Source organism: Hippichthys cyanospilos, chromosome 8, assembly GCF_059441005.1.
Source record: "Hippichthys cyanospilos isolate Australia breed blue-spotted pipefish chromosome 8, RoL_Hcya_1.0, whole genome shotgun sequence".
Classification (NCBI taxonomy): domain Eukaryota; kingdom Metazoa; phylum Chordata; class Actinopteri; order Syngnathiformes; family Syngnathidae; genus Hippichthys; species Hippichthys cyanospilos.
Window position 1 is genome coordinate 16,078,317 of NC_142376.1, and position 70,051 is coordinate 16,148,367.

Here is a 70,051-nt window from a genome sequence, read left to right on the forward strand (position 1 = left end):
AGAAAAATACAAATGTCATATCTAGTTAACTGTCTGAATGAGTGCAACCTGTCGAACTTTGTAACTTGGGAGCTTTTTAAGTGCCACCATAAGGCATACTTTGATTGTACAAACCTTTTTTATTGAACATAATAAGCTTCAGTTGCGTAGGAATTGTCACATATAAGCCAAGTTTAAAGTATATTTCCAAGAACCCAGAGAAACTGTGGAAGTCCATGTGTGGAGTGTGTGTTTCTCCCAGGAGTACCCGGAGAAAACCCAAAGACCCACATGTGTCTCATTGGGTTTTCCCTGGGTACTCCGGTTTCCTCGCACATTACCAAGAACAAGCAAAGTAAGTGAATTAGATGCTGCAAATTGCCCTTAGGTGTTTTTGTGAGTCTGAATGGTTGTTCGTCTGTGTCAGTCCCAATAATGCGAATAATGGGATTTGACTTTCATTAACATATTTTTTGTCGATGTATTGGTCCATCTGATCGGATCGATTTGGATTGGTTATCGTCTTTTTAAAATTAAAAGTTCTGTAATTAGTTACAGAATCCTGATCCTGTATAGCCAATTCAGAATCATTGTATTATACAGTACAGTGTCAGTTATATCGCTAAAAAAATTATGAGATGAACCTTGACAGATTTTTGTTTTAGTATCACGCAGCATGTGAGCAGTATAGTAAGCGTGTTGGCTAGTCTGGTCAGCTCCTGAGAACTGTATCACGGTTTATTTTAGGTGGGGCCCTGTTTAGGGTCCACGATGGTGGGTGTGGTGACACATCCTCTCCCCGCCCGGAGGTGTTTGTGTATAGCCCAAACAACATTCCGTTTAAACGTCCTCTAACTATCCTTCCGGCGTCTACGTCACTGTCGACAGTGCATTATTGAAGGAATAATTATACCTCTATGTTTCAATTTATTTTGCTATGGTAGAAGGAGATGCCCCCCAAAAAGTGAAAGCCCATTTGGTGATGTAAAATAGGATAGCGTGCGCGCTGGTGGAGCCCCTTCGCTGCGGCAGTTGCCAGGGGAGATAGGAGGGGAGGGGCTGTGATTGGCTGGAGTGGCTGTGTTGCCATGACGACGGCTAGGGGTTTGGTAGCGTTGCTGCGCGCTGTGTGATCCGCGCGCTGCGTGCATGGAGGAAGCAGCTGCTGATCTGATCTCTGACATTGTGCGTGGCAGACCTCCGAATAAACCGCGTCCTGTCGTGTCTTTAAACACACCGCCCCGAGACACGCCGTACATGATTGTGAGTATTACACCCTCCTTTCCCATTTTCGTTGTTATTTTAAGTGCGTGTGTGTTTGGCTTATGTTTGCGAGGCGCGTGTTAGGGAACAGGCTGAAAGTAAACGTGGTCAAGTGACTTTGCTCAGAGCGGCCAGCATGGCATAATGCGCGACAGCATGTGGCAGCTAGCTAACGTTACTTCCTCTCTTGTTTCTAAGATCAAGTATTCAAGTGTCCGGCATTTTATTCTAAACACATGCCACTGTTTATTCTTCGCTGTTTCGTTTATCGACGTAAAATCGACTGACTGCTTAAAGTTGTACAATGCTAACGCTAGCGTTGGATTTACCCTCACTGACCTACCGAGCGTCTGCTAAGGCTACTTCGCTTCTTGTCTGCTGTACTGGGTGAGCTAACGAATGGAACTTAACGCATTCGCTACTGGTAAAGCTCACCGAAAAGGTGGTAAGCGGTGTCAAGTTGCTCGGTAACGAGTCCAGTTTGTCGGGAAGTATTGTGCAATCGTACACGTCACTGTACGTAACTTCATATTCCTCGTTGTGTGACTGCATGCGGCGGTGATTCATCCATCTCCAAGTTTATCAACCGTTTTTGGCTTTCCTTGCTAGCTGTTAATTTTCGCAACTAAACTTTAAACTCACAGCGTTTCGAGTTAACAGTAGTGATACCTTATTTCAGTCTAATGTATACGTGAACAAAATATCAAACGGTGAATTCCGGTAGGACCACAACTGTATGGTTACAATTGATGCAGAACACGAGCCAAGATTGACAACATTGGGCACTTGAAAGATACTGCTGTTTTTGAAAATGCCATTAATTGTTGCAGTTGCAAAATAGCCAGTTCAGTACAAATACAATACTGATGAAACGGTACACATTTCTTCTTCTGTCATTTATTTACTAAACTAGCAGGAGTCATCATACATTTCCCTTCAACAGTACGGATTTTTCTGTGTTTGGAGAAAAAAACCTGACTTACTTACGCCTTAATGATATTAAAGAACTTGAATTAAATTGAATGTCAGACAAAGAGTGGTAAAGGTAGATGTTTACAAAAAGCTGATGTTATCAATCTGCCATTACTTTACAGCCAGGGTTTCTATGGCCACAACCATCCGTTGTGTTCTTTGTTGTTTGTAGTCCTTGCATGTATTACACGAGGCCTTTGCAGGGTTACGACTCTTGCCCCCCCCCCCCCCCCCCCCACCCCCCCAGAATAACCAAGAGCCTGCTAACTTTACTGACATTCGTTACTATAAATAGGACTCCGCAAGTTTGTTTTTGCTGATGCTAAATGGCATTAATATCTGTGAAGGCATTCTTTAAGGAGAACCCACAGGAGCTGAATGGTTGCTTTGAGTTTAAATCTTAAATGGAAACACAAATAAAAACCTACACAAAATTTTTAGTTGTTTGACATTGAAAGTACATAGATGCTCTCCAATCATTTCCCCATGATAAATTCATCAACATTTAAATTACTAGGATTTGATGTATGCTTTGCCAATGGGTATCCAAATGTAAAATGAGATTTGATGAAATAATAAACATCTGCTTTTAAAGAATGAAAAACTGAATGGATTATTCAGTGCAATTCATATTGGACAGTGTTTTCTTAGAAACAGATTTTTTTTAAATCCATTTGTTTTTTGTTTTTTTTCATCGCAATCGTTATTTCTTATTGGTTCATTATGGAACAAATAATATATGTATTATTAGCAGTGACAAAACTAATTAATCTCCTCAAATGAATAAAAAGTAATGTGTGTGACTGCACGATGAAAATCCTTTCGATTGTTCAAAGTGATGACTGACATGACAAAGTAGGGGTTTCAATGTTGTTGTTTGTTAATTTTATAGAACAGTTTACACTCTGGGATATTGGTCACAATTTAAAATAATATCTGAGTATGTCATCAATTTCATGCTCTGTGATATGTAAGTAAGCTGCTGATGTAACCAAACCATTTGAATGAAAGAGTGCTGGCGTGTCACTATTACTGAGTGCTATGATTGGCTCTTTATGACCTCGGGAGGTAGCGCAATTTATGCGCAATTTTTTAGTGTCGATATCGAGCATTCTATGATTTGCTTTATTGGCAATTAGTGTTGAATGAAATCATATGTATTGAATTAAATCATACATAATGATTCTGTAATTTCCTTAAATATTTGAAGCATCTGTCAGCAGTACATAACCATCATTTTGATTGGCATACTCTTGATATGGTAGCTGCCCTTTATTGGCCAATTCATTGAACAATGTTCTGTCTATTTTAGTCTGTGCTGAGTGCTGACAAATCACATAATTGCAATGTTATGGTTTTTAAGATGAAAAAAAAGTTGGAAAATTGTCATGATGTCCTGGCTGATTCAAAGATTTTTTTTTTAGATTATTTTTAAATCTGTAAAATGGAGGATCTCTTTGAAACCTTTTGCTAACCTCATAGCCTAAGTTGAGGGGGGGGGTGGTAAGGGTCCATTTGCTGAATACAGTTCATTAGATTAGGGAAAAGTCCAGACCGTACTGATTTTGAGCAGAATTGAATTGGATTATAGTCAGTCACGTTTTGTATTTGTGTTGAGACTGCGGTATTACAGAGCACCCATTGTTGGGGACATATTTCTAACAGAACACTGTGTTCAATTCAGCTGTAACAAACATATCTCCACTGTAACCTTTTGTGAAAACCACACTTCATTACTACAACTTTGAATACTTATTGGTATCATTCTTCCTAGCAGTTACTCCATTTTAGTCCATTAGTGCTGCAAATGTGCACCTCTGAGGATGTCTGCTAACAGTGAAGAAATGTGACCAGCTAAGACTCCCATTTTCAAAATGTAGATACTACTATTGATATCGTCTTGCATTTGGCACAATTAATATACCATGCTCAATGTATCAAATACAGTATAGCAATTAGTAAAATAACAAACTCTAAACTGAAACTATTTGTTGTTCCTATTGAAGCTAATGTGGTTTAGAAACTACAGTTATAACTTGTGGTGTGGCCATGTAATCAGTCTTATCACATAGTATTGTGTACTCTGACCCAAAGTAAATGTAAGGTTGCGTCCTCGAAAATCTACCATGTGCTTTTTAGGCGTGTGACTGACTGGAGTTTTAGATTTGTTACAAAACAAATACTTTTCATTCAGTTTAGTTAGCCCAGTCTGTAGTGTTGTACATACAAGTCATCTAATGAACTGCCAAGCTGTTTTTCTGAATACAATGTAATTTGCGAGAAAGATTTGACCACTTCAAATTGTATTGGAGGAAATCCTTCTAGATTTAAAAAGTGTATAAGGAAAATAATTTAACATTTCATACACTTAACGGCATGCTCATTTTGTATGTCCCTCCTATTTACTTATTTATTTAGTGTCTCATAAAGCATCATGGCCTGGTCTGTGAAAAAAGTATAGTGGTTGCTCTGAATTTGAAAGCTTACCAGGTTTTTAACACCTTTGCAATCAAGACTCACTGGAAAACCACAATTCTGATGTCATGATTTAAGCTTCATGTTAAACGCTAAACTCAACCAGTTGTACCTCCGTTTCTGAAGTCAGACAATTGCGCAAGTTATCGTTCACTGTAAAAGGAACTATTTTTTTTAACCGTGGTGTGTCCGAACTGATTTTGAGATTTAAGAGATTTATTGTCAATACAAAACCAAAGAACTGATCATAGACCCAAGGCGGCAGAGTCGCTTTAAATTTCAGTGTTGATGAGTTCTGTAATGTGAAATTCAACCTTTTAACTATATAGTCTTTGGCATTGGAAACAAAAATTCACCATAGAGAAGAATATTTTACTAAAGCTTTTCAATTTATAGTTTACCAGAGTTCTTGCATTAGTTATGCACATATAACTTGATTGTCAGGAGCACCTCCTCCTCTGCTCCCACTCCTTTCTGACTGGCGAACGCAAGACTGCTGATTAGGACACGCCTCACTGACAGCAGTGATGTGACTGTTTTTTTGATTGAGTAGTAGAGAAGGAGAAAAACACAATGGTCTTTGTCTCATCACCGTTGGCATAATTAACAGGTTTGTTTAATTGACAGTGCTATGACTATACCCAGGTAGGTCTTGGGGAGCTTTTGTGCAAAGTACTCTTTTTGAGGACTTCTGGAGATGAACTGGGTGTTATCGAAACGAGTAATGGAACTGTATACATGAAGAGCCGTCAATAATAAAAAAAAAAAAAAAAAGAGAGAGTAAATATTTAAAATACAAATGCTTTAAATAAGAGGTCACCAACTCCGATATTTGAGTGCACATATCAAGCTTGTTTTGGATATATCAAACCCCCAACACACCTTATTCATATGATCAGCCCATCAGGAAGCTCTGCAAAAGCCTGAGATCCTGATCATTATATCAGGTGTACCGGTGCAGCGTTACACCAAAAACATGTTGTAGATGTGCCCCAGAGGACTGGATTTGGTGCCCCCAGTTGTATATGGTACACATTAATCAGATTTAAAAGTCAATTTTTAAAAAATTCCTACAATGATAAATCCAGCTCAAGAAAAAATGGTGCACTTTACTGCGGTATTAAGTTATTATTTTCACAACACAAGCAAAAAATTCCATTTGACATTTAAGTGAAATTGAAAAAAAAAAAGTTTTGTCTGTAGTACATTTTACAGTGCATTATTAATGTGTTGTGATCTACACTTAGTAACCTTCATGCTCATTCTCTAAACCAAAACATGCTAATTACAGTTGCAACGATTAATCAACAATTAATTGATCATAAAATTTGTGAGTAATTATTTTTGATAATTGATTAATCATTTTGATACTTTTTATTTAAATTGTCTAAATGTTCAGTATTTCAGCCTCTTGACAGCAACAATGAGATTTCTATAGCAGAGTGATTTGCCTAATTCTAGATCAAAGTAAAATAACATGCTTTTACTTTGGAAAACAGCAATAAACATATTTTGCTATTTTCTTACTTCTCACCATTACTTAGCAACTGTTATCAATCCGAATCATAACTATTTATTGTCCGTTTGAAATAATGACTTTGAAATAAATGCATGCCAAATATTTTTCTAATCCAATTAATTGATTATTCGGCCAAATAGTTGAAAAATTACTGATATCGGTAAATAATCGGTAGTTGTAGCCATAATGCAAACAAGTAGACTACAAACGTGTTAAAACCTAACATTTGTTGAATGGTATGCACCTTTACTGACAACATCCCAAAAGAAAATAGTATGGCAATGCTTGCCGTTTGTGGTATTTGGAAGTATACGAGGTTGTGGTGGGAGGAGGGGTTTGACATGGCAGGCACATGACCCTCAAGATAAGGTTTCAGTTTGTTTGCTGGGAGGCAGGTCCGTACTTTGGAAAACTAACCTCTGATTAGAGGCAAAAAGCAGTCTGAAACTATGAAGTCAATGTCTGTACCCAACTCAAATCTTTTTCGGCGTTATTTTATTTGCCTGTGCGTCATTTACAGGCTTTGGTGTTTGCTACCACTGTGCAAACGTTTGGCCTCTTGTTGCGCTTGTTCACTCTGTGATGTAGGGCTGGCCCAACTGTGAGTGCTCTTTGAAAGTGGACTTCCTCAACAGGCAGGAGGTGTTTCCTTCCCTCCTGGTCGTCTGTAACTGTGATGTGAATACTGAGAGATTAGAAACACGAAGGGAGGAATACTTTTTTTGAAAGCTTTTTCATTCACTCTAAACGCTCTCACTGAGTAGATTGTTTTAATTAAGTTAGTAGATTGTTTCTTAATTGAATAGTGTTAACAGTTATACCATTTCACTTATTGCTTTTGTCTTTTATTCAGGTTTTAATTTACATCGTAGTCAGAAACATCACATGCCGGGTTTCAAATAACAGCCATTGGGGTTTTTCGACACACCTTTGTGTACCAAGAGGTGTAACTGGTTTGTGTCAACTGGTTCAGTTAATGGCTGTGAGCAGGGTGCGGTTCAATAGTGTAAAAATGAAAAGATCGGTTCTGAAATTATGTGTTTCTCTAAAATCCTATGTTCTATATAAACAGCAACTTTAAGTTAAGTAAGCACTCACTGGAACTTAGTGATAACGTCATATCATCCAGGTTGACTGCGGCCTTTCCCGCTCCTCTTTGTCAGACAGGTTTTGTGGAGAACAGCGCGAGACTGCTGGCCTCAGCAGTTTCCGCCTATATTGATCTCCCCGCATCAGCTCTCTCTTCATGCACAGACAGGAGCGCAACTGCTTCACTCGCCACGCACGCTGCCGTGGCAACTGATTACTGAAAGTCAGATCCAATGCCTGAGATCATCGCCGACGCGGCCCTGCGCTCTCGTTTACATTCTGCTGTACCTATGTGACACATCAATGGCTCGATCTACCACTTAAAGCTATCTGTGTCTTTGTGTCATTTTTGAATAGGCTAAGTGCTTAACGGGATAAAAGAGCGGTTTGAAAGGGGAGGGGGGGAAATTGCCTCGGCACCTGCTGTTTGTCCCTGCCTGTTTGCACATGAATATGATGCGGCTCATGGCGTGCAGGACTATTTTAACTTGCAGATGAGCCATCGGGTTAGAGCCATTCTGGCTTTGGTGTATTTTCAACGGTGAGCTGGAGTCAACAGGCAGGTCCATCTCATTGGCTCCACTCATAGACCATTACTCATTGAATTCTTACCTTTGGAGCACAGTTATGAAAAAAATCACTGGTAATTGATCAGCTAGCTGCTATAGTGCTAAAACATTTCCCGCCTTTTGGCTGGATGTAGACATTTTCTGCTATTAAATTTAGCTTGCTTCAGTTCATCTTCTAATGGCAGTCCTTTTGGAGGGAACAGCCATTCACTGCTACCAGGGGTTCAGCTGGGAGGCCAGGACGAAGATGGAAAGTGGTTGGTGCCCTCTTGTGCTTTAGGTTTAATCAGTGTGCTGACTGTTAAGTCAGTATTCATTTCCTCCCCAAGAAACAGAATGGGAACATTTGTCCACAGTCTTGTTGTCTATGCCGTAATTTTAAGATGAAGAAAATGACTTTAGGCTCCAGTAAAAACAAATGGGAACGGAAGGCAGTCACAATTTTCATGCCAGACCTGTGCTATGTGCTTGACTGTCACTTTAATGTCTGTCATTGGAATGTTTTGGAAAACACAATCATGACATGATTAGACTGGAAAGAGAAGTCTCAATCAGGGTACCGTTGTTGATTATCTCATCATATTTAATTTGTGGGTCCAATTCCTTTAATTTTTGTGTCTATTCCACATATGTCCTTTGGACTCAACCTCATTAGTTTAGTAGTCAGTGAATATGTAAGTGAATGTGTATACATGAATACAAGTGAATATGTAACCTAGAAACTCTGCTGCTTTCACTCAGAATGGTTTAGAAGAGTGAATGCTATTTACTTCATACCCTTTATGCTTGGTACCCCCTATGTTTGAGAAATAATTCAGAGTAGCACCTCTCATGTGAATGTACCTTTGTTTTCTTATTTGGTCTCCAGAGTTGAGATTTTCTCACAGGCTTGGACAATTCTCATGGCCCACAGACACACTGTGTTGTATACATACTTGTTATTCAAGTTTGATAAATGTCGTGGTTATCTTTTATCCCTATCCCGATCCCAAATTTTATCTAGGTGCTAGTGAACAAATCATACGGTAATAAGATCCTACCTACTAGATTAGATGTGATTTCAATATTGTACAATAATTCATAAAGACATTGGACAAATTTGTTCAAATGGATTTTTATTATATTTTATATTCTTTTTAGTTCAATGTAACTAAAAAAGTACAACAACAAATGATGAGGTCATCAAGTCATGGATTCTTCCATCCATCTTATCAAAGCTAAATGGCAGCATCCTTGAAGGTGTACTTATCCATCTTTATAAATAATACAGGTTGATGCTTCACCAACTGTAAACGGCTATTTGCACAGATTCAATCGATGAATCTAATGCTGGTGAAACTATAACCTACTTGGCTGAGGTATCAAAATCACTAAGTACTCAAAGCAGGAATAACCCACAACTCAACTTAAAAACAAAAACAAAAGACAATTGGGATCATCTGCTGTACATTCCTACACCCCCATTGAGGGTTAAGTGGTAATTTAGTAAATGCACTAATGCCCCCTCTCCTTCGTTCTCACTGGCTGACTTTGACAGACTGATTTGTGTGTCGGTGTGTATGTTCACATGTGCGTGCATATGCGCCCTCTCCCGTCCTGTTCTCTGGGCAAACGCTCTTTAGTCTGACCTAATTCCCATCTTGTCACATAAATGAAAAAGATATGTGAATCTGACAGATTATGTCCTTTTACATGGCTACATTGGTCCACATTCAGTGCATCACATATCGCCACACTCAGAGGCTTCTGGTCTCCACACTCAGGTGCTTGTAGCATTTCAACTACCGCTATGCATGTATTATGGTGAAAACAGCCAACTTGGGTCACTCATTTTCCTACTCTCCCTTGTAAGATTTCTACTCTTAATTGAGAGGACGGCATGGTTGTCATGGTGACACCCAAGACTTAAAGCTTGTTGTGAGCTGAGCCAAAGAGTAATCTCTTTGTACACTTTGCCTCACCAGTTTACAATGCACTTACTTGTATTTGTTGAAGGGAATGCATTTAAATGTACAGTAGGTATTCATATTAATATAAGGGACTTAAAGAAATGTTCAGGGCAGGCCAAAATTCACAGTCAGCCTCATCCTACCGGTCCCTTTCGGCAATTTATTACAACTAATCTAATTTATTTTTTTGCTGCTGTTTATGAAAAGGAATTAAAATTACTGCTTCCTTCTCAGCTATTTTGAGGGTTACACATACTATAATACACTGGTCAAGCTCTTGAATGAAAAAATGTCTTGGGTGTGTTTAATTTTGATAAGGCATTGTCCTGAAATTGTGCTTCATTTTGAAGTGTTCAAGATGAGTAGTAAAAGCAATGCATTTTAATTCATCGATGATTGTTGCTGTGGCGACGTGTTGTTTGCCAAGAAAAAAATTACAGAATTTGATGCTATCAAATATATGTGAAAATACATGAATTGCACACACATCACACCTGCAAAATCACTATTATTTGTGTGGCATCCGTCAGCACTTGAGTTCTTGTCTCGCAACCGGTAGGTTGTGGCTTCTATCCCGGACCATGTTGAAGTGCTCTTAAGCAAGACGCCAAACCCAAATTTGCTCCAAGTGGGACAGGTAGTGCCATTCATGGCAGCAGCCTCCATCGGTCTATGAATATGTGTGTGAATTTATGGATTTGAGCCTTTGTAATGCGCTTTCAGCACTTTATGGTGTAGAAAGTGCATTCTTATTTACAATATTTAGCAATTTATTATTGTTAAAAAAAAAAAAAAATCTCTTTAGCGTGAACCTCGGACGTTGAATGAACCAGCCTGATTGTATATTTCACTATATATATCTCTGAAAATTTGGAGGCATATCTAACTGCCCAAGACCTACAGAAGACACTGTAGCCCTACTTAAAACTAAACAGAAAGGAACTTTACGGCTATTTTAAATTTCCTTAGAAATGTTGCCATTTTTGGCCAATTTTGGACTTTTCAAAAATGTCTTTTATTATCAAAGTGGTTTCAAATCTGATGTACTTCATTAAAATAATACAATATCCTATTTGCCATTAACTCAACATGCCAGTACACCAATGAGGCAAGGCCTCTGAGACCCCTTTATTTTTTTTATTTTATTTTTTTACTCACAGCTCTAATTTTGACTGTAATTTTGAACTGAGTCCAAAAAACCTCTAGTTGCCCATGAGCACGTACCATCATCTCACTTAATTTGGTAAACCTATGGTAATTAGATTAACTTGTGAAATATCCTCTATTGTAGTTGTAAAAGAACAGAGGACTTCAAGGACCATACTCTTTCATCATCTTTCAAGTGACAAATTAGGGCTTGATTCTTGCATAATGTGGAACAGCCCGTAAAGAGCCTTACGCCGTTAGGTTGAGACAGTCATTTGATTCCAACAGTCATCGGCGGGTTTCATGCTCATTTACACATAACGAGCGGCCGTGGTCTTGCCTGAAATGAGGTGGGCGTCAATGAGTGGAGCCTTAAGTCCGCTCACTTGCTTGAGAGGATCTCGTTGAAAGTCCTTGGCTAAAGTCAAGAGGTGGAGAGCTAAGAGACTCTCAGTTGTAGCCAAGCATGGAGTAGAGGGGCAAAGGCTTGAGACACAAAAGTAAGACCACAGTATGCGTGGCTTTAAGGAACAATTCTGAAAACAACAGAAAGACCTCCATTTGCCCAGTATTCCAGGTTGTTGCAAACGGTGTTGACTTATTGACAATTTTAAAAGCTATATTTCTGACTGATCATGTCCAAACTATTTCATGTGATTTTTCCCTTTTTCTCCAGACCTCTTTGATTTAATGGGTCCAATTATTGGGATGTCACCAGACAAGAAGACGGAAATTCCGGGTATGCAAGAAGAGCGGACATGGCTCCGAGGTGTTTGTGGAGTTGGAACACTGCCAGAGGCGGAGTGCGCTTCCAGTCCCCTTGCGACCAGCGTTGATCGAACTGGAGCTACTGAAGATGAAGAACTCACCAACCTCAACTGGCTCCATGAAAACCTGCTTCAGAACTTCACATTGGGAGGTCCGGAAGCACAACCCAGTGGCAGCCCCCTCTTTGACATCGAAGGAGACTACGGATCCAACCAGGGAACTTCATCCTCATCCACATCCTCGAGTCACAGTAGGGGGAGAGAGCGGGACTCGTTGAAGTCCAAGCCCCCTTTTTCTTTTTCGCTCCTCATCTACATGGCCATTGAGCAGTCTCCTAGCAAATCATTACCTGTCAAAGAAATCTATGGCTGGATTCTTGAGCACTTCCCTTATTTTTCCAATGCTCCCACTGGATGGAAGAATTCAGTGCGTCACAATCTCTCCCTGAATAAATGCTTCCGCAAGGTCGAAAGGAGTTTAGGAAAGGTATGTCATTAAGCTGCTTTGCATTCTACACACTTGCAAATGAGTACACTCCAATTTTATCTCATCGTACTATGCTTGTGTTATATTATGTTTTTGAAATTTTAGTCACCAAAATAATGTATACAGCGAATCCTTTAAAAAAATGTGGCTCATGCGTAGGTCTGCCACATGGCCAATGGCGGTATAGTATCTTCTACTGCGATAAGACTGGAATTCCATCCACGTCAGAGTTACAAAGGTAATGCAATCAAAGACAGTAAGGTGAACTTTGTATGCATAAGGAATGCAACGTTAGAATCAGAATTTGAGTTGGTGAAGGTTGGAAAAACTATTTTATCAATGTATTTAAAAATACTTGAAATTTCCTTACATATTTTTTTCTAAATGTTAATTATAAAAACAGTTTGTTAAAAGCTCTTCAAAACTATATCATTAGTTCGTTTATATGTTTATCCCCCCACCAATTAAGGATATCATTTACATTAATAATTTACCCAATGACCCTGTTGAAATGATTGGAATTACATTACTGCTATGCCTACAAAGGTTACTACTTTAAATCATGTAACTAAGTAGGACCTACGCTAGAAATTTGAGTGAAAGCTTAAGGCACTCTACAAAATACAAACAAGTTATTTAGTCTTCGCCTGCTTGAACAACTCTACAGTATGTGCTTTCAGCACTAAAATTGATGGGTCATATATTATAAAACAATTTATCCTACTGTATGGTTGCCTGTGATGGATAAGAAAGCCTGGTTGAAGTCGGTTGTTTATTAGATTCGGATCTTTCAAACGGCAACTCAGTAATTTAGCCATTTTGAATTGAAACAGTTTCAGTTTGAAGCAGATGAGTGCTGAACAATTCCTAAATGTATCTATCAATGTGGGCTGCAGTGTAAAATCTGAACATTTTCGCCTACTTTCAGCATTAGCCCCTCCCCCCCAAAAAAACCCCTCTTAAAAAATGTGTCTTATGCGCTGTTGTCCTTCGATGTAATCTTTCCAATATACCGTAACACTAATTATAATTGCTGAACATTCAAAGTTCATGCTCACAAGTAGAATATTTGTTCATATCCAGTGTTGCTCCAATTTGAAATTGTGACACAAACTTTTTTTGACTGGAGTTCCATGTAGGGATAGAATTGTTTACCATATTGAGCTTCTGTATGAGTTCTGGCTTGTGATCGGTAGAGCCCAAGGTGCCAGGACTGTGCCTGGCTCAGACTTGATATATTTCCACCACAGTAGGGGATAGGGGGAGGTTAGCACTCCGCGAGTAGCAACATGGAATAGCGCAAGTCACTCAGCATGCAGGTGCACAGTGTGAGCACTTCGTCTGCTGACAGACCAGCGCCAGTTTCACATGACACTGGCTGGTGGTTTCCGTTGCTATGGAGACATTTCCTTCTTCCTGCATCAGGGACGGGCTGGTAATGTGAGTCAAGGTTATTCTCCACCCTCCTTCATTTGCTCCCTCAGACTGGGCAACAATGCACCGCCATCAGATAATGTGACAGTTAACACACTCCCGCACACATCAATAACAGACACATTCTTACACTTGCATTGGAGCAGTGTGCAGCATGTGGAGGAAGTTTTGCTAAATAGATGGGCCTCACGTGGATAAATGCTGTGTAAATGAGGCAATCATTGTGTTTTTTATTTTTGTTTTTTTTAAGGAGTAATGATGAATGCGGATCATGCTGCAATAATAGGACATTTGGCATTCAATTATTACCATTCAATATGACTCATAGATTGGACCGTCAAAAGGCAGATAAACAAGGAAGTCTGTGTTGATAGAAGGTTGTTATTGTGACTTGAAATTGTTGCAGCCGATGAATGAAAACATTTCTCGTATTTTCTGTCATATGTTGTGTACACCATGGCATGCACAACAGTTTTAACACTTTGAAAATCTCACAGGTTAAATATTTTATGTAGGATCTCAAAGTAAGTTTGCACAACTGAAAACTGATTCTCATTAGACTCATTTGGGTGCAGACAGCAGTGTAAAACAAAGCAAAAAAAAAAAAAAAAAAAAAGAACAGATTCTTCATTGCCTCATCATGTTTTACTATCATTCCAGGCCAATGGAAAAGGTTCTCTCTGGTGCGTGGACCCAGAATACCGCCCCAACCTGATTCAAGCCCTGAAGAAGCAGCACTTTCCCGCCGCACATGCCTTCTGTACACCACCCGCCTCCCCGCCCAGGTGACCCTTCTTCATTCAGCACAATAAATTGTGACAGGATGTGACGATGCAGGAAATTGTTCTCATGCCAGCATCAGACCATTAATTTGAGTTAAATGGCTTTAGTTCTTTGAAATCAAAGATGCTTTTTATGGTGTCATTTTGATAGGTGCTAGTAGTGTGCAGTTCTTGAAACAGGCTTTTCAAATTCAAGTATGATGCTTGATGTTTTCTTTTTTTCTTTTTTTAATCTCTTGCAGTGCCTCCTCATCCCCACGCCATCTCTTTCTGCAAGGTTGCTCATTTAAAGGTGAGGCAGAGCTCCCGGTCTTTGTATACTCACATGCTTTACAGCTTTGTGCCTTCGTTTTAGTGTGCTTGTGACTGTATTGCTGTTGTGGTGCTTTTGTGCATTTCAGTCACAAAACATCCAGCATCCCCCCCCCTTACCACTGCAATTCTTAGTTTGATTTATTACTTTCAAGTCAGTGATGCCTCATGTGGTCCATTCGATGCCTCAGCTATAGCTCCCCACTCTTTCTGCCTCTTAGGTTTGTAACCTTGACAACAGGCAGAGGTTCCGCTGGTGCTGAGTGTGGAGCACTCAATCTTGCTGTAATCATTAATAATTTAGAGCCCCAGAAGTGAGCCATGAGGCTTTTAGACACTTTGTCAGGTTTGAAATAGGATGCATTCTCCCTATCAGTGTCATGAATTTATTCTCTGCTTTGTTTTGATGATTTTTGTTTCGTTTTGTCAAAACCATTCCATCGGCATTTTTGGGTCACTCAGTGTCAAGTGGTACACTTTGAGCTCATCTTGCCCCACAGTAATTTTAGGAACTATTAAACCTTGGTGGAATGGCGATTGCTGCCTCAGCCATATTAGTGGGATTACAATTTACAAAGGAACCTGTAAATTGATCAAGGACAAGTCACGCGAAAATTAACTTTTGAGGACATCAGAGGTTTATCTTTTCCTTTGTTCATTTAGTTAGCTGTCGGTATGAGCAGCAACTGACGGCACGGTCTTGGTACACTAAAAAATGGTACCGTACAGATCAATTACTTAGTGAAAATAGGGCTTGAGCATATTTAAAGGGACAGAAACGCTCTGCTCCCATGCCCCTCATACCTTAGGACTGACCATCATGCATGTTCTCTCCTCTTCCAGAGTCTGATATTGATGCTGCCACTGCCATGATGCTCTTAAACTCTGCCCCAGGGCACCACGTTGACCCATGTAAGAAAATACAACACCATTTGTTCACCCTCCTCACATACCATCCATCTCATTGCCTAAGTGTTTTTTTTTTTTGTTTGTTTGTTTGTTTGTCTGCTGATTCATTTGGACACCTTCCTCATCTGTGTTCCAAATGGAATCATGTATATCTTTGAGTCTTTCGACCGGAGGACATTTTGCACGTGGCTAATAATAGATTATTGAAAAAAGCATCTTTATTATTATCAATGTTATTAAAATGATTTGTGTTAGGCATTTGCAATGTAGTGGATTTAGGCCTTGTCTAAACTAACTAGTCTATTGCTAACTAGTCAATTACAACAAATTAACCTGGATTTTATGAAATTTTGGGCAAAGCTGTTTAAAACAATGAAGTAATTTATTCATGGATCGTTATCGTTCTCTATAGTCAAAGCTCAAAATTCATTATTTCCTTTTTATATGCAGAGCAGTTTTGTGAGTGATTGACTTAATTTGAGGGCAATATTAAAATTTTGTGGATCTAATTTTGGGAGGTTAATCCAAACAACTTGTAACACAGTTTGAATTAAACAAATAATATTACATCATTAACTATTATTAATGTTATTATTATTATCATGACCACTGCAACTGCTTATAAACCTCAAACAGAATATATATTTTTGTCACGTCTAGGCTGCACCAGACTTCAAGGTTGTAACTTTTTGATATTTACGCAGAAACTGATTATGGTCAGAAAATTTCCGATATTATTATTATTAATATTACAGTTATTTTTTTCTATGAGAAAATGTGTGTACAGCACTTTTTTCTATGTGAGTTTGAAAACTTCAAACGCATTTGAATGTGCCATACGTTTCGTCCTCACTTAAGCAGCTACCGTAGACTTGTGCCATACAATGTAATCATAACTGATGATTGGTTTCTTTGCTTCCTTAATTACAGTAATAGATTAAATATGATTAAGAAGGTTTGATGATGTTGGTTGCTAAGTAATGTCATGCCAATATTGTGGGATACAGTCGCAACAACATGCCAAGTAAATGAGAACACAAACAGTATGCCAGAAAAAAACTCAAAATAAACGCCTTATAAGACTTTTGCTTTGACATTCATGTAATATTGGTGTTTTTATTATGAAGTTGTCTTAAAGTAGGACCTTGATGGCATCTTACGTTTTGTTGTTGCCGCACTTGACATGACTACTCCCACTTTCTTGCTCCTCCTCCAACAGTGAACGTGTGATATTAACTGAAAACGCAGCCTTGGGCACACATTTTTTTCCACCGAGCAATCTACGAAACATTAGCAGTCTAAACCACGGTGATTGTTTTCACACGGGTCACGGATTATGTCTGTTGAACCCATGCACTCTTGAACACAAATGAACGTTTGTACAATAAACATTTGGGACCGTCGACGGGCACACGATTCACAGTTTAGCGATTCCATGTGGCATTAAATCCAAAATTCACATCGCAAACAGCAATGTCTTGCCTATAGTTGATCAAACAACTCCACTTAAATGCACAATCCTTATTAGAATTGATAATTCATTAAGCTTAAAGCAACCCTGGAAATTGCTGTTTTTCACATGGCGTGATACTCATCTCTCTTTGCTACATCTGCTCTGGACAGGCAATTCTGACAGTCCGCTAGACCTCTCCAGACCCGACTCAGTCCTGGTGAGCAGCGATCCAAAGCAGGACCACAACTACAGCAGTGTCGCCCTGCAGCGCTGCTCCTCCCGGTCTTCCTCATCCTCCCTGTCCTCCTTAGATGAAGGAGGCTGTGAGCGCAGGCAGTCCCGCCGCGCTGGCAGCGAGGGCTTCCACAGCGACGAGGACTCCGACCTCTGGGATGAGAGAGGCGCCAACCAAACACGGCGCCATCCGCCAGCCCTGAAGTGGCCTGTCGGCAAAAGGCCGCGTCGTGAGCGTGAAGTCAGGCCAGAGCTGGATGAGGAGCTTAAAGAGGCCGCTGGTTCCTTGCTGCACCTTGCCGGTATACGCAGCTGCATTGAGGGCTCCAAACGCAATGTCAAGAGCACAAAACTAAACAGGAAATAAAGATACCCCATCATCAGGCTCTGGACCCTGTGAACCCTCACCTTTGACCTCCCCCAGTCGTGTGTCCCGGTGTGCCTCCTCCTCCTTATCTCATCTCGTATAGTCACCCTTTTGAGCCTCTCTTTCCTTGTTTGTTTGGGATATATCTGTCCAATGAATCAAATGGCAATAGTATTGTTCACACAGGAGCGCAAAGCCATAAAGAGACTTTTGCAACTCGGGGGTGGTCACAGAATATGGGGGGGTGTCTGGGCTATGGAGAACTGGATCCAAAATGACCCGCCTGCTTCTATCGAAATGGACGATGGAGACTCAAGATTTTCCAATTGGAAAGGTTTTTCTAACTCAAGGCGTTGCATGCTTCCTTCTCAAACTTGTATCCTCTTCCAAGTGAATATGTGTATGAAGCAAACGAGTGCATGTTTGTAACAGACAAACTCTAACCTCCTGGTGTTACAAGTTTTCCCTCTTTTGTGCTAAAAACAACATCAAAAAATGCGGCACGGTTTTAAAACGTGTGCTCTACACCTTTTGTGAGAGAGATGCAATAATGAATCCACAACCTTAACTTTTTCACGCCATTTAATATTGTGACTTTTCCCGACCCAGCGATGCTAGTTCAACTGCAATTAAGCAGATGAATGAAATGGTGTTTTTGTGTTTTCATGCCATCAACATAAGGATTAGCGAAATGTGGGGATAGTATTTACTCTGTCTCTGCCACTGCCAAAAAAATTACTTGCAAATTTTGCCACTTCCCCTTTGCTCAGTGTTTTGGTCTGTCAAACAAATTCAGCTGCCACTGTGTTTTACACTTATGGCACAGATGGGTGGGTCAAAAGAACATCTGCCTCTTCACTGTGTGCATGGGTGTTTCTCTGTAGCTTTTATTTTTTGCTTTGTTTTTTTTTTTTTTTTTTTTTTGGGGGGGGGGGGGGGGGGGGGGTTAAGTGAGTGTTTGCCTCAGTCCAAACTGAAGTTGCGACGAGGGTCTCATACAGGGATAAAAGGTACAGTAGCCATGCTGCTTATCTTATTGTGTATGAACCCTTGTAGGCAAGGTGGTAAAAACACTTGTTCTTTCACCATTTTTGCAGTTTATTACTCATCAAAGTCTGGTGAACAGCACATTTGATTTTGGGAGATAGTTTCAGTAGAACCTGTTAAAGCATGATTATTGTGACAATGCAGACACGGTTGCACATAACTGGAATCCTTATAAAGATGTGGGCTGCTCTCATGATTGGCCTCCGCTTCCGGTCGGCCACTTGTGTTCCTCTCGCTGCTCTTCCTTCTTAAAACAAAATAAGGAAGTAGAAAAACCCCCTCAAGCTGTTAAATGTGGTGTTTACTGTCTCCAGATTACATTCAGCTCACTGTTAGAGGTTAAAGCCACATTTCACATTTGGGTTATAAAATCCAAAGTACTTCACTATATGAAAAAAACAGACATTCACAATAGCATCTCATGATTTAAAGAAAGTGCCACAATACTGTATGCTGTTGATAGCTGCAAGCATTGTCAGTGCCATACATTTTAATGTGCCACTGATGTCAACCTGTTGCCACATTATAGATAAACATGTCTTGATGTCAAGGTTTTCTGAACCCTGTTAACAGAAAGTGCGAGCGGATTCTCAGCGGTGTAGTGCCGCAACCAATCCTTTGGTTTATTTTGGCCGTTTCATAGTTAGGCTGCGGGCGTACAATAATTATTGCATACACTGGTCTTATTTTGCTGTGAAAGACGAACAAATTAATTGTTCAACCTTATTTATGATTTTAATTTATCAGGTGGAAACACTTTCAAACACTGGTCATCTGAAAGGAATGACGATAGCACATTTAATTTCTTTTTTCACTTGAAGTATTTTGTCTAGCCTTGATTTCGCAGCAGCACACCCTATTTTTTCCCCTTTTGTTGTGTTGTATTATTTTTGCCAATTGTCCTTTAAGCGGGTGTTTTATTTTTGAAATTTAAGTATGACTGCCAGATTTTCTTTGCTTTTTGTTAGCCTCGATAGATAATGTTGATCAATATTCATACAGAACCCATATGCTGCCAAAATCTATGTATGACTTGGGTGGCGCAAAATGTCCCATTTCCTCCTTGTAATGTACAATTTCTGATTTAATCATTTTACATTTTGTCGTCATGTGTATGTTGTTTTGTTTTTTTTTCCTTTAACTTGAGCTAATTACAGAAAACTACTGCCTATCACCTGTCATGCTTCCAAGAATTGTGAATTATTGTGATTGCCACTGGACATTGGAGCTGATTGACCCATGCAGTCTCTAGACTGCTTATGTAGTTGCAAACCCTCAGTTCGTTTTGAGCAGGAGTGGGAATCCAGTCCAAAGAGCTATTATGGCCAGCCCAAATTCTCATAAAAGGGTCATGTTTTGTGATCTAGGATATGAAACATTTTCTTCATTATAAAAGTGGAATTGGTCTGTGAATGCAAAATGAATCCTCACCCTGATTAAGAGGGATTTTTTTTTTTTTTTTGCTCAATCTCTCTGTAGCACTTGTCAAAGGAAGCTTTTGTTGTTCTTTGTAAAACAACACGAACATGTCAAGCTGCCATAAGACCAACACCACACATGACACTGGTTGCTCTGTTGCTTGTCAGTTTTTATTGAATATCGGTCATGTGGGTTTTTTTAATTATGTTTCAGCTTGTATGGGTATGATTAAGTTGCATTGGTTAAAAAAAGAAACGTTAAAAAAAACCCTGCCAGCCCAGTATCATTTTTGTGTCTGCCACGGCTTTCAGACCGACACGTATTTGGTTTTTGTACGCTAACCTCTGTTGCTAAAATGTTTATAAGATTTATTTTCGCCAAAGATATGCAATTGCATTATATATGGTATTACAAAACTATTAATAAAAACCTGTTCTTTTTATCGGAGTGAGCTTTTTTTTTCCAATTCTCTTGCAGTGCTAGCATGTTAATATACATGTGTTACATTTCTGGTCAATGTTACCACCTGCTCTGTGCTCGTATAAACTAATCACAGCCCATTATTCAACTGTAACTACCCATTCATGTGGCAGCTTCAGTTTTGACATTAGCATGTCACAGCTGGCAAATATTTCCCACCAGGTCTGGCTGTTCTAGTCGTGTTTTGACTGCACAATCTGTGATCAGCACCGCTTGTGTCACTCCTCTGCCACACTGCCCTCTTCTCCCTACTTGTCTTTTCAGTCTTCCTACATGGCAGGCTGCCAGAATTGCATCTCATATCAGCGTAGGCCATGCCAGAGATGCCCACAAAATCATATGTCCTAAACATACTCTTTGCTCAAAGTTAATTTACCATAGAGGACTGACGGACAGCACAGTGGTGACCCTGAACAAGAGCTTGTGTGACCGAGCAGCCTCGGGCCCATTGGCGCTGCACTATTGTTCAATAGAGTCCTGTGTGTGGACTGGAAGTGGGGAGGTGGGGGCTTCTCCCTACTGACTGCCTCAATTCAGCTGGAAATCAGAGCAGCATCTCCTCCCCTCCTTCCCACATGGCCTTAGCAACCACGCCACGCCGACAGTTGCCAGGCAACCAGACAAAGCTGGAGCCACTGGCTGCAGAGTGTGTGAGTTTTCTACGTACACAAGTGGCAAAGGATGCTTCTCATGTTGGCGGAGACTATCCACTTCTTTATGTAAATGTTTTAAATAGTAGAACTATTCACATGTAGTGGCTACATAAAGAGATTACTATATGATGGATTAGGGAAAATGAATCGTCAAGGATTTGGGTATTGGCTGCATTAGCAATATGACATTTTACTTCTAGTCAAAATGAGGTCAGATAATTATTCAATTATTTTGAAATGTTCAAAAACACCCTCTCTTCTAGAATTCTTGATTGGAAAAGTTAATCAATGCCATAAAACCAATTGTAAGAGGAATTAGGTCAATTAATGAAAGATATCCAGAGCAATTTGGGATAAATCATGCTCCCTAGGGCCAGCAAGCACTTTGTATTAACATAATACTGTACTCATTCTGACTGGGATTATACAATATGCATTTACCCGACATTTACAGATTTGTTTGGGCAAATATCAACACACTTCAATGCTGCAAGGAAGAGTGTGCCTTGCTCCTTCTCATATTTTCGTACTGGACTTCACTCCAGTTGTGTTCAGCTAAACCATGAAATGAAATACTTTGGCCAAACAAATCGTGATTTGCAAACTAAAATGAGAATTTGACAGACGGAATGTAAGCACAGCATTGGTACGTTCCTTCAGAGACAATATCAATGGGAAAGAAAAGGAGGAGACGGTAAACTAAATTGCTACATTTATTCATCTCGATCCATCCATTTTCCATAGCCGTTTATCCATGGCATTATATTTGTGCCACTGTCGCTCGATAGTGGCACAAATACAAAGCCATCATTTTGGCGTTTGAGGGAGGAAACCCATGCGGGTACTGGGAGATAATTACAAACCTCACACAGGGCCGAATCGAACCGTTACCTCTGACCTGTGAGACGGACGTGCTAACCAGTCTTTCACCATGCCGTTCATTTCAATCATCTCAAGATATTAATTAGCTTTTAAGTCGACCTTTTGGCTTGAGATATACGGTTGTCAAATGCTTTTTTGTTTCGTTTTTGAGGCCTATTTATGATTTTTGTTTGTTTGTTTGGTTTCCGATTTATAATGTTTTATATTACTATTATTATTATTATTATTATTATTATTATTATTATTATTATTATTATTATTATTATTATTATTTATTTTTTAATTTGATTTGGGGGTTCACTAAATGCCTCCAACCGCAAGAGGGCGCACTTAGGAGAGTTGCTCAGGGATACTGCTTTTCTTTGAACTCTGACCCTTCAGCTTGTGCTAGGCTGGATCGCCGAGGAATGATAATAAAAAGAAAGTATTGTAGATGATGACTGGCTTGTCAAGCCTTTGTTCACCAATGTAACAACAGTTACTCCTCCAAGTTGCCAGCACCCGTGGAGAATATTGTAGGATTACTACGCAGAGGCGTTATCGATGTGATCTTTTGCATCACCGGGTTGTGTATTGCTACTTTGCTAACTAGTTAGAACGCTGCGCCCTGTCATCGTTGATAATGCTAACTTCAACACGACGCTTTCAAGTTCGGTTAACATCCGCTTTTGCATCGTTTCGAAATTTCCACGACTACCAGCATTTACGTTTCCCGGAAACTACGACTCTTGCTCTTTAGCGATGTACGTCCTGCCACTGATTTATTGTAAGCAGCTCGGAAGAACGTAACAATTGGGGGCTTGCTAACCTGAGCTAGCGAGGATTATCACTCGTAGCGTACATCAAGATCACTGGAGAGTTTTGCTAAAGTTCATTGGGAATCACTTCGTACACAGAATAAGGGAATATCGCTCGGCGTTTCAAATTTTTGAGTAACTATGGCTAATGTCACGGATCTGCAGACCAAGTACAGCAGATTGGCGCAGGAGTACTCCAAGGTAAAATAACCTTTCATATCAATTACGACTCACAGTTTGGATCCTAGAATGTGATTTTACTTTATCGCCTATTTACATTTATCGCCTATTTACAACGTGATTTTGCTTTTCACCATGTGTGGTCAGTGCGAAAAAAATGGTTTTCAAGCCATCCTCATAGTGAGGGCAGCGACATATAACGTGCACATCATAAAGCGTTTTTTGTAACCTTCAACGTGCACATGTATGTACTACCTCGTTACAGTGCTGTTGGAATCAATTGCACCACGTACAGGTTTTATGACAAACCCGCTAGTGTTTTCCAAAACGTGAAGGAACGTGATCTAATTGTTCGTTATTTGTGCTAATACTTTCAGGCATGCAAAACTGGTAAATGATGATATTGAATTAATATCGTGATTATTTAAGTACATCAATTTGTCGTCGAAAAATTAACGAAAACTTGTTTATTTTGGGTCGTACAAAAAATGTTTTAGTCACTTATGATAAGTGAGTGTGTGGGTTTTATTAGCACATTACAACACCTTAAATCTTTTACATTTATTGTAATATTAAAATATTTGACAGTACTCGTTTTCATTAATGCATATTTTGGTGTCTTGGCATTTTTATATTTAAAGGCACGCAAAGTCATGTGATTATTCACTTTTTTTTTTTAAAAAAGTCAAACTGGTAAAAAGTGTCACTAATATCGTTTTTTCTTTAACTCTTAAGTGCCCTTTTGATTCCATGTTGTTCCATGCTGACTGCATGGTCATTGGTCAGTGTTGCTGTTTCCTGTTTGACTGATTTCCCAGTTGATGAATCACAATATCTCATTGAGGAAGTGCTGACTATATAGTTATCTCTCACTTACAGTCTTGCTTGTAGTTTATGGATTTAAACAATTTGTCAAAATGAATATCCACTAAGAATTAGCAATCCAATTCACTGAATCTTTACAGTTGCCGTTTTGATACATGTATAACCCCTATTGTATATATTTTCACAGTTGCGTGCCCAGAACCAGGTTCTGAAGAAAGCAGTTGTCGATGAGCAGGCCAACTCGGCTTCCCTCAAAGTAAAGTGACTATTGAAAGAAATTACAGACCCCCACTGTACATTTTTTTTAATTGCATGCTAAATATTTACCACAGTTATTTTGTCCTCATTGCAATGTCCAACAAAAGCCTCTTTCACACAGAGCTCCAGCAAGACGGCAAGAGATATATATCACTTGATACTTACCACTCGTGTCTGTTAGTCTTTCAATAATTGTTACACCTCATGCTAATAATGTTTGCACTACCACTACTTTTTTTTTTTTTTTTTTATTCTTGTGTTCAGGAGCAACTGAAGCAGAGAGATCAGAGCCTGAGGAAGCAGGACCAGGAAATGGACAGCCTCAGCTTTCGGAACCAGCAGCTGGCAAAGAGAGTAGAACTTCTTCAAGAGGAACTGGCTTCGAGTGAAGCTAAGGGCAAAAGGGGGAAGGTAATTGTGAGTATAGTATTGGAATCGATGCAGGATATGTTTTGTGATGAGTAGCTTGAATTAGAATATTTATGTCCAAATTGTGCACATGCATTTGGAAGACAATGATTAAAGTCTCTTGTTTTTCCACCTTCAGAATAAAGGAGATTCTCCCTCACACCACAGTGTGCGCACCCAAAGTGTTTTTGATGAGGACCTCCAGAAAAAGATTGAAGAAAATGAGAGGCTTCACATTCAAGTAATAAACAATATTTTACATTCTTGAGGTAGAGAATGCTGAGGAGTGTGTGCATTTGTTTTCGTCCTCTTTGTTATTTAGTTTTACGAGGCAGATAAGCAGCATAAGAGGCAGGAGGCTGAGATGAGGGCCCGTTTAGAGGAGTTGGAGCGAGACTCTCAACACCACCAGAGCATCGTGGATAGACTCACTGCCAAGTACACAGAAACCATCGAGAGGCTGCAGAGTGACAAGGCACGATTGGAGGTCAGGATGAGCCAAAACTAAAGTAATGTAATGTAAATTACATTAATGTAAAGTAATGTAAACATACTTGACCGTAAGAGGTCCGCCGATTACAATTCAATACTTGAAATGTAAGAAAAGGACTTTTTCATGTTTCAATTTGTTATTATTTTGCAAAGCAGACCGGAGTAGATCATGACAATTCTTTGAACATCTAACAAATCATTATTAATCAAATTATTTCAAATACAAAAATATCTTGAATGAAAAATTCATTTTGAATCAGTGATAGACCATCAGAAATTAATCAAATCATGAGACAGTCAAATATTCCCACCCTTATTGAATATATTTGTGTGTATTCCACCTTTTTCAGGTCAAAACACAAACTCTGGAGCGGGAGGGTAAAGATTGTCGATTGCGAACGGAGGAGTGGTACCCTTACTTTTTTTCTCCTTTTTTTGTAACTTGTATCAATGATTTACAGTTTAGCCCTGGTTGACCGACATTGTTCTGCTGCACTTTTTTGTGTGCAGTCAGCAGCAGTTAAGACAATGCCAGGCAGAACTCAACAGACAACTGAAACAGAGCAGCAGTGTCATACAGGAGAAAGTGCCCTTTAACGACACCAGTGAGTATTCTGCACTCACTTGTGTTATTGTGAATATTATATTATTATTATTATTATTATTATTATTACTATTGTGTTATTGTGGCAGTATTCTGCCAGATAGCTTTTCAGTTAATAAACGGAATTTGTCAAGTTAAACATGCTGAAGTGGATTACTACCCTAAGTTAATGGTCTAGGAAATGTATCATTTTATTTTTTGCCTTGTGACAATGTATTCTTTTATATGGCTGCGCAAGCTCATGTCAGTGCTGTCATAAGCAGGGTCCCTCTTGCTGCACAGCTGAATTGACACATCTTCCTTGTCCCTCCAATCCTCCAGAATTTAGTGACTACAACAGTCTAAATGTGCCGGCACACAATCGAAGACATCAGGTGGGTGTGTAGTTCTCATCTGCAATACACCATTTATTCTATTTTGATTAACATTAACGGTGTTTTTTGAACATTTTTACATGCTCGAATCGTATTTCTTTCTAAATTCAGCTAAAAGCCCGGGATGTGGCTGGTCAAGCCTTGAGCTTCATTCAGGACCTTGTGGTTGGTTTGCTGAACTTCCATTCATACACAGAGCAGAGAGTCCATATCTATCCACTGGACTCTTCCATTGAGTCTATTTCTCCTTTGAATCAGAAGGTCAGTAGAATAGTGAGCACACAACATAGACTGCGTGGGAATTTCAAAACGAACGGCTAATAATGGTCATTAACTTCGTCCTCTTCCAGTTCTCTCAGTATCTGCATGAGAATGCGGTGTATGTGCGCCCCCTAGAGGAAAGTTTTCTACAATTACACCAAAGCATCACGGAGGACACTGTCACAGTGCTGGTGAGAGGTTCTTGAATAGACATGATGTGTCCTCTTCCTTTGTAGTCTGTCAGAATGTCTTTATCCTGTTCTTGACTTTTAGGAGACTGTGGACAAGCTGAAAAACGTCAGTGACATTTTCTCCACGTATACACATTTCCTTCAAAAACTTCTCCCTTATCAACTAAAAAGGTCAGCAGTGTTCTTGCACGTGTGCGATAAAGGCAGCGAGTGGAGGAGCATATTTTTTTTCTTAATTGTCTTTTTCTCCCAGCTTAGAGGAGGAGTGCAATACACCACTTTGTACTGCTGCCCTAAGAGTGAAGAACCAGGAACTCCAAAATGACGTGAAGAGAATGACTATAGTTTTTGAAAAATTACAGAGCTACATTACCCTGTTGACTTTCCCCAGTAGGTTGATATGAATTGTGCAAATCTGTTATACAATTTTGTCCATTGCATTTTTTTTAAATGCATGCAATATGTGCTTTTTGTCGTAGATGTCCGTCAAAATGGTATGCCGCAAAGTAGCACCACTGCCGTCTTCACCCAATTAGCTGCATGCTTGCACACGCTTCATGACGTTGTTAAAGGTAAAGCAGCCGTTTCAGCTTCATGACTGTCTTTTAACAACAATTTGAGTCAAATAACTGCCACAACCATTCATTGTTTGAGCCTCAGGAATTTTGGTTTTGAAAATCCTGGTAGAGGTAAACTTGCCGATTCAAGGACATCCCACTGCTTCATTTTGGAAAAGCAATGTGGTTCTACCTTTTTACGTTTGTCATGCCATGGCAGGAACTTAACATTGTTCTTTTCAAATTAAGAGCAAATTAATCAGAACATTAAACTACTTTTTGCAAAATTGTGTTGTAATGCCTCCTTTGCTAAATTTTATGTGGCTTTATCTAGGTAGGTTTTTTTTTTTGAGGATGCACTTTGTCTGTAGTGATGTAAATTTACAGCAGATAAGCCAGGCAATAATAACACCGATGATTTGCCTGATTTATTGTCTGGAGTTTCTGAAGGAAATACGCTTAGAAATACCATTCCAAATGTAGTTCGAAGGTTTATTAAACCATACACGGATGGCACAGCACTTCCCTTCATTTATTTATTTATTTTTGATTAACAAGTACTTGCTCTGATTTGGGGGATTTGGTTGAAAATATAAAATAATCAAGGGGTACATCATTGGAAATAAAGTTAAGAGTTACTGTTGTGAACATCTATGCACCAAATTTGAGAGGCACTCATCTAGTGTGTTACTGTGACACCCAATCCTTATTTTCACTTCATACGTGACAGAAACCATCATTTTTCAAAGGTTCTGTTTCTTTATGGGACAACAATAGTTATTCTAGGTCCACAGAATTTGCCTTTTAACATGGTGGTTCTTTTTACTGCACCGCAATCTGACAATTATACAATAAACAGTTCTTATCATGCCATTGCTTGGTAGGTTTTATTAACACTTACCAAACATGTTCATTCCTCTACTGCGTTCATTTCAAAATATTTCAAAACGCTGACAGTAGAGATACCTCTCTTGCTCTTCTTACTCTTCTGCACGTATGTGTGTGTGTGTGTAGAAATGTCAAAGCACTACAACCAGAAGGCCAGCTTAGAGCAGGAGCTCCCCACCACCACACAAAAACTCTTCACCACCACAGAGTGTCTATTGGGCTCCCTTGGCTCACTGACCAACAGTACAGGAAAGGTATGGCCAATAGGGGGCGATCAGTAGCCAGGTTCATGATTTCATGAACCTTCATTCACACCACACATTTAGCCTTCTCATACACAGTCTACATTTGACAGCAGTAGTGTTAAGATGCTAAATTACCACCATATGAAGAACTCAGGTGGCCAGCAGTTAAATTGTCAATGTTACTCTCAAAATCACAGTTTTTGCAGCTGCTCCCCTTCTACAGTTACTGATAAATGATTTCTCTTTTTGAATAAAGATGTGTCTGATGGGAGGCCTAATGCAATGGCTTGGGCACATGCTGGCACAGGATGAGTGAAGGGAGCAATTTGAAATTGAGCACCGCTGCAGGAGAAATCCTCACTGCATTTATTTTATTTATCACTGTTGCCTTCTATCTCAAGTAGCTGCTTAGGGTCAAATTTTACGGGGCTTAAGATTTGTGGTTTCTTGCAGCTTGCCACATTTTTCAGCAACAACTTGTATTTCTTCACATCATCTGGCTATGGCCCCAGAGGAAACGCAGCATCACTTAACCCCTTACAGGCTGAGATTATGCTTTCCAACAAAAAGAGAGCAGCTGCTTACATCCATTCTATACAAAGGGTAAGTATTCCCAGCACCGCCTCTTTTCAATAGGTTAAAGAACTTGAACATACTATTATGGTAATCAGTAGAGAACTGTATTTAGAAATGTTGTTTCATCACTTAGATTTTGCGTCGGTAGTTTGTCATGAGATCCATCCATCCATTTTCTTTATCCACTTATGTCAAAAATTATTTGTTGTCGCTGCTGGCGTTTAGCCACGGCCACAGTCTGTTCCATACAGTGAAGCGCTGGCCAATCGCCGGATCCTCACAAGCTCCACTGAGAGTAGAGAAGGTCTCACGCAACAGGTATGATGCCGATTCTTTACATAAATTGTAAATTGTTTGAATGAGGAGTTTTTTGACTATTGTATTAGGCTGAGATGGAAATTTTACTATGGTTGACAACAGTATGTCAGAGTTTTTGAAACTGCTGCAAAAGAGAACAGGCTAGTTAGATAGTGTATTTTGTTAGTTTGATTTTTTTTTTTTGCCTGTTTCTTTATTGCTGTGCTTACCTCCCTGAGTTTCACTTATTATTTTTCCCCCACTGGCCTCCTGCAGGTGCAGCAGAGTCAGGAGAAGATTGCACGTCTGGAGCAGGAAAAAGAACACTGGCTCCTGGAAGCTCAGCTGGGTAAGGTGCGGCTGGAAAAGGAGAACCAGCGAATTTCAGATCTGGAAGCGCAACTCGCCATCGCGCTGGGGGCAGATCAGAGCTCACAGACAACTGCGGTTAGCTCGCTGACACAGAATCATGAGGAAGTGGAGTCTGCTCTGAAAACTGCTGCGAAAGAAACTATGTGCACCAGCCTGGTACGGTCACTTCTTACTTTTATCTTGTGGGGAAATGTTTCTCCTAATGGTTGGACTTTCTGTAAAAAATATTGTCATTGTCGGCGTTCCCACACTCTTTTTGTGAGCTAAAAATCAGACATCCAATGTGCTGAGACAGCACAATACAATAATACAGTTGTAGGGGTTCACAGTCTTCTTAATATCTAGAATTGGCCGGGTCGACTATGCGTAAACTTTTGCTGTTTGCTCAACAGCTGTGTTTATGTCTCCTCTCTCCAGGTTGGCATGTTATGCACCGTACCCATTGCAGAGAATGTGAGTGGCCATGTATTTACATAAAAAATGTTCAAAGCAGCGTTTTCCTCATGGAAAAATGTAGTGTAACATTTACAGGATGTTGCGTGCGGTTTGCAGGTTGGAGATGAGGAGTCCAGGGAGCAGCTGATAAAGACTCACTACATGACTAGAGTGGGAGAGCTCACCACTCAGCTTCAAATGTCAGACAGCAAAGCAGTGCACTTTCATTCTGAGGTGAGACCTTCATGTGAAAGTTAATGTAAAACAACTTCAATGTTTTTGAGTAAATAAGCTTCTTTTAGCTATTACCTTGGGCATTATTGTCACAAAAGGACATCACCACAAATACTACCAAGGAGCGCCGACCTCAACTATATTGTTTTTTATTTGTTTATTTTATAGGAATTAGTTTAAAAAAGATTGGGTAAATTTTGTTTGGCAATAAAAGAGTTAACAAGGTAATTCAACTTAGCGGTGCTTCTTACAGAAGCGTAAAACTCCATCACGCTTGAAATTGGCCGGCAGGTTCTCGTTTTTTTTTTATTTTTATTTTTTTTATGGCTGGCATTAAATGAGTAAGGAATGTGACTCAGCAGTGATTCTTACAGAGGAGGTGTAAAACATCAGACATAACAAACCTTCGTTTATCGTAGTATAGTTTTGTTTTTCAAAATATTTGAAGGACAGGGAGCAGAGGACGACCAGTATGCACTATCACCATGTGGCCCTCTTTTGTCCTAAAAGGAACGAAAAACGAAAAATCCTAGTTTTTTGCTTGCACATTTTTGTCCAATGCATGGGTAGTTTTGAAGTTATTTTTCCTCAATTCTGGGGTCAAAATGAGTGCCAGCCTGAACTTACCACTGGTATTAGTCCCCACGATAACTTTTGCCATCACAGAATCATAATGGCTCCTAGGACTGAGGGAAAAAATTGTCTGTCGTCCACAAATTTTATCATTACAGAAACTCTCAACCGTCTCACACTTTTAACACTTTTTTGGTTAATGTTTTAGCTGCAGTTAGCAACACACTGACATTTGTAGACTACATACTTTAATACATTTAATTTTGCAAATGATGCTGATGTGAGTGTTGCCATTTCATGCCTTCCACAAAATGCAGCCCACTGTTTGGTACTTTTTAAGCAAACAAGCCTTGAACTAGCATTGTCAACGTACATCCTACCATTACAAGGAGTTTATGAAGCGGAGCATATTCCATTAAAGAGAATTGTGCTTAGTCCTTGATATCACACAAAGTTACTGTAATAAATATTTTGCACACACTTTAGTTGAAGGAAAATAGTCAAACATATAATAATAGTCAAATATATACAATTATTTTTAATTTGTGTTGTCTCATTGGATACATTGTTTAACACTGGGCAGGAAGAAAAAGGTTCTTGTTTTACATTGTGATTTTTTTTTTTTTTTGTCTCTCAGAGATGATAAAATGTCCTTAGTTTAAACTATGCTTTTACCTTTTCACTGTTTCTTTCAGAAAAAGCATGCAGGTATAAATTTGCATTTAAAAAAATATTGCAATCACTTTATCTTTCTAGTGTCGCGCTTTGGCCAAGAGATTAGCCATTGCAGAGAAATCACGTGAGGCTTTTGTCGAGGAGATGAAACGAGCCAATCAGAACATCACACACCTGCAGGTATGAAAAGCCCCCCACACCCCCAAAAAAATCACCACAGACTACTTGATTGCTCCCTCGGTTGAAATTGTCTTTTGGCACACAGGATGAACTGAGCACGACCAAGAGGAGTTATGAAGACCAGCTGAGCATGATGAGTGATCATTTGTGTAGCATGAACGAGACGCTGAGCAAACAGAGAGAAGAGATCGACACACTCAAATCGGGCAGCAAGGTACCCCCCCCCCTTTTTTTTTTTTTTTTTCGTAATGTAATTTTATGTAGGGATAAGGTGTGAGCAGGTTAAGGCTAATTGCGCAGAAACAATTTGTCAATATAACCATACGCTAAATGGTTGACCCTGCTTTGTTTCGTAATCTTCTTTTGGTTTTCATTTTTTCCTATTCTCCTATGTGCTAAAGACAATTTTGGTTATTTTATTTTGTCTAGGGCCACATGAATAACTGGCCCTCAACCTACAGTATGATGTTATCATTTGTAGTAATATTAACAGGCAAATGCTCTATATAGAAATATGTTAGCTTTTGAATATTAAGAGGTTATGGTAAACACTAGTTTTAATGCACTTGTAATTACATAGTCAGTATTATTTTTTGCGGCTTTGGTAGCACCCTTAGCATTTAGTTAAATTGCTTAATGGGTTAGCTGAGCTGACTGCTGCTATTCCTGCATGAACGAAAATCAAAAGCTACACGGAGTGAGTGAGAAAACACAAGAGTCACTCAGGAGACAAGTTGTCTTTTCAGCCTGTGGGCCGTGACGTCGTAAAGATTCTGCCTCTGTGCTTACTGCGTGCTCTGATGGGAAACGCACCTGCTGGCACCATCTGAATAAGACATTAGGTCTGAATTCAAGAGGTGCGCAGTAGAAACGTGCGTGTGAGCTCCAGTTGACAAACGGCAGGACAGAACATGTGTGTGATCTCAAGGTGGTGGTTCTGTCTTGATGGACAGAAACCAGACCCAACATGTTTTCACATTCTAAGAGGAATGCAAACTAAAGCTGAGCCCATAGTTTGATAATATGAATCAGAGGGAAATTAGGACATTTTGTTTATTTTGCTCATATTATCTGTTTCTTAGTGTGAAATGAAGATAAAATTCACTAGTCGCCTTTTAAAATCTCTTTATCAGAGGGCTCAGAAAAGTGAATGGCTATAAATTTAACTTTCTTTTTATAAACGAGCTCCTCTGTTCACAGACATGTTGTTAATACAAGCAGCATGTCAGCAAGGCACACTTTTCGAGCATAGGCAGTGAGAAAAATGCATTATTCTGAGCAATGAAGTTGACGTAGTGTACGTCTGGAGTGCTGAAGGAAAAATATTTATGGTTCATCAGAAAAAATTGCATCCAACCCTACTTTGGTTACACTGGCTTCATTAGAGCAAGCTGATAAGAATGCTTGCATCTGAGATATTTTCTTCTTCGTGGCTCCTGGAGGCTGAGCCGTAACGTAGAGTCGGAAAGGTGGCTGCATAGCACCATAATAAGGATTGGAAAAAGAGGGCCGGGGGGCTTGGGTGATGGATTTAACTTTTCACACAAGTCAGGCTGGAACCACATTAAAGTAGAGACTATCCAGCTTTAAACAGCACAACAGCAAGGCAATTAAGTGCCTTGATCACATTTCAACAAGAGGGTACGGTCATCTGTACTGCCTTATCACAACTTACTGGGTAGGCAGCCGATCAGGAGTGTTAGAACGCACAATTCTTGATCAAGGCACTAATGTTTATGGGTGATATTCGGGTAACTTGTTCATTTAAGTTACTTAAAAGTAGTTTAGTCAATTTTCTTTTAGATTATCCAGTGCAAGTTCGTGCTGATGACCATTTTCATATCCAGATTCAGAATCAGTGCCCCTTTGTTGCTCAAATAAAAATCCATGTTGGCCCATTTTTTTTTTTTTTTTACCTTCGTCAGAACACTCCATTTTAGCGATAACAACAACGATCTGGTACATCACTTGTTGGGGAAAGTAACGACCCTGTCAATGACTTGACGACACCTCCGCTTCCAAAATGGGGCCATTCTTTAAAAACGAACTAAGCCACGGTGATTTTGTGTGAACTCTTTTGGCAAACACAGAATGAGACACACCAGATATTTATCAAACATTTCAATGCTCCGCCCTTTACCCAACAAGACCTCATTTCAGGATCTCCAAAGGCATGTAAAATTGATCATCCAGCTAGCCTGGCATTTTTTACCCACAAATTTAGGCTCAGGGTTGCTCAGGTTTTTGCAAAGTGAACTCCATTGGTCCTTAACAGCAATCAATCCCACATACTTTTATCTAACTACCACTTGATCATGTCCATCCATTTTGTAAGAATGTTATATAAACAAGGGATTTCTGTTAAATGGCATGCGTGGGGCAAATATTAAATGAATATGAATATATATATATATATATATATATATATATATATATATATATATATATATATATATGTGTTTATATATATATATATATGTGTATATATATGTGTGTGTGTGTGTGTGTCTTCCGCAGGCAAATGCCAAAAAGAACAAAGGCCGCTAGTGGTGCCCTTTCTCAACCCAAAAATAGTGGCTCCGCTTGGGATACACTGTGGACGGCAACACACCCCTCAAAGAACACACTGACCCCCCTGCTGCAGCATCCTGGTACTAAGACCATCATGTCACCGTAACCAGATTACAAGCTAAGCCTCAGAAGTGTCCACATTTGACGTTGTGACAATGCAAACACTCAAGACTGACTGAATAGGCCTTTTCTTTCCTTATGACACTGCATCACATAAATATCCGGGAGTGTTTGATCTTCAGTCTAGAGCAGAATGGACCACAGGGAAAGGATGAAGTTTACAGACCCTGTTGAGCCATTACTTGCTGGTTTTCCCGGATGTGTGTATGTTAGGAAAAACTGTCAGTTTGTACGATGTCTTGAACATAAAATGTGATTGTGGCTGTTTTTACATGCACATAAAGTTTTAGGCCTTTAAACCCTTTCTATAAGCTAAGAATGGCTTTCAACGATCAATGAACAATTCAACACTTGAATCTATCACTTATTCTGGAGAGTCCTCTGAAGAGGACAACAAATATGTCTGCCAAGAACCTCTGACTGGATTACCTGTTTACATGAAAAGAAAACGTATACAGTAGACCCATTCACCCATAAGGATGATCTTACTTTGCAATAGTTTTTTTTTTTTTCCAAGCACCAAATTAAGTGTGGATGTGCAATATTGTATGTTTCCATCTTAAAATGCACATAAACAGAAAATAAAGTATCCATTCCTGAACATGCAAAGCTTTCTCACAAAATGTGATGTCTGCATCTACTTATTTTGGGTGTGTCTCAGATTTGGTATGATGGGATGTTTCGTTGACTGGACTTTTGAACTGTTGCTCAGACAAGCTGGTTTGTGCAGTGTGCAGCTGCAGTTTCAGTTCTGGCTTGTTGTGACATGATGACGGAAGGCAAGGAAGCCTTTCACTGGTTGCTTGCCAGTCTTCGTCGGGTCACATGGATTTCCCAACTGTATAAGTACAGCACTAGTCGATACTCACAGTGTAAACTTCGAAAACCCGCAATGTGAGTGTGAAACAAAATAAAGAGGTTTTTGCCTTTAGAATGGGAGGCTTTTTATAAACCTTCACATTACGTTCTACATTTTTTTAAACCAAGACCCACCTACTTCTACCATAAGATAAATACAGGCTTTTTCCATGAGTTCATCCCCTCTTTATATCAATCTGTTTTTAAGCAGACTTTCCAATCACCAATTACATTACAGAGCAGCATCCTTCACTTTTGTGACTATTTCATCAAGATTTTGGATTGTACGAATTATAGCATATGAACGTCATTCTTCATCATACCATTTTCACTCAAGGTTTCATGAGATAATAAATATGGAGAGCTATGTCCATCACAAACAAGCAGGAACAAGTCTGAGCGAGTTTTCAATTCCCTTCCGTTTGAGTCGCAACGATTTAACGAAGAGAAGTTGAAGTGTGGTCTTTCCTATATTCCTGAACGCACCGCGGCTGCGTTCCTTCCTGCAGTGTCCTTTCGCAGGACAGTCTGGAAGAGTTAACGCTCCCGGGATCCACTCTGCCATTTTGAAGCGAACCCACACAAATCCATCAAACCTGCGATGATTCCTACGAGTCAGTTATCTTTGTGAAATTGTAAGTTTGTCTTGCTTTTAGACCCATCCGTGTATGTTTTCAGTGGAGTTTTGATAGTTTGTGTAACGTTCTAACGCGCCGAAAAGTCCGCTGGTGGAGTGGAGCTAATGTTTTTTTTTTTTTTTTTGCAGTGACTGTTGTTGTGATTATCAAGCGTAGCTACGTAATGTTTGAGTCTATGGCGTCTGCTGTCACAGCGTGTAATTAGTGGGACTAAAGTCACTGTAAAGTTGAGTAAATCAAATTAATGGTGAACACGGAGAGTTGCCTGCGTGATCGTGACAGAGCCCGAACGAAGTTGTCGCGGATGTCAGCGGCTAGAGCTCCGCTTGGATTCACCGAAGGGGAAGTGTGGATATTGTCCTCTATTTTCACGTCTGTCCTCAAATTTATTCTATCCCTAGCCACTCTTCAGAGCACGGCATCGCCAATCTTCTGGTCATTAGACTATATGGAAAAGTGAGTACATTAGGTGGTCACAACAATAGGGACACCTGCACAATCTAGTAATAGAGGCCATGCCATGTGTAAAGTAAAACCAATCAGAAAAATGACAACTTTATTCAGTATAACTTTGTTCATTTGAACTCTGGTTCATGTTCTACTGTGTCATATCTTCTGTGAAGCTAGATTTGCTTTTATACTCCTGTTGCATTGGATCTAAGTGTACCTCCTGCTAGTGAACTGGAAGGTACAGTAAACAAAACACTATACACTTTTTAAGTTTAAACTGTACAACAAAAATAGACCTGTTCCAAACGACTCCCATTCTCGTGGCTTGTGTTATGTTTCCAGTTTTATTGGCGAAGAAAAGAGCTGTAGTCCACGGAATGAAAGTTAATAACAGCTATCAGTGATGCTTGTTGCATGTTGTGTTTCCAGTGTGTGCTGAGCAGCAGTTTCTCTTCTGCCTGCTGACTGATGAGTCGACACTTTGCCTCTGGAAATGGGTCATCACATTCTCAGCTTTGCGCTTGATAACGGTAGCTGTGGCCAGATCAACATCCATCAAATGCAAGTCTAATTGGGTTGTTCTTTCCTAAGCTTTTGTATTTTTACCATGAAATTACCGTTCCAATTAGTTGAACCCAGTGCATTTTCAAGGGCTTGGTTTAACTTGCCACATGATTGAACATGTTGGAATTGCTCACTCATCAGCACAATGCCCTTACTTCGGTTTTATAAAACAGCTTTGATGACTGTGATGTAAAAAATGGGATGGCCTCATTTTAAAAACAGGCTAGAGCCTTTTGCATCCCATTTGGCTACGTCACATCAGGGCTGTCTGGCTAAGGGTCGTTTATGTGTTCAAGCTTGTTTGGCTCCGATGACTCACAAATATTTGCACGTTATATGTCGCTGTATTTGCAATGGGTTAATCACATTGTGCATGTGTTCTTTTGAGCTAATCTTGTATTCAAGCAATATTTGTTATATATTCAAACAAATGGGAGCACATTGCCATTTCCTGTGTGAATGGCTGTTTGTCCCAAAGGAACGTATGGAATTTATTCTTTTCTCTAAAGATTTAGCAGCTTCTGATTTGTGGTCTGCTCATTGAGTGGAAGTTCTCTTTGGAAAAAGATTGATATGTAGAGGAGGAGATGAACTCATGGAAAAAAAACTATATTTATCTTTTGACTTCCTCATTTGTTTGTAGCTAAATTTATTTGCACTCAGTGATTCTATCTGGCTGTCTGTCCATTCGTTCAGTCGTTCATTTTATTCTGCTTATCTAAAATTGGGCTGTTGGGGCAGCTTGTTTGCTAATGGCAACTTGTGTATTGATTGTACCAAGGTGTCAAATTGGAGCAACCATTGGAAAATATGCAAGATGACAGCACACATGTATGACTTTTGCTTGTTTTCACAGTAAGATTATGGTGCACCAAGGCAACCTGTGAATGATAGGCATCACATGTCATCTCACTGCCAAATATCATAGTGCGCCACTGAGAGAACCCCGGACGTGACTTTGTTAATGTCTCAAAGTCTCTGTCACTTGTGTTGAGACTATTCCATTTATACATTTTATCCCTGACTTGATTTTCTAATGGTTTCCTACAATGTTTTTTTTTTCTTGCAGATAAGAATTTCTCCGTGTAACACTGTTGTGAAAGCAAATCAGGAGCCTTTGAAGTGCCATCAGCCATGTGTTCCACCAATCACTCAAACTGGGTTACATTTGAAGATGACAACACACCACTTTCATCCCCACAGAAGCCCCTACAGTCACCAGGGTGTATCAAAGCAGCGCTACCACGTCCCAATGGTCTCAAATTAGTGCTTCCTCCTATCAGAGACACTTCCTGGACCTTCAACAGTTCTTTGGACTCTCCCCAAAGCCAATCAAGTGTCAGTGGAGGTTCATGTGTTTCAAGTAGCACACCCCTTCGCACCCCCTTGAGCGGAGTTTCCAGGGTTGCGTCTCCATTTCGCTCTAACTCCAGGGAGGAAAGCGGTTTCTTCCACAGCGTCACCAGAACATCGCCATCTTCTATTTCCTGTCCTGCCCCAGAAACCCAGAGTCTAAGCTCAGATAGACCAAACCCCTTCCCTGCTTTCCAGGGGAACTCTGGACACTTTAACCCTTTCTGGGACAGCACCGGGCCCAGCATTGACGCGGGCAGCTCCTCCTCAGATTCTGAATGCGACAACAGTTTACCACGTTTCTTTATACGGACCAAAGATGGCAGTGAGCCTCCACGTGATCACCTCCAGAACACTTTGTCTTTTGTTTGCAACAAAATTGAAGGCCTCCAAACCGTATCGGACAACAACGGAGAGACAGAAAGACACCGGCGACTCAGTTCGAAAAGCGAGCTGATAAGCGAGGGGCCCCCTCAGTTTGTCCCTCGGGGGTTGTTTCGCAGCCACAGGAGAGATGGTTGGCCTGTGATGCTCAGGATTCCAGAAAAAAAGAATCGTATGTCCTCAAGACAGTGGGGACCCATCTACCTCCGTTTGTTACCAGGGGGCGTGCTGCAGATGTACTATGAGAAAGGCCTTGAGAAGCCATTCAAAGAGTTCCAGCTACTGCCTCAGTGTCGTCTCTCGGACCTCAAGATAGAAAGTTACAGCGAGCCGCGTAAAGTCCTCACAGTGAAAGTCGAACATTTCACCTACACTGAAAAGAAACGCTTTCATCCCAAGCCGGAGGTGAATCATGAAGCAGAAGTGGAGCAACTGCTCAAGTTTGGCTCCACTGTACACAAAGACATGGAAGACCTGGTGGTCTCCATGGAAGAGGAAATCTTTAAGCTGCCCATGCTCCATCAGCCCAGGCGGAATTATGAGGAGCAGGAGCTCTCGCTGCAGATCACTGACCACATCTGGGTGCAACAAGATAGGTTTGGAGGAGTCATGGAGCGGACTGCTTTCACTCAGATTCACTGCTTGGCTTTCTTGAATGGAGTTGGCGATTGCTTCCTTGCCCTCAATGATCTCGGCTTGTTGCGTTCAAATGCCAACTATGGATCTGAAGAGAGCGAGCTCTGGATGGAGATCAGGGACTGTCACTTCCACAAGTGTGTGAATGAGACAGAGTTTCAGATGTCTAGACTATTAAAGTTCTGCCCCCCCGATGCTTGTAGGGTGGAGCTGATGCGGTACAAGACAATGTTTTTGGGTTGCACAGAAATTCCTTTCTCTATCAAATCGGTGGTCACGGTTCAAGGTGCCCATGTTGAGCTGCAAGCCTTTCTTAATATGTCAGGAACATTCCTCTCCAATATGGGAGTATCGGACACGTATCCGCTGTGTGAGAATGTGGAAGTGCGAGTACCTGTGCCAGGTGATTGGGTCAGAGTGACACAAACGGCGGCCTTGTTGCGCCAGAAATCACTAAAGGCCCGTATGAACAGAAACGCCTGCTTGGGCTCCTTCAGCACCGCGCCGTCTCAGCCCGTGATGCAGGTGTCAGTAGGCACCGTCAAGTACGAGAATGTCTACTCTGCTGTTGTCTGGAAGATTGACAGGCTCCCGGCAAAAAACACAGGTAACACGTACTCTACCGTGTACAGCCATGCTGCTCTCAAATGATGTCTTTCATCTCAACACGCTACAGTTCAGATTAGATAGTAATCAATCGGCAACTAATCAAATATTAAATTAATCTAGAATGTTTTTGAAAATCAGTTATTGGGACCAGACTTAGTTTAAAGGGCCTGTTTTGCCGTATTTTAAACTTTCCACAGTAATTTATGGGTATTAGACCCAAAATATTTTTACATGAAAAGCTTCTCTTTTTACTATGATTCAAAATCGATATGAAATGTCCCAAAATTGATTTTTTGAATAATAAAATAAATAAGCAAAGCTGTTTCCAGTCAGCTTCCGTGTAACGACGACACACACATGCTGTGTATGTAAATGTCAATAAATATGTAAAGCGTGGATGTCACTTTTTTTTTTTTTGCCATAGAGGTCATTGCATCGCATCTCTACCATCATCCATACACCGCCATAAAATGATCATGTCTAGTGGCATATTAAGGACAATAAACTGCTGTCATTGTACCACACGCCACAAGTCTCCAGTGTTAGCAATAGTCAACTCTGTGGAGCATTCAGATGCAGTCGGACATTTCTAACTCAGGAAAAAAAGGTTGTGAGATAACCAATCTACCTCTGAGCCATGCCGCCTCATAAATAATGTTTGGGGAGAAAGTACTTTGACATATTACTTAATTACAATAAAGGTTCTAAGTCACTTAACGTTTACATACAATACAAAGGACAAGGCTTCCATCTTTCATTTTAGTGGTTGATATTTCAAGGAACCCAAATAAAGAATAGAGTACCATAGTTGTGGTCCACATGCCCTTTTCCGTTCCATGTAAGTAGACTTGCTGTCTTTGTGTTGACAAAATACTCTTTACAAACATATGCTTTTGGTTTTGTAAAAAAAAAAAAAAAATACAGTCCTACAAAAAAAAATCTACAAGTCTTGTTTTGTGGGTATGAAGGCTGAAATTGTTAAATCGTCATTATTAATCGACAGACAATTCATTTAATTAAATAATTGTTAGTTACCACCCAAAATTCTTAACGGTGGCAGTTGACCCCAGCATACTCATGGTTGGTCATCTGCGTATCCATATAATCAGATTAAGAAATGTTGTCCCTCCCCAAGATCATTCATTTACTTTAATTAGCAATGTATGAATGAAAATTGAAAATGGCTTACTCTTTCTTCAAAATGTGTTACCCAATCTGCAAGGCACTCCCCCTTGGAGACCTGGATGTGCTCCGATTGTCCTTACCTCTGTCTTCAGTGGATTGCAAGTTTTAAGTTGGCTCCAACCTGTCTTTGTTTCCTTATAGCAATCGACCACCCTCATTCATTCTCCTGCAAACTAGAGCTTGGATCTGATCAGGAAATCCCAAGCGACTGGTATCCTTTCATCACAATGGAATGTGAGATTATGGGCGCAGTCGTGTCACAGACTACAGTCAAGTCACTGGGCACGGTCAATGACATCCAGCCGCAGAAGCATGTGACCAGCTGGACACGCTATCATTGTCAGGTAAGATGTTCGAGTAGAAGCACCGTGTACCATATTGAATAAAAAGTCTTCAGCCATACCTGTCTTTTAGTGAATTGAGGTTTAAGCCACACCCATTTGTTTTTGCAGAATATTTTGATTTGGTATGTTCCCAAGAAATTTAGCATTTTAATTTGTTGTTCACTGGGCGTAATTGCTCAACGTATCAATTTACATTTAAGACAACCTAGTCTAGATTAGGCCAGGTCAAGGTGCATTCGGCCTGTTCATAAATTCTACTTTGTATCCTCAGAGACGTTTTTGGCCCACAAAGCAGCTGTTTTTTTGTTTTTTTTTTGTCTTTTTAATATGCCATTCTTTCCTTTGTTCTTGGGAAATTAATTGCTCAGAGTCCAATTGCAATCACTCCTAATTATGTACTTTATTCTTTCCAGGTGGAAGTGGAGAAGAAATGGATCGAAACTGAATCAAAGAAGGAATCCGGCTGTATGACGCAATGATCAAAGATTTTTTTTTTTTTAATCGGAATTTAGAAGGGTTAAAACTGACAAGGGACTTTCTGCATATTTTGTCATTTTCATCTAATTTCACATTGCTTGGCATTAGCAGTATTGTTCAAGGCTTAGTCCTTTTAACTATTACTGTAAGCAAAATCATTTTAACACTTGCACTTTACATGTAATCGTTTAAAGGTAAAATAACAAATGTGTGAAAACTGTATGTAGGCTTGCGTTTGTGTCATCTGCACTGCCTTCCTGATCAATTTTCACCCGAATTAAATGAACATGTTGAAATTGTCATCCCTAATGAGCAGTGTTGGCTGTTTGGGATGGCCCATGTTGCATACTTGAAATTATTATGGTTCATGTTAATGATCACATATTTAAAAATGACTCATTTTAACCATCTCATTAATTCTATATTGGTCACCAAGTCGATTAACATGAACAATGTGGCAAATCATTCAGAAAAAACAAAATGGAAATATAAGCCTTCTTTTTGGAAGAGTGACATAATGGCCATAACACAACCACCTGCTTCATTTTCTCTGTAATTTGGACTAGTTTGCATTTTAGTGGCAATGACAAGCTGTTGGTCTTTTTTTTTTGGGGGGGGGGGCATGAAAATTAACACAGTGCCAGTGTAACACAGGCATTTTGGCAAATAGTGGTTTTAATTATGCATCATATTGTGTCAGTGTACAACTGCTGCTGCTGCTGCAAATACCCAAGGACTTGCACTTAAGGTCTTAAATTGTGCGTAACTGTTTATCTTACTACCAATACCATTTTTTTTTCAACATTAAAATCATCTCATCCTCTGTGCTGCTTACCTTCTTCAGTTGGCCTTTGTCTTTATCAAAGTTCAATTACTTCTTGAGGAATATGTTTTTGTTGACTGAAATCTAATGCTTAATTTTGACTGTTGAGCCTGGTCACACACACTCAACTCAAAGACTTTCAATTAAGACTGGTAACCAGTGTGTGGTACCAAAATCCAATCCTACCAAAGTACAATAAGAAATAAACATGTATGACTTGTGAAACTCTAAGGTGTTTTGTTTCTTTATACAACAGCCTATTATGCATATACTCCCTCCCATGAACAAAATTTAGCATTTTACTCTTTGGACTTAAGTAAAACGAAACCCTAAATTGTCTGCATATATTTTGCCCAGCCTTTTCTGCACAAGCGACTTGGTTGTGTTGTCTGCAAGTAATTTTTCTTGGGCACACACAACCCCCACAAAGTAATAACTTGAGGTCAAATCTTTTACTGAAATGATAATCTTCAACTGGCTGGTTTGGTGTTTGTGACAGGCGGCAGCGTGGCGCCTTCAATGACCTATTGGCGAAGCCTTGAAAGGCTCCCTGAGATAAGATAATCCCTCAGCGGGAGACTCACAAAGTTCCAGTTGACACAAAACAAAAGGTGAAACAAAAAACAAACTTAAAACGGAGTAAGGTATGATTTTCTGTTGTTTAAGAATATCATCGACAAACCTTGCTTGTTTTGGTGGTGATGGGGGGGGGGGGGGGGGGGTACTGTCATCACCTCAGGTGGTATTTCAAGAGCAAAGTACAAAAGTAAATACGCTTCATGCCGTCTCAGTTTCAATCACAGCCCCACTTTGGGGGCTGATTACAATCACCTGTGAGTGAGTGACTGCGGAGCACATGAATTCTGATGAAAGTGTGCTGCTTCTGCTATTTATTTGCCTTCCATCATGCTGACCAGCTCGGGCCCACTGGTGGTAAGAGCGGCTTTTTCCTGGCAAGTTTTCAATATGAAACGGAGTATTTGCAAAAACCCGAGTTGTGCAAATTTACTATCAATGATGCTTTCCAGGCGTCCTGTGAAATGATGACAAATCGAGACTATTACAGACTATGATGAATGCCTTTTTTGTAATGGTCATATTTCATCTTAATTGCTTTGAAGAAAAAGTGTTTTCGGCCCACTTTAGGCGTAATATAGCACAAGCAGCTAATTAGAGGAGAGGTTTTCAATCCTAGTCTCCGACGGCTGATTTGTAGTGGCTTTTGTAGTTCTCCCTTCTGGAACAAGACTGATTCAAACAATCGGGTCAACAAAAAGGTTTGCTAAGCACAATTTTTTTGCCGGGTGATGATGCGGGTCATTCAAATCAGCTGCACTGCGACAGTAAAACCTAAAAAACATTCAGGACACCAGTCCTCCGGAAACAGGGTGGAAGACTTCAGTGTTTGGGACATAAGCAGATGCAAAGTACGCCAGACACTAGGGGGCACTAAAACTTGGATCAAACGGCATCAATGTAATTATATTCCAACAAACTAATATTCATTTCAAATAAAACGTTAAAATTAAAAATTAATACAATCAAATCAGTGAAAAGAAGCAAGGTGAATTAATTAAAATAATGAAATTAATTCCGTTCCTGCCTGGCACAACAGCAGCTGACGCACTGACCATCAGTTGTATCGAGTTAATATTTGACGTTCGTTTCTACATTTCCTACTCTGGCGGTTGCAATTTTAAATGCCGTACAAAAAATTAAATGATTCCATTATGGAGTAACAAGTTGAAATAATGTTTTTTTTTTTTCTTGTATAAAATGTCGAAGCGTAAATGCATTTTTAGTGTAAATCTTAAAACTTTAGATCGAGACAGCTTCGTTAGTAATGGAGAAAATTGAAACTAGTAAAGCTAAGGCCGTGTGTATGTTTCTGGTAATATAGTCTGCTTGCACTCATCTACAATAACATGTCTTGGAGTTATTTTTGCTCAGTCCTCAATCTATTACAAGTGCAAAAGTACTTTATGCAACTCTTTGCCGGTGACAATAAGGAATAACATTTGCACATTTATGAGAATGTTATAATTAGACACAAGTCAAATATTATTAATTCAAAATAACATCTTCTGTGGACAAATGGGCCTCTTTCAAGTGCAGAAGCTTCCTAAATATACAATATGTTGTCAGGTATTTGAAAATAAAACTGCTAAAATATTAAGATTTAAAGCTATAACACCACATGTGTGTGTGAACATGTTAGGCGCACAGGCAAAAAGATAAAAGGGGAGGTGAAGTTGCCTTTTTTTATTTGTGCAGTTAGATATTGCTACAGCAAGTCACCCGCATGATTTGTTTGACTGTAACCAAAGAGTCATTAAATGAAGAAAATGTTTCCATCTAATGTTTAAAATGTAAAATCCTATTAAAGGCACCTTTTAATACTTTAACTTCTTTTGTAAGCATGTGTAAATCATGAATGGCGAGGGGCGCCAAATAAAACCTCACCTAAGGTACCACATTAGCTCGTACCAGCCTCTTTATTTATTGACATTATTTTTCTTTTGAATAATTGCAGGTCAAGCTTTATTTGTCAATAATTGAAGATGTGATTGAGAGTATGCGTGAGCTGTTCCTAGATGAGGGCCTGGAAGACTGCGTCTTGGATGATTTACGACATGTAAGTTGTGTTTGTTTTGTTTTGTTTGTTTTGATTTGTCTGACAAATGTGTGAGTAAAAACAATCAGCATCCTTGCTGTACAGCTTTGGGAGACAAAGATGATGGAGTCTAAAGCTATGGATGATCTAAGAAAGAACCACATGGATTCTCCAAACTTTGTGCTGCAGCTTCCACCCAACTACAGTCACAATGATACAGAACACACAGGTAACACAAAAAAGGTCGAAAAAACTTTTACTTATTAGTTGTCATTAAAATGTACCTGATTGCAGCTTCAGAAATGATCCCTGAAAGTCAGAATATCCCCGGTTTCCCAGTCCAGGCAAGTATATTATGTAATGCAAAATTATACATCATCATTATTACTATTCAAAAGCTTTCTTTAAGACTCATCCTCCTACAAAGATTCTGATCAGTTATGCAATGCACTATTCACATATTGGGAGTTTCTAATGGGGATCTCAAGTGAGAGGAGTTGACAGCTTTCAGAGTGGTCAGTGTATACAGTACTACTTGATAACGAGAGCAACTGCACACTGTGTTTATTTACAACAATCCATTCTATTTTGTCAGCAATTGTTTTGGGTATTGTTTACTTAGACCCATCTAGCTCATTAGACTGTGTGTATTTACTACAAGAAATTTATAACAGAGTACCATATGTTCAATTGCAGAACAACTCTGAACCGCCTCCAACCTTCTCACTTCCTGCTGGCTTATCTTACCCCGTGCAGATACCTGCTGGAGTCACTCTACAAACAGCTTCTGGTATGAGCTGAATCCTAGCTCTACTGCTCTACCTACAAAGTGACCAAGTTCAAATGATCTACCTGATTTATTTAGTCAAGATGTACTTAAAATTCATCATGTAACATTTATTTATTTATATATATATATATATATATATATATATATATATATATATTGCCTGCCCTGCCTAACAAATTGTACATCCAGTGTGGCTAGTGACAGTTCATTCTCAAGTTACTGGTGGAACAGCCCTGCTCTTTATGTTCACACCTGTCATGTCTATGTGACAGTTAATGGTGAGTATGCTTTTTAATATTGTGTACTTTTGATACAAAACATTTTCCCCCTCAAAAATCAATGGCAAAATTGTAAAGAACGATTTGTGTGGAGTTTGCATGTTCTCTCTGAGCCCATGTGCGTTCTCTCTTAGTACTCCGGCTTCCTCTCACACTCTCAAAAACATGCATGGCAGGTGTATTGGAAACACTGAATTGTCCAGAGGTGCGATTGGATGCGTGAATGGTTGTTGGTATCTGTGCGCTCTGCAATTGGCTGTCAACCAGTTCGGGGTGTTCCCTGCCTACTCCTACAAGTCAGCTGGGACAGGCACAAGCAAGCCTGTGACCCTTGTGAGGTTAATCGGCTATAGATAATGGTTGGATGGATTTTTATCCTAGGTGTTAAACGCCACTCCTCCATGTTTTCAATGTTTCTCCTGCAAACATTAAGGCTTTGGATCATTTTCAAGACCCTGCAGAGCTTGCTGATGAGCTAATCATTTGAATCCGATGTGTTGGAAAGATAAAAAACATGCAAAATACCGACCCTCGAGGACTGAAGTTTTATCACCTGTGACGTTTATTCCAATGTAGCATCTTTTTCCTTGTAATTCCATGAAACTACTCCTTTAGTCTTCTAATATGTACGTATTTTCTACTTCATCATCATAAAATTGCTCCAAGAGAGCTGCTGATACTAGTATTGGCTGCCGTTGCAAGTACCTTAAAAATAAGGCCTGATACTGACACTGTTTTTCGGTATTCATTAATCAAATTTTAAGTTTCTTGTTTTATGTTTCAGGCTTGTATGCTTAAGAATATTAAAAAAGCTCAATGCGGAGATGTGTTGCCATTCTTTTGTAGTATGCCTTTGTATTAGTTTTGATTTTATAATTTTATATAATTTGATTTTTTAATAGCGTTTATAGCTATCAACCAGAACACTGATTGGGGCAGGCATTACAGTGAAGATAAAAACTATGAGTACTAGTAGAATGTTTCCTAAGGTGTAGTTAAAAATTGAAACCAAAATAGATTGGAGGTCAGCCCATAACCTGGAACAGATTATGTTCAATGCTGAACTGTTTGGTCTGCTTTTTCTGAAAACACTCTCCTTTTTTGTTGCTCAAAGGTCAACTTTACAAGGTCAACGTTCCTGTTGTAGTCACTCAGGCACCAGCAGGTCAGCAAAGATTATCACAACCTCCACCCAAGGTCAATGAACAAAAAGAGCTCCCTGTTCCGCCACCGGCTTCATTACAACTTAGTGAAACAATTCCTCCTGAGTCGTCGCCACTGTCTGTGCCGACCCCGGTCAACACGTCTCCACTGCTAGAGTCTATTTCACCGTCGAGTCAGGAGAACTCACTTCAGCAAGACCCTATGCCCGAGTACCCACAAATTGAGGTCTCATCATCTCCAGAGGTGGACTCTGCATTGACTGGTCAAGAGGGCAATTCAAATCCGGAGCCTGTGGACCTTGGTGTCAAAAGCTCCACTGTCAATCACTTGCTTGACTTCCAGATGGGCAGTGAGCAGATTGTGACAGAGACCACTCAATTTAAAAGCAGTGACATTGATGACATCCTCAAAGAGGTCATTGAAGAGGAGCGAGAAAAAGCTGCAAAGGCGAGATGCTTGGCCCACTCCAAATCGTACCATCAACCTGAATCCATTCTTGAGGTAATTTCAATCAACCGGATTAGGTCAGGGTTTACTGTCAGAATAAAATGCTCCGACACGTTTTAGTGATGATAATCTGTGCTCTTGTGTCATTAGGTCAGAAGTCATAGCAATATATGACAGTGTTTCCTAACATTTGTTGAGCTAAGACAGGTTTTACTCCAAACCATGGAAAATACGGGTAGTGAAATGTTGCGTGTGAAGTCACCGGAGTAGAATACGAAGCATTGCCTTGCTGCAAGATGGCGGCTGTTTGTATACAGCGCTAGACATGTGTTGTCTTTTCTGTCATCGAGCCGCAGAGGTCCCCAACCGCCAGTCAGCGGCCTGATATCGGTCCGTGGATCAACTGGTACCGGGCTGCACCCAAAATAGAAACTGATTTAATTTGTCCAATAACGGTTCATTCATTTGTGCTTTGTTTGGCTTGATCTTTGTTTTTTGGTGCCGCCTCTGTTTATTACATTTTGTCGTGAGGGACAGTGTGGCATCAGTTGAGAGCAGTCACTGTCGGTGACGTACACTCTGTTCTGTTTCTCTGTGAAACCTGGCCCACGAGTGTCTAAGTTGTACTTTCCTTGTAAGAATTTTGTCATTTCTGATATGCTCCAAATTAGTTTGTTTGTTGACTTGTGACTGTGGATAACATGCTAAGCTACGGTTAGTTCTTATCTTCAGCATGTTATATAGTGCTGCCTTGTATGTTAGCATATACCGTTTTTGTAAGATATATATAATAATAGTAAAATGGGGAAAACAGGGTCTGAATGGCAGATGTCTCAATGGAAGAGTAGTCGTCTTCCAACTGGAGATTGTGGGTTTGATTGCGACCATATCAAAGTGTCCTTGAGCAAGATTCTCCTGATGCTGCATCACCAGTAGGTAAATGTAGTCTGTCCATAGCTCTTTTGGGTACCTAAGGTAAAAAAGCGCTACGGTCTAATTGAAAGTACATGTACTTTATTCAATTTTTGGATCAATTATGCAAAAATGGATCATTTTTCCCTTAGCACAATAGTTGGTAATTATTATGTTACAATATCTTAGTGATATACATTTTTTTTTTTTTTTTTTTTTTTTAGTAAATTGGGATTCAAGAAAGAAATCCAATTTTAATTAGAATTGTAAGATGAAAATGTTTGTGATACTCTAACGGGATTTTCCCCCTAGGAATGCAATTTTGTCAACTTTTTCTTTTGTTTTCAAGACTGCATTCTATATTGTATCTAAATCTTTTCTTTTTGATCATCATAACTGTTGCCTCCAAGCTGGACCTAGACTACAACTACAATGGACTGTCAGACATTGTCCAGCTGGATGGTTTGGCAGATAATTCAGATCTGGAAGAGGAAGATGCGCCACTGGAGGAGAATGACTTCCTGGGTTTGATCAACGCAGAGGCCCTCAAAGCTCTGCAAGAAGGAGGAGTGAGCAGCGATGGGAACAGCAGCTCCTCCAGTAGTGACAGCGAAGAAGTTGAAGCGTTTGAACAAATAGAAGATGAGGTACGGATTTTATCTCATGCACTACTTACCCCCTGTATGCATGTGTTGAGCTGTAGCTTGACAAAACACACTGTGTAATGCTAAAACCACATGGTCAATTTACTCAACTCTTACATGTATCCAGGAAAAATCTTGAACTCAGGTGAGGATGTGTGTGTGCAGGTGTATTTTAAAACCGTCGCCACGATAGTTCATAAAGTTGTTGCATTAAAATTCACTCTCTGTTCAACAGGATCCATTGAATTCAGGCGACGATGTGTTTGAACAAGACATCCCAGATCTTTTTGACTCGGAAAATGTCATCGTTTGCCAATATGATAAAGTAAGTGCATGGCCTTTGAGCAAATGATCTCTCTGAGCTTTCATACTTAACGCTTCAATGTTTTTTTTCTTCACCGGTATGCAGATTCACCGGAGTAAGAACCGCTGGAAGTTCCATTTGAAAGATGGCGTGATGTGTTATGCGGGCAAGGATTACGTGTTCTCCAAAGCAGTTGGGGAAGCAGAGTGGTAATGCACAGTTACTTATCCATATAATACCTGTACTGATTATTCTCACGAGGGTTGTGGCATGTCCGGGCCCAGCAAGAATTCACATTAAAATAGTTACGAGGCAGCAAGAGAGAGTGACACATAAAAAGGAGGAGTTGACCATCAATATAGGACAGGTTAATTTGAATATTTATTTTTTTATTGTCATTAGTATGGTTGAAGAAAAATCGACAAATGACCATAGTTTTTTTGATGAATGCAATTCAATTGAATTATACTTTATTTGATTTCACAACGTGTGAAATTTATGTTCCATTTTGTCAAATGAAAAAGTTGTATTCCAACAAAACATGCTTTGGGTTCCAGTGCATACCTGTGTTGTTACCAATTTGAATTCAGTGTTTTTTCTTTCCATGAATAAACCTTGAAAAGTGGATTTTTGTTTATTTATAGTTCTTCATAGGTTTCTGTCAAAAAAAAAATCTTTGACTGTAAATTTACTTGTTGAACACTTAATTGCAGTACATTTATGTAGAAGAACTGATGCAATAGCTGCATGACAAAATTCTGCTTTTACAAATGCTGCTAATGAAAATGTCCCTCTTGATAGTAGTAGGTGATTGTAGTACCACTGTATAGTATCTCATAGATAGATGCTGGCGGTTAGCCCAAAAAAAAAAAAGTCACATGCTGCTTCTGTTTTAGAGACTTCATTCCAAACCGGTCCTTTATTTCCTGTATTTCACCTATTAGCGCTAGGTTCACAATCTTGTGCAACTTTGTTTGGTCTTAAAACCCAAAATATTTACTTTGATAGAATCATTTCCAATAAGTTTAAACTTATGGCATAAAGGCAGCACATTTTTCATACAATATGCCATATTTTTAGAACAGAATGTATGTTGTGTTAGGAAGCGTAACAAACACTGCAGGCCTCTTATCAGAAATGGATCCCGCCGTTTTGGTTTTGCTGCTTGACAAGTTTAAACTTGTGGGCGCACATTGAAAATATTATGGTAAAGAACGATTTGGTTGACCTTTAGCTGGCTGTTTAAAATAACTGAATAAAGCCTTGTTTTTTTTTTTTTTCTTTTTTTTTTCAATTTATGATTCAGAACATTCTAAATGGACTCACTCATTTGGGAACTGAGTGCAAAGTTTAAAAAAAAAAAAAGAACAATACTTTTGAACATGAGCTGACACTTTAAGGTTAGATAATTCTTAAAGATAAAGATGATGTATTAAATGGAAACCAATCACAAAAATGTGTCAGAAAAATGCTGAAAAGTTTAATATATGGATGTTTCCCAACAGTGAATTTAAACCTTGGTCAAACTATCATATTTACCTCTAGCAATGTAAACCACAGAAGAAGAAATGGAAGTTTTTTTTCTTTGAAATGTAGAAAGCAGTTTACCCACGCAATAAAATATAAACATTACAAATTAAATATGAATTGCATTATTTATGGCAACTAGGTCGTCAACCAGCATCATCAAAGAGATTTTTTAGGGCCCTTGCATTTCTACCATTGTATATGTAGCTTATCTCTATAGCTGCTTATCCTCACAAAGGTCACAGGCTTGCTGGTGCCTATCCCAGCTGACTTTGGACAAGTACTGTAGGCAGGGGACACCCTGGACTGATTGCTGGCCAATCGCAGGGCACTCAGAGACGTATAACCATTCATGCACCCAATCGCACCAAAGACCAATTAAGAGTGTCCAATACACCTGCCATGCATGTTTTTTGAATGTGGGAGGAAGCCGGAGTTCCCGGAGAGAACCCACGCTGGCTTGGGGAGAACATGCAAACCCCACACAGGAAGGTCTGAGCCTGGGGGATTCAGACTCAGGTCCCTTAAGTGTGAGGGCGTTGAGTTCACCACTCAACCTGGCATATATTGAAATTATTCTTAGTGCTTATTCTCTCAACTGTGGCGGGTGTGCTGTTCCATAGTGCTTAGAGTACACATGAACCATACCCGCCATCTATTTTCTATACCACTCGTCCTCTTGAGGGTCATGGATGGCTTTGAGTGAGAGGCGGAGTACAGCCTAGGCTGGTAGCCAGCTGGTTGCTGGACATTTTTAATCTGTTTTTTAAAAATATATTGCAATCACTCGTGTGCATTGCGAAGCCTCTCCATCTTGAGCCAAGCTTTTGAAGAACTGTACAGTTCAGGCGGTTGGTGGATTCTTCCTTGTGCCGGTAGTTTGTGATGGATCATGTTTGCCTTGGTCACAAGCAACCGTTCACTCCGGTAATTGGTAGAGAAGCTAAAGTGTGGTCTCCTGCTGGCCATTATTTGGATACAGGTAAGCGGGGAGCTGTGGCCCTTTACCTTTAAATGTTATAAGAGTACTCCTCCAACGTTGGAGCAGCTGGTGCACTTCTTTCCTAAAACCCCGAGTGAAGATAGTATACAAAAAAGGGTTGCAGAGGGAGTTGATGGGATAAAAAATGATGAGGAGGATCTTGGAGTGAGACACGGTGATTAGAGGCACGTGCAGGGTGGCAGAGATCGCAAAGAAAGAGATGGGCGCCATGCAAAGGAAGTCGGTGAAAACAAGCACCGCCATGCGCTTGGCGAGCCTTGCATCGTTGTAGTGATTGGCAGGCGCCGGCTTGCGAACACTCTGGTAGATGCACACGTAGCAGAAACACACTCCTAGAAATGCAACGACATTGAGCGAGAGCACAATCATCACGTATGCCCGTGAAGCCCGCGTGTCGATATCCATTGGGAGACAGACGCTGACTTTGCTGTAGCTGCTGACTCCCACTAGGGGCAGCAGAGCAACCAACAAGGAGAAGATCCAACCTGCAACCATGATGGCCACCACATGGTGCATGCCCAGCCTCTTGTTGAGATCCATGGCATTGATGATGGTGTACCAGCGTTCAAAGCTGATCACAGTGAGCGTATAAACTGAAAGCTCACTCGAAAACATTGTCAGGAAGCCCGACATGTCGCATCCTGGGCCCGTCTGCCATTCCATGGCGTGGTTGTAGTACTCGTGACGAGAGTGGCAGTCCATGCGGGCAATGAGCAGCAGGTAAAGCCCCATGCACAGATCTGCCAGTGCTAGGTTACAAATAAGAAACCGGGAGATGGTTAACTTGCGACTGGTGAAAAGCAATATGACTAGCACAGTGAGGTTAGCTACAATAGTAAAAAAGGCAATTATCCATGTGATGTTGCCCAGGATGGGGCCGAGGAGGTCCTCACAAGGATTAAAAGGATCTGGCTCTGGTGTGCACTGGATGCCGGCGTAGCTGGGACAGAGATGTTCAATATGTGGATGATCCCTGTAGAGGTTTGTGTCTTGACCAAAATGTCTGGAGAACCAAAAGAAATTTGACTTTTTTTAAGAATTTGTAAAAAGTAATACAACAAGCAAACAGTGCTTTATCAAATAGACTTTTTTTTTTTTTCCCCTTCCAGGATCATGTCCCCTGTTATAATCGGAACGGTCCCGATTTTCAGCCTTGTGTCCCAAGTCCCAAGGATTACTCAACACCCCCTTGTTTTGTCCTGAAATTTTGTAGGGAGTGTCCCAATTGAGCACTGTCATGTACAGTGCTCAGTTGTGTCCCAATTTACTCTCATCTACTGGAACGATAACTTCCTAATTTACTGCCAAAGAATCATGGGAAAAGACATCAGAATTTTTTGGAGAAGCAAAAGAAAGCAGTTGCTCTTCTCGCTTACGCAGTTGACTGGAGGTGCGTTCACTGTCCACTCACACACAGAAACCTCAAACATAAAAAGAAATGCTACTTGAATGCATCATACAAAAATGAATAGCGTGTGAAGAACAGACCAAGTTGCAGGAACAGGGAATACAAATTTTACATCTGGAGCTAGCAAAAAAGCTAGGATCATGCTAAGTGCATTGACATGTCATCCATTAACACACCCACCTATCACCAGCTTGACTTGCGATTGTTATAAATAATAATTTATTGCCTATTTCAGCGAACTTGTTTTCAAATTTGAAAATCAGGCCACCCTAGTCATTTTTTTTTTTGTTTTAGTTGTCCTGCTGGCTTTTTGTAGGGATTCTTAAGGAAAAACAACCCTGCAAAATCATCAGCGAACAACCAAATTGGCAACCAAAAATGCTGGGAGCATGGGCGATTCTATTAAGTGTCTGGATTCAAACCTCAGAATTTTGAGGCAGATATGCTTACCACTCACACTACCCCCTCATAAAATAATTTATCAAATACTGTACTACCTTTGGAATTTGGTTTATGAAAGAATGGAGTGACCTGCCAACAGTCTTGACCTTGTCCAAACCAAAGACCATCGGGGTCAGTTCGGGTGTACTGTTTGCGCTAGAGTGGCCATCACCGCTAAATTGGCTGAAAACTGACGCTGAGGAGTAGAATACCATCCTGCAGCAGTGTGTGACCAGCTTGAGGAGGAGGAGGTGTCAAGCAGTAATGGATGTTCTTCAACACAATACTTAAAGCAACTGACTGTTAAGTCAAACTTGCTTAAGTGGAAGAACAAATACTATTGTAAAAAAAAGACTGGGTCAATGGTTCTTAACCTCGTTGGAGGCACTGAACCCCACCAGATTCATATGCGCCTTCGTCAAACCCTTATTTAGTGAAAAATTAAATCTAAATTACTGTATTTTCAAATTCAAGGTAGTTATTTATTTTTTTCTAATTGGTGTACAAAATGAACCGTGTATGAACACCACCTTGTTCAAACAACAAAACCAACACAATCCATGAAGTCACAATAAAGCCACGGAACCTCTGAAACCAACTTATGGGACCCAGTTCGCAGTTGACTTTAACCCTCTTGATTATATTGGGTTATTACCCGTCGAGGTAAAAAAAAAAAAAAAAAAAAAAAAAAGATTAACTGGCCTGTTTTTACAAAGGAATAAAATGTACAGGTAGATATTTGCCCTTCCCTTTTTTTTTTGTTACCACTTCATAATATGGAAGAAAAAATTACTTTTGAATGCATTTGAAAGGACAGCCAAATAACTTTGCCATTCCATACCAGACATTCAGTTTATCTATTGACAGTGAATGGAAACCCTACCCCACTTGAATAAAATTATATCATGGGACATCAAACCCACCTTCCAGCTGCTAGAAATCTGCAATAATCTTCTAAATTTTCAGTACGATTAGGTAACTTCTACTCTCCTGGCAGCCGGCGTACCAATGCAGTGCACGCCATTTCTTTTCTTGTTCTACGGAATAAAGCAGGTTGGGCCAAGTCCGGTCCTTGGTTTCCTCTCTTGAACCAGGACACCTGATTCATTATCAGGATTCTGCAATGCATGCTGATGAGCTAATTGTTTGAATCAGGTGTATTGGCAAACATCAAAAACAGGCTGGATTGTGGCTATAGAGGACTGGATTTGCCCGCAACTGGAGTAGAGGGTGACATGTGATTGGATTTTGACCTCCATGCCATCCCACACTCAGGAAAGTCCTATCCAATCTTGTCCCGAATTACCTTTAAAAAAAAAAAAACGTCCCTGAAAACGAATCCCATTCCATCCTGCTTACATTCAAAATGCCTCCTATTCCCTTACCTCTCCCATTTTAGAGGTCAGCTACAAAACCCCCCCCCACATAATCCCCATTCTCAACTCCTTGTGTTAACTTTGTATCCTGTACGGTTCCAATCCCATAAAGGTAAAGTTGACTCACATCCCACGGGAATCCTGCGGTACTCCAATAATCAATGAGATAACCCCAAAAATGTCAGCCTTTAGTAGGACGAACAATTACAAGTTGTTAGAAAAATAGCTCTTAAGTACTACTCACTACAGTAAAGATACCTGAAAAATCAACTTCAAGCCAGTACCAAAGTATTTGTACCTCATTATTTTTCACTACTCCTCCTTAGGAGTCAATTATACTTTATTTGTCCTCAGCGAATAGCAGATGCAGAAAAAGCTGTTTAATCTATAATTGGCACATTTTATATAATTTCACAACAATCTCCCAAAAGAATCCTAAAACGTTTTTTATGTTGTTCAGTATACATTATTAACAGTAAAATAATGTCTTGAGAATCATCAGCATCGTAGCTGAAATTTTCTTAACTTACGTGTAAAACAATTCACAAAATGGCGATGGATTCTTGAGGGCCTCTTGCCTATAATAAATATAAAAACAGATGTTAACTGTGTTTTCACCTTGTGTCCTATCAAGCCTTGGATGGATTTGTATTCATGCTCACATGATGATGTCATGTTACCTGTGTTTGCTGTACCACTTGTGGAAAGCACAGCACTGGCTGGCGTACGTCAGCTCGGCCACCCCCAGCTCAGCCAGGCTGTCTAACGGAGGAAGGCGCTTCAGAGCAAATGCAGATTTGGCTTTCAGACGCTTTACCTGCTCCAACCCTTTTTGGGGGAGGGAGGTCAAAGCTGTGGAGGACACATCCCTGAATCGCACAGACGCGTACACATAGAGAACAGGTTACCCTAACTATAGGAATATTAGATTGCACAAGGGCAGGCAGAAACTCTTCTCAATTGGATGCCGTCTGCAGTTGAGTAAACACACGTCTCTGGGGCTTTCATCGTATTTAGGCAGTCATGCTTTTTGTCAATTCTAAATTCAAAACCTGGTTGGCGCACTGTGGCTTTGAGAATTGCATTTGAATCCCGCTTCGAAATTGACTGGCAGAATTACAGACTATTTTATTGGGTTTGTTAAATGATTCTATATTGTTTTCAAAACTCACAGATAAAGCGGGCCCAAGGCTCCCTCAAAAGCTTCTTCTGGAATGCTGTACAGATGTCTGTTGTGTCTTAAATCTCTACAAATGAAGAAAATGAGCAACATTTAAACTAGGCAGTTTAAAGTTTAAATGGGGTAGTTTTAGCAATAGAATGTCTAAGCCGCTTTTTACATGTACTGTAAATAGCCTAATAAATTCCAAGCCCCCCAAAATGCTTCTAAACCCTTTAAATGAATATTATTAAATTATTAAAAAAAGCATCCAAAATGGTAATACATATTAGACTTGCATTGGTGCATAATAATCAAAACATATCATGTAAAGAATAATAAAAAATGCTCCTAAACCCCTCACATTAATCATTATACATTTTTAGCAGTTCTCTTGTTTGCCTTGAGATGGTACATGTGTGTTGGTGAGATGTGCAGAAACACCTTTTTAGGATGTTTAATTTGTATGTTTTTATTTTACATTTCCAGGGATCCAGGAATCATTTACAAGTCCGCAGGAGCAATAATATTTATTTTTTGGAATATTTTGGGCATATAAAGTCCTTCCTGTGGGATGTCATTGCTAACAATGCTAACGTCAGGCATACTAAAGTGGTATGTTATATATGTTTTTATGTGTGAATGTACAATGTAGCTGTGGCTAACGTCAATTTTGAGTTCTACCGTGTGAATTGTTGATGGAATGTGTAAAGGTGAAAAGTGGAAGACCACAGTAAACATCAAAGCAAAAACTATTGTCTCCTATGTGGACAAGCCGACATAATCAATTATAAAACTGTATCACAAACTGTAACAAATATGGTAGACATCAGGGGTTTTGAGAACGAATTACATTCATATTGGCAGAGCACTGGTGTCGCAACAATGTCGCCTTTCGCATCTTGAATTTTCACTCTCTACTAGAGACAATATTTTTCTACCGAGGTGCTTTGTATGCTGAATTTTTTGTAACAGGTGTTTGTAAGTAGAGGTACCACTGTATTAAGATTGAACTCCAATCAATACCACTTTTTCCCTATTCAACTTTTGAAGTTAATTGTCTTTTTTTTTTTGGTTTGTACAGTAAGCACTCCTAGCTGACTGAAGCATATACTGTATCTACTGATCAATATTTACCAGTGTGGATGGGGGAGAAAATAAAATCGCATCCAGCCTTTGTTTAGTCTTGCATAACAATTGTTTGTTCTATCTCATAGTCAGAGAGAGAGAGCCATTACATTTATATGACATACTACCAGGAAAATGCTTAAGCCTTTTAGTTTGTTTTAAGCTTTTGTTTCAAATTATCCATGTAAGACTTACAGTGTTCTGATGAATGTACCATTGAAGGCATGTGGGTTGATTTCCTTGAAACCGCTACCGATCAGGCTTCTGTCAAGGTCAAAATTTACTGTCAACAAATACAGTGGCCAAGGTTGAGGGAGTGAACATTTTGTTACATAAGCACATTGAGAAGCAATATTCAAAATAATAATAATAAAAGAGGAAAGCATTCTTAAATTATGAGTGCTCCCTTCTGATTATGTGATAAGACAAAGTCTTTAGCATTTACTTACATGTCACTGGTCATCTTTGTCATACCATTGAAGGAATTGGCAGGGATGTTTTCAATGGCCATGTTTGCTTGCATTTTTCTGTACAATTAGATACACTCAGGCGGTTTTGCATTTTAGATAAAATGGTTAGTACAGTGCGATGTTTTATGGCATTACGACATTTAAGTGCTAAACAAAATGGCCTCAAGAAAATAAAAATGTAAGTGCACATAAAGGATGTTCACAACCACTGTACCACTCTTAAAGTGTACCTCTGGAGATCCTAAATTGAGTTCTTGATGGGTAAAGGGAGCAATATTGTAACGTTTGATAAATAAGTGATGTTCCAATTTTTGGGTCTCAATCTGTATTTACCAAAAACAGCTTGCCCAAAGTCACTCTAGTTTTAAAGGACGGCCATTTTGGGAACGGATGTGACGTCAAGTCATTGACAGGGCCATTCCTTGCCCCACGAAGCTATATGTCAGATCGTTGTTGTCATGGCTAATATGGGCTATTCTGGAAATTGGCCAACATGGATATTGATTTGAACCAGAAAATGTCTTCAATTTAGACTCTGCCAATGAAAATGGCAGGACAGATTTGTGGGAGGTTGCTGCTTTGATCAAATGACAGACTAATATTGAGTGCTTTTGATGCCATCAACAGCAATTCACAGGGGATAAAATCCAATAAAAATGGACTAACATATTTAAATTTGAAGGCTGACTAACTTGCATATGTCGCCCACATATCACTGGCTTGATGCCGCTTACAATCAGCTGTCTAACCACTAAGTTTTTCAACAGCACAAAAGACAAGTCGTTCTTGTTGAAAGTATTCCAGAAAGTATCGCCCTGCTACTTTGCTATTCAAAGCCGTATATTCTCCAATTGAACGCAATTTCAGCTATACTTGTGAGAATAGTTAAATCCCTCGCCCATCGCCAGAGCCCCCCTTTAATATGCTACCCGTTACCTTATCATGGTTAGCTGTCTAACTGGTAAGTTTTTTTTGACAGCACAGAGGACCATTCTTGTTGAAAGGTAATCCAGCCATTGCCCTGCTATTTTCCTTTTCAAAGTTGGATATTCTCCACTTCACGTGGTTCCAACCAGAGTTATGTCAAGTTAAATGGATCGCCTATCGCCGGAGCCTCCTTTTTAACACGCTACCTAGTTATATTAACATGGTGTTTTTTCTCATCACCTCTTCTCAATTTTGATTTTCACTTTGTAATTATTAGTTTCATATATAGATGATCACCTACAAACGGCGGGTTGTAGTATGACACGTCAAATCAAAAGTCAGACGATAAAAAGAACGTCGATCGGATATAAGTTCAGGTAACCCTTTGTCAGGAGAAAACTTTTGGGAAGAACTTCAATATAAATTGCGCATTAATAGCGTTCATAGACTTTGAAATCCTGTGCAAGATGGTGTTGCCTGCTGCAGATAATAACATTTAGACTTGTCTATCAATAGCTCGGCCTCCAGAAGCAAATGTGGCTGCGGTCATGACGTCTCCGACAAAGTTTTGCAGGCTCTTATTAACTTGCTCTAATTAAGCCAGTGTAAACAAAACACATTTGATGCCATTTTCCCCGATGAACCATATATGTTTTTCATCCCGAGCTCCGGAGGCACACTTTAATTTGTATGGGATTACTTACAGGCTGAATGGGAAAGCCACGGAGGATATAGTGGATAAATCTGGGAAGTGGATCACCCCAGTGCCAAAGATGCACCTGTGAGAAATATACGACATTAGATGAACTAATTTGGCAGTACTATACAGAGCATTTATATTTGTGTTGTATGTAACTTGCAACTTCAACTCCTCAGTTTCTATATTACTTTGTGGACAAAACATCGTTAAACGTACAGTATGTTTGGACTCTGAACCTAATGTTTAGTTATTGTCCATGAATTGTATCTCAAAGGTCATTAAAATTAAACTGTCAATCTGGGTTAGGATTTCACCGACATATGGTTACTAAATAACTACTGTTGCTAAATGTGTGCTGACTGATCTGAAATCAAAACCCTGATCTAAATACCAAATCTGAATGATATGGCAGGTAGCCTCATCCATCCATTTTCTATAGCCGTTTACCCTCACAAGAGTTGCAGGCTCACTGGCACCTATCTCAGCTGACTACAGGCAGTAGGCGGGGGGACACTCTAAACTGGTTGCCAGCCAATCGAAGGGCACACCGAGACGACCGACAATTCACGCGCCCAGTCACACTTAAGGACAATTTAGTATGTCCAATTCACCTGCCATGTATGTTTTTGGAATGTGGGAGGAAGCCAGAGTGCTCGGAGAGAAGCCATGCGGGCTCAGGGAGAACATGCAAACTCCACACAGGAAGGCTGGAGCCAGGTGGATTTGAACCGGGTCCTTTGAACTGTGAGGCGGACGTGCCTCTGTGCCACCGAGCCGCCACCCAAAGTACCACAGTGAGTACATGTGAATAATAAATACGAATGATGAGAAATACTTACAAATAATTCAGATCGGGGAGGTCAGTGAAAGCACCCTTTTCTATTGTCTTCAGATTTTTCATATTTTTTAGAGTGCTGTGAGAAAACAAATTCAGACAAAAAATGTCAGATTTGTTGTTTTGGCAATGTCACAAGGACCACATCTTAATAGAAGTTGAACTTCATTGAAAACAACAAAACACAAGATGGTTTCTGTGCCCTATCGGGCTATAATTCTGTTGAAGATTTCCTGATTCACATGCAAAAAATAAATTCTAAAATGTTACTACTGTACATCAAAAAACTACTTTGAAATAAGAAGTATAACTGACAAATCCTGATCATTTTTTTCAGGAGGACTTGTGCATCGTACAACAGCTGTAGTGTGATCATAATGTGCTGCAGGAATGCTGCAGCAACAATTTAAGGAGAAAAGGACAGACGTAGTGCAGCGAGCATCACTTACATGATTTACTTTCACCTCATTGTGCTTGCAGATCTCAGCTGTTTGATCTGCACTTCATAGTCATGATTTTATGAAGGGGAATGCATACGTACACAATCTTGCTCAACACATTCATTGTGTAGGCCTGAAGTAATAAGCAATTTAGAATGAAGTATTAAGAGATTTTTTTTTGTTATTCTGCCTTTTAAATATGATTTGAATTAATATATTGCTAGCATATGAATGAGCAAAGCATTCTAGGAGGCCTTTTCTTTGCGAGGTGCCTTTCTGCTGGTGATGTCATACAAGCGCCCTGGGATCATCGCAAAGTAGTATTGATGACAATCTCTCTGACTGGCTCTTAGCCAGAAAATGCAAATCAGTTCATAAGACAAGTTGAAATTGTAAAAAGGGGATTCTCTTGAAAAGTGACATCAGCAAAGCCTTGTTGGTTGTTGTGCATGTGGCCGATGACTTGTGCTCACATGTCTTTTTTTTTTTTTGTTTTGTTTTGTTTTAATGAAACCATGGCTATGAATGGCGTTGGGAAACAAAAAAAAAAAGACTTTTTCAATGAGGGCCCAGTGACTATTATTGATAGGCGCACCTCCCAGTGGGTAGGTTTTTGTCATTATCAAAATCTATGGGATATACATTAAAAAAATAGTTTAGGGGCAATTTTTTTCAATTAAATGTTCATTTTTCATATTAATATTTCTAAAGGTCGTGGCTTGACAAGGATTAATGACCATGGGGTTGGTCAAAGTTGTTTGGTGCAGTATTGCTACTTTGGCACTTAAACGGATGAGTAGTAGTTTTTTTAAGGTTTGACTGTTTTTTCTTTTAGAGCTACTTAAGTGATTTTTATTTTACTTGGTGATTATTTGTTTTTAATGGGATGGCGGGTTTTATTTATTCTTCGCTGTTACAGTTTGAGTTAACAAAAAAAAAGACGTAAAATGACCTCTTCTGCCATTTAGTACACCATTGTTTTGTCTTCAGCACATACCAAATGGTTGCCATTGCCGATTTTGTTTTTGCAATGACACTGATTGATTTCCCATATTCTCTTTGTTTAAAAAATGGTTTGGTTTTTCACCCATACAAAAATGCTAAGTTCATGCAAAAGGCTATTTCTAGCTTTAACTGTTTCAGATGCAAATATCTGGATTTGAACTATCACATATTGATGTTGAACACAAACATGTCTGTGCCTTGGCCTCACTATTCCAGCAGTTTAGGTGTTAAGTGTTATTGCTGAATTAATTCTGTGTAACTGAAACAGGGAATGCAGAGGTGTGGTCAAATAAACAACTTGTTTCAACATAAACACTGTGGTTTACTGTACATACATTTCTCTCAATCCATGGATAGAAAGGAAGGCTTGCGTCCGTATCCATATCGCAGTACAGTAGTAAATCATACTGTAGCACACACACGCAGACACACACACATCAGGTTGAGACAAAGATGACAGGAAACTAAATAAATAAACAAAAAAATGAAACACTAAAAGATGATTGGCCTGTAAGAAGACAAGAAAGCATATAAAAAATACAGTATATGGAAACAAATATTAAGCATGCTAGTACTGGTGCGCTGTGCCAGAGCGTACTGGCATAAAAGAATGTTTAGAATAATACACTTGAATCATCTTATTCCTCTCCTATGCAAAGGCGGTTCACCTTGTGTATGGAGCAAATTTTAACGTACAGTATGGCTGCAGCTAGGCTTGGGGTCACTCAGATTGTAACAACTTATATGGGCAGCAAATATCTCCTAGAACATTGATGAAGCTCATTGCGTTTGTCTAGGTATGCGACCTGACCCTAGATAGATTACACTTGTCTTTGAATGCTCCCTAACCTCAGATACAGTAAGTGGAAGAAACTGTGTGAAGGGATGGTAATTGGAGCAAATTTGCTCATTCAGAAATCTCTATCAAACTAACAACCTTTCACATTTATCAGTATGCAGTTTTTCCAAGAAGGTTGTTGACACCCCATCTAGGCCAAGAAGACCTAATGAAAATGTTTGAGAGTGACGTCTAAACAAAGACACTGAAAGGTAAACAGGGTTTTAGATTTGTCCCTGGCTGTTTTGTTTTCTGATAACTGACAATAACTGACCTCTTTTTTTTCCTTCTTACGTCCTGTTTTTTTTTTCTTTTCTTAGTTTACTGTATCTCAATTTGTGTAGCGACCAAAATCCCACAATTTATTTTGAACCGTTCATTCATTGCATCATTGCACCAAATGTCAAAATAATACACAACAGTTAAAGCAAACATGCCTTTTTCCACGCTATCACTGTCACTATTTTTTGGAGGTATGGCTGGCAGTGATTTAGTTTATTAGCCTCATCAAACATTAAATTGGTATTATTAAATTTGGCAAGGCACGTTTTTACAGCTACAGTTGTGTAATGTGTTGTGCAGAATACTACCTAATATTGTGGCCAATGAATGCATTATAACAAATAGAACAACATAGCTTTCCTTTAGATTTAAGTGCACATAAACCCAGATTAATAAATGTAGTCAAATATAATTACGTATTAGGAAAAGAATATTCATGACACGTGCCTAATCTGATGTTTAGTTTAGCATTATGTCAATTGTCTGGAGCAGTTTTTAATTCCTGCCTCTATAATTTCTTTTGTTACAAATTTCAGTACTTGTACTGCTCATCTTAATTCAGCTAAATAAAATATACTTCAATATATTGTATGCAAGAACTTACATAACTTTTATGTTGATCAGGTCTTTGAAGGCATGGGTTGGAAGTTCTTTGAGATCCAGATGTTTGAGAACTCTGTTAAATATATATAGATTGCAAATGCTTACTCTACAGTTTATTCTTTTCCAATAATTACTTAGAAAAAGATTGCCAAGATCCATAAAGAAGGATATTTTACACAGACAGGTACTTACATGGATGTGGTGTCATTCTCCGATGCCAGTTGTGTGTCATTGCTGCATTGGAAGCTGGAGGCTGTGCAGTGGCAGATTTGTGGACACTTGAATGCCTCATAGGAAGTCACATAGCTGGACAATACAACAACAACCCAAAACACCTGGGGGATCATTTGTGAAATCGAAATTAAAAAAAAAAAAAAAACATTAAAAATTAATGTAATATTTAAAGCCTAAACACTACCCAAACAAAAGAAAACAAACAAACACAAACAAACAAAAAACCCAACAAGAAAAAAAAAGTTTCCTTTCTTCCTTTTAAGTGTCAGCAGTGGTTGCCTTCATGTACTCACGTGAATGTGACTTGCCTGCCTGGAGGAGTTGCCTAAAAAGTGGAGTACTTGTGACGTTGTGTGGGTGGAGATCATGATAGCACTTTCACTTTAGTTTCTTAATTTAATTTGAATAACATGCATAAAAATGCAGCCTAAAGCTTGTAATACCACACGAGTTATGCCTGCACCAACTATTAGCTGTGTCCTTTTAAGAAGATAAGATCACCATTCTCCTGCCAGTACACATAGAGATCTAGGTAACTCAATAATGTACAAAAGTCCGAGTTGTAAAGACCATGTCAATATATCGATAACTGATAAATCACAGAGATGCTCATTTATCATTGTACGTGAATAGCTTTTAACACTCATTGAAAAAAAAACAACTAAGTTCAAGATGACTTTTTGCGTGACCTAGTCGGCAAAGGTGAAAGATGACATCCATGCAGGGTGCTTTAGTTGTCTCTTCCACTTAAAAACCTCTTCTGAGGATGGCGCGTTGACCTGGAAGAAAATGAATAGAGACGTAACCTTAATTCAACAAAGCCTCTTTGGCATCAAACTACTTGGAAATTGTGCACAAAAACTGAAGAAAAAAAGACATGAAAAATAATGTTTTAACATGAACTGTTGGTTATAAGATGTCTCATGAAATGCTGGTTGTATACTTCATTAGAAACTTGTTATTCCTCAGAAACAGAAAGCTATGATTACACACTGACATAAAAGTATTCACACTGCTGATGTACATTGTACATGAAACTTGTTTTAAAAGTATTTGTCTATAAGTTCTAGAGTATTTTTTTTCTCTTTAGGATTTTACAGGGCACGGTTGCCAGACAATTGCAAAGCACATATAGATAACTTAATACATGAATATATAGAACTGTCTAGGCATGTTCAACATTGGCAAAACTTGCTGCCTGCCTATAACAGTGAATTGATTATCGTTGCAGCTCACCTGTGAAGTTTGCAGTCTGAGCCTTTATGGGCCCCGAGCAACAAGGGTTCAGGTTTGTGTAAAGTGCACAGATACATTTCTTTAATAACTGTATCCTTTATTCAATATACACAAGCCGCAGTAATAAAAGCCAAGAAGTCAATGACTTAGAATCGTTGTATTGCTATTTAGTTATTCTTGACCGCTTATCCTCACAAGGGTTGCAGGTGTGCTAGAGTTTATCCCATCTGTTTTTGGGCTGGAGGTGGGTTACACCCTCAACTGGTTGCCAGCCAATTACAGCAGACCAAAGCTAGTCTACTGTATATGGTAGACTAGCAAGTTAATGCGCAACATAGTAACATAAACGGTCATAAAAAACTTTAAACTATTACCACAGACTGGTTTCTTTTCTCTTATCCCACTTTTTTTGTTTGTTTTTCACTCCCACGTACTTGCCAACTTTAGATAGAAAAAAAAAGTCGTGTTGATGCTGGCTCAGTGTGCATGACCCTCTCGCTTTCTCTCTCTCTCTCTCTCTGTAACAGAGAAGCAACCAGTGTGAGAGGTGCAGGTTTAACATATGGGCCCTCTTTAGGGAGGTCAATGGTCTTCGCACCTTAGCACTGCTAATGTGAAGGATATTCACTTTGTGTCAAATCTGTTGGCGGCCCTTTCTGACCGGGGGATCCTAAGCAAATGACTGCTTCTGCTGTGATGATCAGAATTCCGTATTTAGACAAATGTAGGCAAAGATGTTTTTTAACTTTATTTTGCCTTTAATCTATCAGATAAAATATCATTTGATGTTCTTCATTGTCTTGCGAGGTTATACCTTTTCAGTCATTTTTCTTCCTCTTTTCAGTTTCACCCTAATGCTTTAACACAGTGGTCAATAGCAACTTTTCAAGAAACCCAGTGATGTTCAGCCACTATACAGAGATGAAGGGAAATGGTTTTTGTCTAAAGTAGATGGTAGGTGTGATCTCTTCTCAAAGTACAAACACACCTTCACCCCTTTGTTGTCGAATGCTGTCAGAGGATGTATTTTTTGGGCACACGGTTTTCTTTTATCTGTGAGTGGGAGCTATTGACCTGGTAACAACTTGCTGACCTGACAAAATATGACAACTTTATTTATTTATTTTGTGCAAAGGTTGAGGCGGAAGAGTAGAAACGCAAACTATATACTACCTGTAATGATGCAACCTTACTGAAACCAAAAGAATATAAACCAAAGCAAACATCCCTACAAAGTTCTCAAATTGAGAGGCCCTGCAGTCATTACTGAAAGTGGTAGAAAAAGCAATTGGCTGTCATGTCCTGTTTTCTTACTATTTCCACTTTTCAGGCAGCTGGGAGCTAGAGAGCAAACGAACATCACTGAGACATTTGCAGTAACTGGCAATGGAGCCAGGTGCGTTGTCTGGATTTTTGTGTTTTATTGCTCAGTGAATCCGACCTCAGCATCAAATCAAAATTCAGAAACTGGCACTTGAAATCTCTTAAGAGCTCACTTGAGATGGGAATATATATATATATATATATATATATATATATATATACACACACACACACACAGTATATATCATATTGTATCTAGTAAGGGTTAAAGTGCCTAGTGATGCTGTTTAAATCAAGTCAAATTTTATTTCTAAAGCGCATTTAACAAGGGAATGGTCAACCAACATGCTGTACAGAAAATAAAATTGCAAATTGCAAATAAATACATAAAGCATTTAAAACAAGCCAATAAGCAGAAATACCAATTCTGCGACAGCAATGTCAATGTTCAAAGTGTATTAAAAGCAAGCGGGTGTGATGTGGAAACGGGAAACGCATCTGCTCCGCACCAAATCTTATTGTAGTCATGCACCTTGTTTTGTGTACATGGTCAAAGTTGGAATCATATAATTATATTTGATATAATATAATATATTAAAGGGCTGCATGGATTTCCATGAATTTACACCTTCATGAATAAATACATATAATATAAAACACAATAATCATTCAACTAGTAATTTGACTTCCAAGATGGAACTGTAACATGACTCAACACCCAAGGACAGCACAGGGGAATCCTTTGATGAGCTAGGAAGTGTCAAGTCAAGGAGACTGAAGCGGAGCCAAGACGGGTTGAGCGGAGATAGCGATGAGGATGCATCACCTATTAAATATAAAGTCAACTCAGAAGGGTTTAAAACACTGACACGAGTACTATATGCTTACTATTGTGTTTTCAATAAAGGGTCTGTCACTTTTGGGGGAATTCATGCAGTTGCAACGTTCAGTGTGCTTTCCGCCTTGGCTTACACATTGCAATAACTCTTGATAGCTTATCAGATCAGGAATTCAAGAGGCCTTGGACATTGAAGCATTAACACATTCACCACTGAACATGACACAAATCATTGTTCCTCTTGTTCCTTGTGGTTTCTTTTTCAAATCAGCAGGTGTCTGAGATCATTTTGTTGAGGATGCTTCAACTTTCCTCTACCCTGCTGTTTGTTTTGGTTTTTGGTTGTCTGCTCTCAGTCTCTCAAACTCAAACATGTTTACTGCTTGCAGGGTTTACCCATTTTCAACTTCTAAAGTACAAAACTTTCTTTGCTCCTTAACATCAAACTATCAATTTCTGAGCCAGCTGGACTGCAACTGTGGCTGGTGGGATCTCCTGCGGGTGTTCATGTGGGTTTCAATTGATGTATGTATGCTCGTGTGAATGTGTGTAATTGAGAGAGTGTGGGAGACTTGGCATCTCCGTGTGGCCAAATGCATCGTTATCTTTGTAAAGTCCAGTTTTTGTTCAGATGATGAGTTGTGGTGGTCCGCTGAAACTGTGGAGGATGTCTGAGAACAGCACTATGTTGTATACATCCATACCTGCTGGGTATAATCTGAGCTTTGTAGGCGTTTAGGACTTGGTTATATCGTTTGACGAAAATAATCATTTTGTGACTAGCTATTTTTGTATGGCCGTTTACTTTTAACTTTTTTACTTTTCACAAAGCTGTTTTTTCTATTCTATTCTTTCCCACAGTTTTATGCTGTCTCTGCTGTGATGGGGTGACAGTAGTTTAATCTGTGAGGACTTGGCTGTGTGTACAAAGGTTGAAATGATGCTACAGACAAGAAAAATTGGAAACTGAGACAGCTTGTTGGAGCGATGCTAGTATGCTTCCTGATAAGTGTTGATGTCCCTTGAAAGGTGCAGACAGCACAATGCGACCTGGGAAGCAGTCAAGTGCGGTAGCATATCACATTACTTTCCCGTTACACCCACCGTTCATCTCATTGCTCTTGAATTCAAATCACATGTTTGAAAGATGGAAATGGCAAAGTACCAAACAGAGTTTGTCTTTTCACATTCGAACATTGGTAGCACAATGTGATTAACCTACGATTCACCACCAAATCCAAATACCTCAGCTTCGCAATGTAAGATAAATGCCTATTTGTGGAGACAGGAAGTCACGCCATACTACAGTTCTCACATCAATGCACATTCAAATATATATATATATATATATATATATATATGTATATATATGTATAGAATATATAGCGTTGCTTAAAATATTAAATGGTTAGCCAGAGTAGCTTGATGTACAGGCTGCTGCTGGTCATCCATCAAGTTGATCTCCTCATTAGGTAACAAAGGGGCAAGTGAACCAATTCAAACACAGTACTCATTTCGGAAAGAACAAGTACAAAACTACAGTAGTATTCTTCTTCACACCAGTTTTTATGATGTAGCAGAGATGGGCACACATTTCTGAAAGCCAAGTCCGACTCAAGTCTCAAATCTTTGACCCACAAGTCCAAATCAAGTTAATATTAGTTTGCAAGTCTAGGTGAAGTCTTGGGACGGTGGCCACATCTCCAACTCAAGTCGAATGCTTTAATTTCCTCTTCTATTGTTCTTACTTTTGGCAGTAGTTTTTCAGTCAGATTGAGTAAGTTATAAAATGTTACTTATATTTTATTCTCGATCATCCTGACAACAGAGAATATGCCAAAACATAGAGACACACAATGATCATAAGTTCCAAAATAAGGGTCAAAGTTGTCTAAATCGAGTTACAAGTCTAAAAAAAAGCAAGTTAAGTCTCCCACAAGTCAGTTACGAGTCCTCATCTCTGGGCTCTACTTTTGTTTGTCTTATCAAAACAACAGAAAAGGCCAAACCTTTCTTCCAGTGATGAAAACATATTGTAGATCATAGACTGCACTGTGTTTGATTCAGAGTAAAATATTAATATCATTAATATCATGCTCATTCATTTTACAAGAATAACAATATTTTTTATCATGAAAACATGAGACACTAGTCCACCTGCTACTATCGACGTGACCATGAATCAGGTGTTGCTGCGACCATGTCACCTCAAGTGGTGTTTTCCACTTTTCTCTAAATCTCGCCTGCATTCCCGTCCGTATTTTTGTGATCTGGTTCTCTAAGTCGTGAGCCCCTAAAGTATTTATCGATGTGTGAATTGGAGTTCCCCTTGTGAGACTATGATGAGTAGGCGACAAGAAGATAAAAAATACAATACAGAGGTTCATTGTTCAAAGGTACATACAGTATTTTATATTCCAATGCCACTTTTTCAGGCTGATCCCACAGCATCACAAGGCCCTTGACATAATTTCTTTACTGTCTTTTCCAGAATGATAGTCTTT

The 70,051-nt window shown here is 39.5% G+C and overlaps 5 protein-coding genes across 13 annotated transcripts; 4 read left to right on the top strand and 1 right to left on the bottom strand.

Annotated features, from left to right (window-relative positions):
- Positions 1-1,119: 1,119 nt before the first annotated feature.
- On the top strand, positions 1,120-18,584 carry foxn2a (forkhead box N2a). 3 transcript variants are annotated; one of them, XM_088420658.1, is made up of 6 exons: positions 1,120-1,242; positions 11,638-12,215; positions 14,310-14,434; positions 14,674-14,723; positions 15,587-15,655; positions 17,276-18,584. In XM_088420658.1, exons 2-6 carry the CDS (start codon positions 11,652-11,654, stop codon positions 17,704-17,706), a joined length of 1,239 nt encoding a protein of 412 aa, XP_088276784.1. In that variant the 5' UTR covers positions 1,120-1,242; positions 11,638-11,651; the 3' UTR covers positions 17,707-18,584. The 3 variants fall into 3 exon arrangements, with proteins under 3 accessions (XP_088276784.1, XP_088276786.1, XP_088276785.1); XM_088420659.1 differs by lacking the exon at positions 1,120-1,242 and adding an exon at positions 1,306-1,629; XM_088420660.1 differs by lacking the exon at positions 15,587-15,655.
- A 3,977-nt stretch (positions 18,585-22,561) lies between these two features.
- Positions 22,562-34,909, top strand: ppp1r21 (protein phosphatase 1, regulatory subunit 21). 3 transcript variants are annotated; one of them, XM_088422018.1, is made up of 22 exons: positions 22,562-23,185; positions 24,177-24,245; positions 24,512-24,664; positions 24,795-24,896; positions 24,978-25,142; positions 25,498-25,556; positions 25,658-25,752; positions 26,073-26,125; positions 26,237-26,386; positions 26,476-26,577; positions 26,660-26,748; positions 26,831-26,967; positions 27,057-27,149; positions 28,149-28,276; positions 28,721-28,870; positions 29,069-29,161; positions 29,417-29,668; positions 29,930-29,965; positions 30,065-30,181; positions 31,511-31,609; positions 31,695-31,823; positions 34,127-34,909. In XM_088422018.1, exons 1-22 carry the CDS (start codon positions 23,126-23,128, stop codon positions 34,154-34,156), a joined length of 2,361 nt encoding a protein of 786 aa, XP_088278144.1. In that variant the 5' UTR covers positions 22,562-23,125; the 3' UTR covers positions 34,157-34,909. The 3 variants fall into 3 exon arrangements, with proteins under 3 accessions (XP_088278144.1, XP_088278145.1, XP_088278146.1); XM_088422019.1 differs by having other exon boundaries at positions 24,512-24,658; XM_088422020.1 differs by lacking the exon at positions 22,562-23,185 and adding an exon at positions 23,459-23,554.
- A 744-nt stretch (positions 34,910-35,653) lies between these two features.
- Positions 35,654-42,852, top strand: ston1 (stonin 1). 3 transcript variants are annotated; one of them, XM_088420907.1, is made up of 5 exons: positions 35,654-35,793; positions 36,676-36,807; positions 37,880-39,790; positions 41,119-41,321; positions 41,735-42,852. In XM_088420907.1, the coding sequence occupies exons 3-5, from the start codon at positions 37,945-37,947 to the stop codon at positions 41,798-41,800; spliced, it is 2,115 nt and encodes a 704-aa protein (XP_088277033.1). In that variant the 5' UTR covers positions 35,654-35,793; positions 36,676-36,807; positions 37,880-37,944; the 3' UTR covers positions 41,801-42,852. The 3 variants fall into 3 exon arrangements, with proteins under 3 accessions (XP_088277033.1, XP_088277035.1, XP_088277034.1); XM_088420908.1 differs by lacking the exon at positions 35,654-35,793 and adding an exon at positions 35,913-36,252; XM_088420909.1 differs by lacking the exon at positions 36,676-36,807 and having other exon boundaries at positions 35,693-35,793.
- Positions 42,853-43,388: 536 nt separating this feature from the next.
- Positions 43,389-50,339, top strand: gtf2a1l (general transcription factor IIA, 1-like). Of its 3 annotated transcripts, none has more exons than XM_088420911.1 (9): positions 43,389-43,554; positions 45,155-45,256; positions 45,341-45,464; positions 45,530-45,579; positions 45,932-46,025; positions 47,418-47,968; positions 49,237-49,473; positions 49,706-49,795; positions 49,880-50,339. In XM_088420911.1, the coding sequence occupies exons 1-9, from the start codon at positions 43,528-43,530 to the stop codon at positions 49,985-49,987; spliced, it is 1,383 nt and encodes a 460-aa protein (XP_088277037.1). In that variant the 5' UTR covers positions 43,389-43,527; the 3' UTR covers positions 49,988-50,339. The 3 variants fall into 3 exon arrangements, with proteins under 3 accessions (XP_088277037.1, XP_088277038.1, XP_088277040.1); XM_088420912.1 differs by having other exon boundaries at positions 43,407-43,554; positions 45,325-45,464; XM_088420914.1 differs by lacking the exon at positions 43,389-43,554 and adding an exon at positions 44,132-44,185 and having other exon boundaries at positions 45,325-45,464.
- A 1,509-nt stretch (positions 50,340-51,848) lies between these two features.
- lhcgr (luteinizing hormone/choriogonadotropin receptor) lies at positions 51,849-64,263 on the bottom strand. Its single transcript, XM_088420910.1, has 11 exons — positions 64,109-64,263; positions 63,918-63,989; positions 62,529-62,600; positions 60,753-60,827; positions 59,918-59,992; positions 58,266-58,343; positions 58,012-58,080; positions 56,702-56,776; positions 56,210-56,398; positions 56,060-56,107; positions 51,849-53,307 (listed from the first exon to the last, which is right to left on the bottom strand). The coding sequence occupies exons 1-11, from the start codon at positions 64,261-64,263 to the stop codon at positions 52,245-52,247; spliced, it is 1,971 nt and encodes a 656-aa protein (XP_088277036.1). The 3' UTR covers positions 51,849-52,244.
- Between the last annotated feature and the right edge of the window lie 5,788 nt (positions 64,264-70,051).

Coding starts and splice junctions, on each gene's coding strand:
- ppp1r21 (XM_088422018.1), top strand. CDS start 23,126: ATGGCTAATGTCACGGATCTGCAGACCAAGTACAGCAGATTGGCGCAG. Junction 29,669..29,929: donor AAACTATGTGCACCAGCCTG/GTACGGTCACTT, acceptor TCCTCTCTCCAG/GTTGGCATGTTATGCACCGT. Junction 31,610..31,694: donor AGAACATCACACACCTGCAG/GTATGAAAAGCC, acceptor TTTGGCACACAG/GATGAACTGAGCACGACCAA.
- ston1 (XM_088420907.1), top strand. CDS start 37,945: ATGTGTTCCACCAATCACTCAAACTGGGTTACATTTGAAGATGACAAC. Junction 39,791..41,118: donor GCTCCCGGCAAAAAACACAG/GTAACACGTACT, acceptor GTTTCCTTATAG/CAATCGACCACCCTCATTCA. Junction 41,322..41,734: donor GGACACGCTATCATTGTCAG/GTAAGATGTTCG, acceptor TATTCTTTCCAG/GTGGAAGTGGAGAAGAAATG.
- gtf2a1l (XM_088420911.1), top strand. CDS start 43,528: ATGCTGACCAGCTCGGGCCCACTGGTG. Junction 43,555..45,154: donor CCAGCTCGGGCCCACTGGTG/GTAAGAGCGGCT, acceptor GAATAATTGCAG/GTCAAGCTTTATTTGTCAAT. Junction 49,796..49,879: donor TCGTTTGCCAATATGATAAA/GTAAGTGCATGG, acceptor ACCGGTATGCAG/ATTCACCGGAGTAAGAACCG.
- foxn2a (XM_088420658.1), top strand. CDS start 11,652: ATGGGTCCAATTATTGGGATGTCACCAGACAAGAAGACGGAAATTCCG. Junction 14,435..14,673: donor CCACCCGCCTCCCCGCCCAG/GTGACCCTTCTT, acceptor AATCTCTTGCAG/TGCCTCCTCATCCCCACGCC. Junction 14,724..15,586: donor GCAAGGTTGCTCATTTAAAG/GTGAGGCAGAGC, acceptor CTCCTCTTCCAG/AGTCTGATATTGATGCTGCC.
- lhcgr (XM_088420910.1), bottom strand. CDS start 64,263: ATGATCCCCCAGGTGTTTTGGGTTGTTGTTGTATTGTCCAGCTATGTG. Junction 59,993..60,752: donor CTCCCCGATCTGAATTATTT/GTAAGTATTTCT, acceptor TATTTCTCACAG/GTGCATCTTTGGCACTGGGG. Junction 58,081..58,265: donor ACAAAGATGACCAGTGACAT/GTAAGTAAATGC, acceptor TGACCTTGACAG/AAGCCTGATCGGTAGCGGTT.